This window comes from Microtus oregoni, unplaced genomic scaffold (genome assembly GCF_018167655.1).
Source record: "Microtus oregoni isolate MIOR12 unplaced genomic scaffold, Mior012 000016F_ref0000370, whole genome shotgun sequence".
NCBI classification, from domain to species: domain Eukaryota; kingdom Metazoa; phylum Chordata; class Mammalia; order Rodentia; family Cricetidae; genus Microtus; species Microtus oregoni.
The window spans coordinates 42,007,011-42,079,099 of NW_024543075.1; the positions used below are offsets into that span (position 1 = coordinate 42,007,011).

Here is a 72,089-nt window from a genome sequence, read left to right on the forward strand (position 1 = left end):
GATGGTTTTAATTTTAATCGGGATACAGGGAATCAAATTTAAGTCCATATACTTGCATTAAAAAGTCTATCATTTGCTGAGTACTCACCCATACCAATCTGTTGTTGTTGATAGTGTTATTATATTTACATTTTTGAGACAAAGTCTTATGTAGACCAGGTGACTTTAACTCAGTCTGCAACCTAGGATGCTCTTAACTGATAATCCTGTACCCCTCTCTCCTCTAAGGCATGTAATGCATGATAGCTACCGAGGCCAGCATCTTGATAAGTCACTAGAGACAAATTCTAAATGTCAATTTGCACTTTTACAAGTGAATAAAGCAGTATTAGCACAACTAACTCATTCAGGTTCACAGAAAGTAGAACTGAACTGAGTTTAATTATTGCGTTTATTTTATGCTGATTAAAATTCAAATGTAAAATAGTTCAGGATAGCCACATGGTAAATAGGCAAGAAGTATTTACATTTGAGTCGATGGTGTATTTAGACTACAGCCAGTATTTCTTTACCTCTCTGTGGCACACCTGTCTCGTATGCATCTCTCCCCCCAGTATTTTGTCATCAAAATCCAGACATCTACTCTGATACCAATTGTAACTTAGATATCCCCCATCAAAGTTTGCATTTCCTTAATTGAAATCAATTCTGAGTTAAAACAAGCAGTGACTCTTTGAACTCTATTTTATTCCACATTTTTTATGCTCCCTAAAGCTTCACTGTCAATACTTTAACTTTGTAGTTATCAAACTACTTTGTGGGTACGTCATTATTGCTCAAACTCTTCAGGGTTATTTACCTTCGGCCTGCTATCTAGCTCTGCTCTCTCATCTCCACACAGGTGGGAGTGTCTATTGGACTCCTCCACACAGGTGGGAGTGTCTAGTGGACTCCTCCACTCCACACAGGTGGGAGTGTCTATCATCAGACTCCTCCACACAGGTAGAACTGTCTACCTGACTCCTCCGCACAGGTGGGAGTGTCTATCATCAGGCTCCTCCACACAGGTGGGAGTGTCTATCATCAGACTCCTCTGCACAGGTGGGAGTGTCTATCATCAGGCTCCTCCGCACAGGTGTCTTCCAGGTTGCCAGCAGCTACCAGGTTTTCCACTTTTTCTGCAGACACTTTTCCACCAGTGTCAGCTGCTTCAGTAAGTCCAATAACTACACTCAAAACAGCGTTTAGTTTTCTTGACTTTTCTTGTTTTCCTTCCTATGATCAACAACATGCATAACAGGACTGAGATCTTTCTAATTTAAGGCTTCATCCTATTGCAACACTGCTCTCAAAGCACTCCCTTGGTAGCAAGGCTTGACAGTGGCTCTGGGATTAATGACATCACGTAGCAGCTCAGCGTATCTACTAACAGTGTTTGAGAATCAATTTCCTTTTTTCATAAAAAGGGCCAATGATTGGGTAATCATAAATGTGTTGCAAGATTTTAGGAAAATTTGGTAAAGTGTATTTTCTGCTGTTTTTTTAAAGGTAGAAGTGATGGTTTATAGTGCAGACTGAGGTCTGTTTCCTTCTTATATTCTTAATCTGGCTGTGCTCTTTGAGGGAGCCAAACTTACATATTCGATATTTCAATTTGGCTTGTTTAAGAATGTTCCAAATACAGTGTGCACCAGACAAATCTTGATCTATTCAACATCACACTTGTGGACTCGATCCCCGCTTGTATTCCCCTTTTCAGTTATCATGGGCCAAGCCTGGTAACACAGATAGCGTTGCTACTTCCTTCCCTGATACAAGTGCACTATAGTGCTTTGTCTTTACTGAATCTACTTCTAAAGTCCAGTTCCGCATAGAAATGATAAGAATCTGACCAGGTGTGGTAATTCATGTTCTTAATCCCAGCATTAAGAAGCAGAGACAGATGGATCTCTGTGCATTCAAGAGCAAGATAGTCTTATATAGTGAGTTCTAGGCTAGTTAGTGTTACATAGTGGAACTCTGTTTCAACAAATATATAAACAAATTACAAAGTTACTATAAATATAATAAATAAATTATAAAGCCATTATAAAATACAAATAAAATAGAACCTCTGTGCTAGCATAGGGTGTGGGCTTCACCTGTAGCAAACTAGACTAATTTTATCCCAGAGACAAAAGGCAGAATGGGATGAAAATGCTTTACTCATGGCTGGGGGAGATGCAGTGCAATCTCTGTCTGAAATGGGGCAGAAGGTCAGAAGGTGGAGAGCAGTGATGGCCATTCAAAACTCAGAAGGTATCTAACAGCACAAAAATTGGCTCTTAAATGGTTGGTGATAAACTTCATGTTAGGTTTAACACAATAAAAATGTATACAAAGAAACAAAACAAAACTTAAGCAAAAAATTAGGACATCTATTTGTTTACAAAAATTTCAAGATATTTTGGTTTATAAGTCAAATAATAATGATCGATAACATAATTTAAAAGTCACTGTTGGAACTGCTCTGCCCTGCCATAATATACAATTCCTCTTCAGGATCAGAAAACAGCCTTGACATTGATATTTTGATGTATAAACACTATCATATTGTCTGGGAGTGCCAGTGATCCAGGACTTATTTACAATTCTCGACGCATTCCCAATTTCTCAGCACAGAAGAAGCAACCATTCAATCAACCCATCCACACACCAATCAATTACATAGGTTGGAATCTTTGTATTTGGTGATATTTATCAGTTTTATAAGATAAAACATCTCTCGTTCACTTTACATATTTCCCCTTCGTTTCTTCCATTCCATTCTAAGCCTCACAGCCTTCCTCCCTCCATCTGTGTCTGTCTTTCCTCTTTACCCCATGTTACTGTTCTACTGCCTCCCTCATTTCATCTCTCTTTTGTTTAATTTATCTCTTTTTCTTCTCTTTTCCCCTCCTTTCACTCCCTTCTTTCTTTCCCCTTTCTTTTTAAAATTTAATCTATCTATCTATCTATCTATCTATCTATCTATCTATCTATCTATCTTACATTCCAACCACAATTTCCCATCCCTCCTATCCTCCCAGTCCGCACCACCCCCAACTCTTCTCTACTCAACCTCCATCCACACCTCTGTTTCAATTCAGAAAAGGACAGATCCACCATTGATATCAACAAAACATGGCATATCAAGTTATAGTTAAATTGGAATAAAAGAATAAAATTCCCTTTAAATCTTTTTTATTTTTTTTTATTTTTTTATTTTTTGTATTTTATTTATTTATTTTTTAACTTTTTAAAATTATTCCCTTGGGAATCACATCATACACTTCAACCCTACTCATCTCCCAGTCCTTCTGCATCTATCCTTACTCTTATAGTGTTTTCTAAAAAAGAAAGCAGGTAGGAAATAATGAAGATATGATAAAGATAAAGAAAAGAAGAAATAAATACTACAAATAAGAATACCAATTTCAACTAAAGAACAAGCAAACCAACAAAAAATAAACAAGCAAACTGAAAAAACAAAACAACAAACAAAACAAAACAACCCCTCCCTCTGAATTTTTTCACTTCTGCACCCTTATTTCTCCATGGCCTCTTCCTTGGTCCTAGTGGCACTGGGAGCTGCTATATATTATGCAGTATACTTTTCTGTCTAAGTTGCTTCCCTTGGGAATGATCATGGTGCAATGTGTTCAGGTTCAAGGCCTTTGGCTTCTGGTCTACCATCAACCCTGTACCTTCATTTAAACTCCCAGGAAATCTCACTGTTGTCCTGAGTCATGCAGACCATGCGGCCATAGCTCTTTAGGACCAGTGGGTTCAGTATATCTTAGATAGGATAGTTGTTGGGGTGTGCCAGCTCAAAGTCCTGCTGTATACCTGGGTGACTGCTGAGTTGGTCAGTCTGGGTCACTGGGACAATCCTCAGATGGAGGGAAAGGACCCTCTCTCCCATGCCTGAGGTTAGGAGTGGGACTATATTTCATAAGTGTATATATGTGGGCAGCTCTCCCATTAAGGGAGGGCCAACTTTTCTGCAAGAGTTATGGGAGTCTATTATTACCAGGACTGGTTAGGATGGGGTTAGTTCTCTGGTGACTGGGGGAAGTTCTCTCCAGGCCAGTGAAGGGTGGGGCCAGCTGAGGGAGGCCCTTGTACTTCAACTCACAGTTCAACACACGGGTTTTGTTGGCTTCTGTGGTAACACAGGCAATGGGCATCAGCACAGACCCCCAAGTGCAGCAGTACCATGGACCTAGACATGTCATGAGTAGCAGCTTGGGCCCAGATGTCGCCATAGTTCCAAGTGGCAGCAAAGGCCACCCGATCTATATGATCCTAATGGTAGCATGATTTTCGGATAACAATATGGCCTCAGATGTAGGCCTAGACCCCACTGATATCAACATCGGCCCTGGCTGTAGTGGAGCTATGGGCCAAGTCATGGGCTCTTGGCAGAAGCTGAGGCATGGATGATTCCATGGCGATGGGTGTCAGTGTAGGCCATGACCCCAGCAGCTACATGTCCCTCAGATTCCATCTTGGTCATAGATTGCAACCTGGAAGCTTGATATCCCTGTGACCTTTGGTGGCCATGGACACCAACACAGACCCAAGCTGAAGTAGGATCATGAACTCAGACATGGTCCTCTGCAGCCTCTTGACACTGATGTCACCCTGGCTCTAGGTAACTACATAAGACTCTCATATCAGGATTGTCCAGCTGGCCTTTGAACAGCAACGTGACCACAGGTGGCAGGCCAGACTTCATGCATCTGCATGGCCTTCAATAATATTAGGAGCCATGGATATTGGCTCAGACCCTGGCTGCAATAGGGTCATAGATCCAGACATGGCCCCTGGTCCCAGTATGGTCCCAGGTGGCAGTCCAGTTCACTCAAGTCTTCATGGCCCTGGCCGTAGCGCATCCCTCAGTCACCAACATGACCACTGGAGTAACCCAGAGCTCAAGCATCATGTGACCTTTGGTGGTGACAGAGGCCATGGACATCAACATAGACCTTAGCAGGGGTCAGTGTCAGCCCAGGTCCAGATGCTACCATGACCCTCAGGGCAGTGCAGGCCACTCAGATTAGTATCACCCCATCTGCAGGGTGACCCTTAGACACTAACACTGCTCCAGGTGGGTGGGAACCCACCTGATCTTTGATGGCAGCAGGTACCATGGAAACCAACATAGGCTCTGGCTGTGGTAGGGCCATGGACCCAGACACAGATCTCAGAAGCAGCCCTTGACCATGGCCCCAGATGGGAAACAGGCCTCCCACATCAGCTAGTTCCTCTCCTCCTTCAGCTCGGAGCCTAGAGGTGCTGGGAGGACCCTTGAACTTGAAGTTTTTTTTTTTTAAATATATATCTATAGCTTTAATGTAGAAATAGACTTACAGAACCACCGTTCCCACGGAGACCATGAAATTTATTTTTCTCTCATACAAAGCATCTCAATTGCACTTGCCCCTTTTGACACTCCTCCTAGTCTTTCCCTACCTCCCCTCTCCCATAATATCCTCTCCTCCTCCCTTTCCCTTCAGAAAAGAGCAGGCCCCCAGGAATATCAACCAAAGACAGCCTAATAAGTTACTATAGGAACCGAGCAGAGCTAGCTGTGCATTTACTGTAATGCAGCCGTGATTACTAAGAACCTCACACAGAGACATGCTGTAGAGCTAACTGATGACGAGAAGGCTGCCATCACTGGCATGTGGGAAGAGGAAGGCAGAAGCAATTGGTACTAATTCCTGGAGATGTTAGGACAAACAGCACAAGGGAACATATGGAGCCGGATCTGTCGGGGCACTGAATTTCTCTGTCCTTTGATGTTTTCACTGCCAAGGCTGGCGTTTGTCTTTTCACAGTCCAAGAACTACTTTGAGCATTTGACGTCACTTCCTTCCATGTTGCCACTAAGGGTAACCCCAGATGAAGGCTCTTGGCAGGAAAGTGATGGGATCCTTCGGTGAAGTCCTGAAACACCTGTCAACTGAGCAAAATTTCCCAGCCTGAGTGAGCTGCACTGTGATAAGCTGCATGTGGATCCAGAGAACTTCGGGGTGAGGGCTGGGGGCTTTGCTGTCTCCTCTCCATGCTCTTATGTTTCAATTTATTCTGTTTCCCCCACATTCTCTCTCACTTTCCTATACTTTACACTTAATGATTTTTCAATTTTTGTTTAATATTCTTTATTTTCCCTTTTCACAATCTTCCCTTAAGAAATTAAAGAAATTTCTTTATATTCTGTCTTTTGTCCCCTACCCACACCTCTACCTCCACTTATTCCCAAGTCCTTTGCTTAGGTCAATATGCCAATTATACACCCTACCTCTCATTTTCTTGTGCTAGATTTGGGAAAACATTCTCCTGACTCCCAACTTCCATATGAGGCTTTCAGAATATCTATCCTCAAGCAATAAGACAGAACATGTGGTTCTAAAGGCCATGAAAAGAACAATCAGAATTTCATAAAATTAAGAGTAAATTCAAAGTTAAGGAAGGAAAAATGAGTATCTGCGGATGAAGAAAGGTCTGACCATCTATTAGAGATGGGGCAACAGGAGTTGTAAAGTTATAGCACATCATCACACCGAGCAATTGATTACTAAGCATGTACATAAAATGTATATATATATATAATGTACACACGCACATATATATAGATGCACATAAATACATGCGTATATTTACTTTTTTATTTTGGAAGAAATTGCCTAGGGATCAAATTGGGATAGACTGTGAGGAAGCGTTGGTACAGTTCTTCAGAAGCCAAGCTTAATTACTCTTCTTATCATATGTATATGTCTGTCTTCTTCTTCCCCACAGCTCTTGGGCAGCATGATAGTGATTTGCAATCCTGCCACTTTGGCATGGAATTCATTCTGACACTGCAGGCTGCTTTTCAGAAGAAGGTGGCTGCTGTAGTTGCTGTCATGGCTGACAAATACTGCTAAGATTCCTACTTCATCTTGGTCATTAGGAAACCCTTTCCTAGAATCCTACATTCTGAAGTTGGGGGAAACACCCATCCTCATGGTATAACATCTGCCCAATTAATAATTTCATGATTCATTTCATTCATTTTTCTTTCAGGGATAGACAGCATCACAGAACATCTACAAGGAGGGAGCTGTTGTGTGTTCATACAAAGAGTCGGAGGGAAACTCTGGTTCATACAAAGAGATACTAAGGGAAATGTTAGGAATCAGCAGGACTCAATCCTTTTTTTTTCTTTTTTTATTGAGAAAAGGAGAAAAAAAAAACCAAGTTTCCACCTCCTCCCAGCCTCCCATTTCCCTCCCCCTCCTCCCACCCTACGCCCCCTCCTCCCACCCTTCTCCCCCTCCCCCCACTCCTTTCCCCCTCCCTCTCCAGTCCAAAGAGCAGTCAGGGTTTTCTGCCCTGTGGTAAGACCTAGGACCTCCCACCTCCGTCCATATCTAGGAAGGTGAACATCCAAACTGGCTGGGCTCCCACAAAGCCATCACATTACGTAGGATCAAACCCCCGTGCCATTGTCCTTTGCGTCTCATCAGCCCTCATTGTTCGCCATGTTCAGAGAGTCCAGCTTTATCCCATGCTTTTTTCAGTCACAGTCCAGCTGGTCTTGGTGAGCTCTCAATAGATCAGCTCCACTGTCTCAGTGGGTGGGTGCATCCCTCGTGGTCCCGACTTCTTTGCTCATGTTCTCCCTCCTTCTGCTCCTCATTGGGACTTTGGGAGTACTCAATCTTAAGAGCCCAGTGCCCCTATCTCTGTCCTACCTGCTATACACTTTAATCCTTCCACCTTTTTATGATAAGAGAAAGATGGAAGTGTCAGGATTATGCTGGCCTTCTCTGTCACCTGGAAGGATGAATTCAGACAGTATCCTGTCCCTTTAAAAGACAAGCTCTGCCCACTCCCAATCTCTCTCTCCCCACCTCAGCAAGCTCGCCTCAGCCCCCTCTCCTCTGTCCCCACCACATTCTTATTAAGAGGCATCTGTCTCTCCCTGCTTCTCTCTACTCTTCTATTCTTCTCTGTCGCTCTCTATCACTGTCTTTCTCATCTCTCTGCCTCTGTTTCTCTCTGTGTGTCTCTCTCTGTCACTGCTTCTCTCTCTCTGTCTCTCTCTCCCTCTGTCTGTCTCTGAATCTCTCCCTTCCTCCTTTGTACCACCCAATACCCTTTTCTTAAATAAAACTCCATACTCCACATGCTACCTTTGTGTGGTTTATTCTGTTTCCTGCCAGTGTTCCCCATTCGCCATGGAACACACCAAAATCCCTCTCCCACTGTATCTTATAGGAAGACAAATTATCTTTTTCCAAAACACAGAAATTGTCATAAATATTTCAAATAGGGAGGATCCTGACACTTCAGAGTATTTAAGAGAGACCTCAAACTGGACATGCAGCCTTAAGCTTGGATACTGTTGTGACCCAACAATTACCACGCAAGGACAGCACCTGAAGGGCATTCCCTGTGGGCTCCCTCCCAGACCCCAGACTAGGCATAAATGACACCCAAATGCCTGTTTTCACAGAGACATTCTTTATTAAGCTGGGAAGAAAAGTTAAAGTGGTGGCTTTCTGACTCAGGCAGAAAAACAGCAGCAAATGACCTTGCAGGTGGCATTCTTAAGAAAAGAATAAGGGGAGATCTGTGTTAGGATGGGTTAAGATGTGGTGGTAAAGGAGATAGGAAATGAGGGAGAAGAGTAAGGGGACCAGGGAAAGGGGGCAGGGATATTTGTCCCAGGGTCAGGCAAATAACTGCATTTGGATAGAGGAGAGACAGAGACAGATGTAGTACATAGGAAAATGGTGGTTTATAAGATACAAGGCGAAACCCCATGTTAGGATGAAGTGTTCTCTTTTAATTGGGCATGTTAATTAGATGAGCCAAAGGGGGCTTTTGATGGTTGGACTTTAATACTTTGATAGCTGGATCTTGGTAGTCAGCTTCAGGATGAGGAATTGGCCAAATAAGGGAACAGACATTGGGGGCTAGCTTTAGGAGTGTAATCTAACCTTAGGCTAAGACATATCCCACTATATCAGGCTGAAAAATGAATGATGTCCCAGATAACACTGTGGAAACAACAGCTGAGTGGGACGAGGTTGGGACATAACCAGAGGGAGAACAAGGTTTCTGAGTCACGAAGCACAGGATTCAGAACCCTTGGATGCTGTGAACTGGGGAAGAGGGGAGGATCTTTCATTTGCTTGCCCGTGAACATTGATATCTTAGAGTCTGTGCTCTGGGCTGGGCATAGACGGTAGAGCAATGCCAGCTGGTCCTGAACTTACTGCTCACCAGTTTACTCACTAGCAACAGCCTTACACCACGGCGCACAGACTGACAATGGGAAGTCGGCCATCAGTGGCCTGTGAGACCAGGTGGACAAGGAGGAAGTTGGTGCTGAGTCACAGGAGAAGCTTGTATCAAACAGTACAAGAAAAACAAATGGAAACTGGGTGGGTGAAGAGAGAGCAGAGTGTCTGGCAAGAACTGATTTTCTCTATCCTTTGGGCTGTTTTCATCTCTTTAGGCTACTGATTCTCTTCCCTGGGGTTCTTTTTTTTTTTTCCTTTTCTTTTTTTTTTGTCTTTTTTAAAATTTTTTTTCACTCTTTTTTTAATTTATTTTTTAAAGATTTCTGTCTCTTCCCCACCACTGCCTCCCATTTCCCCCCCTCCCCCAATTAAGTCCCCCCCCCCTCAGACAGAAAAGCAATCAGGGTTCCCTGTCCTGTGGGAAGTCCAAGGAACCCCCACCTCCATCCAGGTCTAGTAAGTTGAGCATCCAAACTGCCTAGGCTCCCACAAAGCCAGTGCGTGCAGTAGGATCAAAAATCCATTGCCATTGTTCTTGAGTTCTCAGTAGTCCTCATTGTCCGCTATGTTCAGAGAGTTCGGTTTTATCCCAGGCTTTTCCAGACCCAGGCCAGCTGGTCTTGGTGAGTTCCCAGTAGAACATCCCCAATGTCTCAGTGTGTGGGTGCACCCCTCACGGTCCTGAGTTCCTTGCTTGTGCTCTCTGAAGATTCTTTGAACACTTTGGAGACATTTCCTCCCATGTCGCCATTGCCAGTAACCCCAAAGTGAAGCCTCCTGGCAAGAAGGTGCTAAAATCCTTCGGTGAAGCCCTGAAACACCGGGACAATCTGAACAACAGGTTTTCCAACCAGAGTGAGCTGCAGTCACAAGCTGCATGAGGATCCTCATAACTTCAGGGTGCGTGGGCCGGATGCTCCGCTGTCTCCTCTCCACACTCCTGTTCACTTCATCGTGTGCTTCCCTCCACATTCCCCTCTACTTTTCTGTGTTGTACCATTTGACAACGTTCAAACTTTTGTCAACTTTCCTTCACAAGTCCGTATTTGCCTCCCTTTATAAAAACACAGATACATAGTCATATTTACTTTCTTTTTAATTTTAGAAGAAATTACCTAAAAATCTATGGTGTTGGTGCCATTCCTCAGAGGACTAGCTTGATTTCTCCGTTAACTACGTGTATGTGTTTGTGTGCTCTTCCCCAGAACTCCTGGGCAACATAGTCATCGCCTGTTTCTATACTTTGGCAAGGAAATCATCCCAACAGTACACAGGCTGTTTTCCAGATGACAGTGGCTCACAAGTACCACTGAGGCCTTGGCCTATTTCCTCAAGATCACTGGAAGACTATTAGAAAATTATCTTCTACACACAGGGAGACATGCCCGCCTTTAAGATAGCTTCTGCCTAATTAAAAATTCGCTACATTTCATTTCCTTTATTTGTTGTTGTTGTTTGTTTTTCTCTAGGAATGGAAAAGGTCTCCAAGGGCCCATAAGTAGGAAACTTTTGTGTGTTATACAAAGCTGAAAGGAAATAATTAAATCTCATTTCTTCGGGTTTTAGTGAAGACTGACTATGAAAACGGCACCAGTATAAACAACCCCAGTTGTTATCAGACAGCTTTCATCCAGTGACTGGTGGAAACAGATGAAGAGATCCATAGCCAAGCACTGGGCCAATCTGGGGAATCCTGCTGAGGAGACGGAGGGGTGTCAAGAAAAACACAAGGGAACCCACAGACTGCTAATCTGGGCTAATAGGAGCTCACAGACTCTGGACCAACAGCCCAGGAGCCTGTGTGGGACTAACAGAGGCACTCTACATATGTGTGACAGTTGTATAGTTTGATCTACTTGTGGGACTCCTAGTGGTCGGAGCAGGACCTGGTCCTAAGGCTTTGGCTGGCTTCCAGGAACCTATTCCTCATACTGGGTTGCCTTGCCCAGTCTTAATACAAGGGGAGGAGTTTAGTCCTACCTCAACTTGATAAACCATGCTTTGTTGATGCCCATGGGAAGCCTGTCCCTTTCTGAACCGAAACAGAGAAAGGAAGAGTGGGTTGGAGGATGGGGCAGGAAGTGGGATGAGAAACTGCAATTGGAATGTAAATTAAACGAACAAATTTAATTAATAATAAAGATAAAAATGTACTAGTCTATATGATACATAAAAGTTGTATATTACATAAAATAATAAATATGCATATATAATTGTTACCTAAACTCAAGAAAACTGTAGAAGAACCCAGCCTTTTCTACATGACCAAGAAATGAGCTAGTGAGTTTTGTTTGCCTGTACACACTGAGGGGTTGGGAAAGGTAAAATGAAAGGCGAAACCAATCCATCAGTGAAGGAGGAATTACCAGAAGAAGGGAGCAATGAAAACGACGTTAATCTTCTTGGAGCAGCAAATGACACAGAATCCATTATTTTCCTGATAACTTAATGGGAGAAAGGCAGCTGTATATCTGTCACACTGTGGCTTCTAGGAGTTTGCCTATGTTCCAGTAGTTGGAGTAGTAGCATTCATGGTTCTATGAGCAGCATTGGCTGAACTTAGTGGGAGAGAGAGAGAGAGAGAGAGAGAGAGAGAGAGAATGTAAAGTTAAGAAGGAGATCAAGTGGGGGTGTCTGAGAAGGGTTGAGGAAGTAGGTATAATCAAAATGCACTATATATATATATTGAATTCTAAAGAATATTTCAAAATTTGAAAAATATCTGAATTATAATGTGTGAGTATTAGAGCAAAAAGCATGAGCTATTACTACTGAATATTTGTTGCTGGTGATGACCAGGTGGAAAAAGAGTTGTTTCTAGTCAGTGGTGCACCTAGACAAAGTCTAGAAACACTGCAAATTGGGAGGTGGTTCCCTGCTCTCAGTTTAGGCAGGGGACAAACATCAGAAGGTCTGGATAAGAAAAAGAATAGAGACCTAGCAGAGACCTTAGCAGTGTTGCGATACCAACACTGCCTCAGAAAACCTGCTTCTCCTCTTACATTGCAGCCTTTAACATCAAGAAATTAAACTACAGAAGTCTGTTTTAGCATGAGAAGTAAACAGTGTGTTACATAGAAGAAAATAAAAACAGGAAGCAGGAGGGTATTGGAAGAGCTATGGAGCTGTGCCTATAAATTTAGATAACGTAGACAAGCTGCGTTGGAGGGAAAATAGGATTCTGTATCTCAGCGTTTCTGCCACTTGATAAAACACCATGACCAGAGCCAGCTTGAGAAAGAAAGCATTTATTTCATCTTACTCTTCTCAAGTCTTGCTCTCTCATGGAGGGAAGTTGGATAAGACCTCAAGTCAGGATCCTAGAGGCAGAAACTGATGCAGAGGCTACGGGGAGGAATGCTGGTCACTGGCTTGCTCCTCTTAGCTGGCTCAGCCTGCTTCCTTACAGCATCAAGAAGTACCTGCTGGTGTGTGGCATCATTCTCTGTGGACTGTGCCCAACAGCATCAGTTATTAATAAAAAAAAATCCTTCAGGCTTGCCTACAGGCAATCTGAGGGAGGCACTTTTTAAAGCAAGGTTTCTCTAGGTTTCCCAAATAATTCTGACTTGTATCAAGCTTACACAACAGTAACAAAAATTCAACTAGGGCATGGGATAAATCAAGAAAATGGTCCAAAATATAGTACACTTAATGGCTAACAACCACAAATCTGAGTGAATGAATGAGTCAGCCAAACAATCAATTAATTGATCAATCAGTCAGTCACCAGTAGAATGCCTTTCTACTTTCTTTTCTTCTTGGTTACAGGTACCTTCCCCGACAGAAGCAGTTAGGAATCCCTACTTTGAGACAATTGCCTCTCCTAATGTCTCAAAACATAGGATTCTAAATAGCTTTATATTGTGTTTTTTTTTTCCAGAATTGAGAATTCTGTTTGCTTCTCTGGGTCCCTAAAATTGAATCGAGCCACTACTGCACAGGATAATTTCAATTCAAGCTTACCTAATTTTTCCAGACATCATTTTTTGGGGTTTGTGTAAAGATGTAAGAGCTAGGTAAGTTCCATACGTAGGTATTGGCACACACGGATACACTCATCATGAGCATCATGTGCCACCTTCCTGTGATTCAAAGCCTGGATGGCAGGACAGGGATCCCTCAGGACAGGGATCCCTAAAGAGCAGGCTGCCCAACTTAACCTCATTTGTGAGCACTGGGTTGACTTGCAAGATACTGACTCAATGAATAAGGTAGACGGCAATTGAGGAAGATTCCCTGAAGATGGAATATCGGCCTCTTCCCACACTCCTCCCAATCACATGTGTTTATGAAACTTGAAAACACACACACATACACACACATATTCACACGCAAGTAAACCACAAAAACATTCATGTGACAGAAATGAAAGAAAATAGTAAATAAAATAGTGTTTATTCTTTAATCAGGAGGAAGTGACACCCGAAGGAGGCATACCCAGAAGCACGATGGAGGCACCACGATTTGTGCTAATGATTATGTTGCATGCTCAGGAGCACCCTAGAGAGAGAAGAGGGCCTTCCATGAACTCAAACTGGGAACAATGAGAAAGGCATATCTAAATTTGTGCCTCAGTTTCTCGTTTACATAATGAGATAATTGGGAAAGTAATTTTAACAAACAACTTGTTTGTTAACTTGGTGGTTAACTTTATTGAAAGCTACCAAAAAGGATGTGTTATGGCCAGTGTTTGCTGCCTGGATAAGGGCAGACACTATTCAGAGGGAGGACCCAGAGCTCAGACACCTAAGTCAGTGCCATAGCTGCCAGGGAGAGATATGGCAGTCATTGCTGAAGCCTCACCCTGCGGAACCACACCCTGGAATTGGCCAATCTGTTCACAGTGGGCAGAGCAGGCAGGAGCCAAGGCAGGGCATAAAAGGTGGGGCAGGACAAGTTGCTCCTCACACTTGCTTCTGACATAGTTGTGTTGAAGCACAAGCCCAGAAACAGACACCATGGTGCACCTGACTGATGCCGAGAAGGCTGCCATCTCCGGCCTGTGGGGGAAGGCCAACGCTGACGCAGTTGGCGCTGAGGCCCTGGGCAGGTTGGTACAGAGGTTACAATGCAGCTTACAAGTGGGTGCGTGGAGATGCAGGTCTGTTTTCCACAGGCACTAACTTCCAGCGTCCTCTGGTTGTTTTCTCCTTAGGCTGCTGGTTGTCTACCCTTGGACCCAGAGGTTCTTTGAACACTTTGGGGACCTGTCCTCTGCCTCTGCTGTCATGGGCAATGCCCAGGTTAAAGCCCATGGCAAGAAGGTGATCCATGCCTTTGCTGACGGCCTGAAACACCTGGACAACCTCAAAGGCACCTTTTCCGCCCTGAGTGAGCTGCACTGTGACAAACTGCACGTGGATCCTGAGAACTTCAGGGTGAGTCTGATGGGTTTGCCCGTGGTTTCCTTCCTCTGTCTTTGGTGATCACCTTCCCATCAGAAGGCAGAGGGAAGAGACTCTAGGGAGAAGTTTGGATGGAAGATGCCTGCTTGTGCCCCGTAGAGGGCTGGCAAGAGTTTGACGACTTTACCCCCCCTCACTATCGTGGTCTCCCCTCTTTGTTCTTCGAGGCTGTGATTTCCTCTTTCTCCAAGAAACTCTTCATTTTCACTTCCATTTTTAAAATCTATTTCTTCTTCTTTATCTGATTTTTTCTTATTTTGTTTTTTTTTTTCAAGTATTTCCTGGCAATTTGCTTTGAGGACAGGGAAGATAGGCAATCCCCTGCTTCCTTGCACAGCTCTCAAGAATACCAGAGCCCACTGGCTCTCTGACTAGGCTTATAGGGAAGAATATAATTTGCCTATAGATTCTGTTACCATAGGGGATTTTCATCAGCTCTGGCGGGTGGGACCCAGCTGTCATTCTGCTTCTGCTTTAAGACTGTAACCATAAGTTGCCGTTTGAAATGAGCCTGCAGTGTCTGGTGTTTTTGCTCTAGTATCATGAGATGCCTGTTCTGTCTTCCCACAGCTCCTGGGCAATATGATCGTGATTGTGCTGTCCCACGACCTGGGCAAGGATTTCACCCCTGCTGCACAGGCTGCCTTTCAGAAGGTGGTGGCTGGTGTGGCCTCTGCCCTGGCTCACAAGTACCACTAACCCCCTTTCCTGCACTTGCCTGTGCTCACTTGTCTCCTAGAGAACAACTGCCACCTGTGGGCAAAATGATGCAGGCCTTGGGGCGTCTTTCCTCTGGCTAATAAAAGGCATTTACTTTCACTGCAGTGGTGTGTTCTATTATATGTGTGTCTCATATGGAAGTGCTCATGGGTCAGGATTCAAGATACAAAGAAGTCAGAGTTCAGTTCTGTCCTTGGGAAAAGAAACTAAGCCTTGTGTCTCATGATAGCGGCTGAAACAGCAAGGAGCATGCCACAGCCTCTCATGCCACAGCACTCACAGGAGAAGTCAAGTGGTGACTTCATTTATAGATTAGATTTTGGCTACATTTTAAGTGTGTCATCTGTTTTCTCTAGTCTTTCTTACAAATGTCTCCTATCATTTCCCTTGCCTACCTAACCCTTATAGACAGATCTCCAGTCAATAAATTTTTTTCTGCCTAAAGCTATTATTATTCCCTAAAGTTCTCAATCCATGTTTTTTTTGGCCACATTGTTCATCATCTCCTGAATCCTCTGACCATAGAGACCCCCACTGTACTAAAGAGGTTTTTCCTGGGAGCTTTTCACATCACACCATGTTCTGGCCTGAGTTAGGAGTTAATAATGGAAGAATAAGAAAATGCAGCTTTTTCCACTGGTGTGTCATGAATGTTTCATAACACCCTGTAGACAGACAACCTATTCTTTCTTAGTATGTTTATCTTCAGTATTGAGAGATGAGTGGGGGATCCAGTCTGTCCTTCATGCTGACTGATAGCTTTTCTTCATATGCGGTTACTAGAGTCAACACCGTAGGTAGTACATTCTCAGTTTGTTTTTCTTTCCATAACCACCCAGGTCAGACTAAATTCTGTAAATAATATATGAGTTTCATGTGTTTCTTGCACTACTCTCCAGTAAAATTTTAGTAAGATTTTGAAATGACTGCACATACTAAGTGGCCTTTAATTAAGGAATAGTCTGTGTAAGTTTTATTGAGGTTACATAATAAAACTCACAAAACATTAAGAGATTGTGCAACCTTAAATGAACTGAAGACTTAGACTAATGGGAAAGTATAAACCATATAGAATAAAATATTGGACACATAAGATAAGTCTGAGGCCAGGTATCTCATGCATATCTATAGTCCCTACTAATTCTTGCTAAGAAGCCAAGCAGTGTTTACAAAATGTGGGCCTCATAGGATGCAGTATCTAAAGCTCTGAAGCCTGTTGTCCTCAAAGCAGTATCTTCTGCTTTCAAATGTCACTGGAAATTTTTACAGTTGCCCCATGAGTCACATAAGTGGGCTTTTGGCTAACTAAAAGGTGGCGTGAGCAATCCTTTTGTAGTATGTAGAATCCTTGCCTACTTTTTCTGGGTTTAATAAAATCAGTAATAGATGCTAGTTTATAAGGAAGTGGCGGTTCACATCATTTCATGCTTGCACTCCTTTATTGAATCCTAATTGAAATGCATTATTTTTGCTTTGCTATGAGTCACCTGGACCTGGGTCTATTCCATGGTGCTTCTGTGTCCTGGTGGAGCTGAGCTCTAGTTCAGAGATGCTCTCTGGATTTGCAAAAGCCAAAGGCCTGGTTGAATGCTACTCTCTGTATTCACTGGTGCTGGAGTCTCGCTCTCTCTTTCCATGTGTGTGTGTGTGTGTGCACGCACGTGTTCCTCCCTGCCTCCCTCCTCACCTCTTTCTCTGTTTTTCTCTCTCCTAAGAAACAAATATTTTTTTCTAGTAAGTTTTTTCAAAGTAATATAGTATCATCAGATCAAATAGCTAACCTTCTTTATCAGCAGTCTCAGCCCTTAATGTACTGATGTGTTGATATGAAAATACTACCACTTACTACCTTGTTCTGAAAGAAGTGTTTTTTGAATTTCTTAGAGAGTACTAAAAATGATAATAAGCTAGCATACAGATGATATTCACCTAAATATTCTGTGGAGATGTGGAACAGATATCTTGCTAAACACACAAACAGATAGGAAGTTAGCAGTGTGTGTTGGTGATAACTCTGTACGGGCCGTCTCGATTGACCCTGATGTGAGTATAAATGAGACTGTGTAAGGGAAATGCAAACAAATACAGAAAGTCTTGCTAGTCCAGACGAAATGAGGGTTGGGACACAGGAAGTGGAAAGTAGAAGCTGTAAGGAGACTTTGAGGAGGACCATGCAGCTCAACACACAGACTTCCACACGAAATAGAGGTGAGGAGGGAAGAAACGCTGATAACCCAAGAAAGCAAAAGAAGGGGCTTAGTATGGAAAGGATACCAATGATTGCAAGAGACATAAGTCCCATAACTAGTCCCATGGCTCTCCCTTTAACCCGCTAGTCTTTCCATGCAGTACTTTGAACAAAAGTCTTTGATTGAAGGGTGAGTTTATCATGGAAACAAACCACCAGGTGATAACGTTTTCCTTATCATAAGGCTGTGTCTCCTGTTTCCCATCTCTACAAAGTCTCTTCCTAATGGTTTTAAGAGAAAGGAATATTCAGTAAACTTCTATTGTCATTAAATTGGAAAACATCAATGAATACCTGTTTATCTGGAGGGGACACATTAAAAGCTCAGACTTGATAAGACAGGATAAAATCTGGTTGTGGTTTTCTATCCTTATGACATAATGAGAAGAAAAGGAACTTGAATTAAGCATGGATGAATTATATAGTGTCACTCTTACCTGAAATTTAAGATATAACTTATTTATATGAAAGGAGTATTATGTTGTGACAGCCATCAATCAGCACAGAATATGCAATATTCACATTAATCAGCAGGGTAGAGGCTTAAATACTCACAATAATAAACACTATTAGATCAGACTCATTCCAAGACTCATCACCTTTTTTTTCTGAAAGTTGTTTTATAAAGCCAGTAATCTTTCTTTTGGTACCTATTAGTATTTTTGATAATTTTCGTGATATTAAAATGAATATATTTACTAAATTCTTGTGATAGAATGAGAGAGCATATTCCTGTGGACTTTGGTTAGTATTGCCTCAGTCTTAACTTATTTAGTTGGGAGGAGATTGAGAACACAAAGGATTTCTATCTATTTTGAAGAAAAGATCGTATAATGTCTTGGTGTTATTATAGGAGAGAAAGCATACACATAGAGTCCGGGAATATAAACAAGGAAGGAGTCCTGTAAGCAACAGTGATAGAAGGAAGCAATACTCACTTCAGGAAAGTGAGGCTGTAAACTGGGAAGAGCTTTGTGTTACTCTGTCTGGAAGTCATGCCCAGTTCTGAGTGGAGGACCAGAACCAGAAAGTAATATGAAGCATATGTCTGGATCCATGGTGAAAATACTTTCAAAAAGATTAATGGATGTGATTATTAAAAGTGGTTTGAGTTTGTCAGAGCAAGTTGCGTCAACAGGGACAACAGAGAAGACTGCCTTGTCTCTTTGAGAGGCTAAGAAGATACAGGCTTAGCAACATGAAGAATTATGAACTCTAAATTAGTAGTACATGTCTGCACTTTATCCAGGTGCTGGTGAGCACTGAGGAATAATTCAGATGGTTGTTGATGGCCATACAGTAACAGTCTACAACTCAAACTATGCTTAATTCAATGAAATAAATATGGAGCCCAGAATTAAAAAATACAAAGAAATGCAATTAGAAGTTTATAGAGTTTTGCCACAGTAGTTCCAGAACTTTGGGCATGATTAGCATCCTTGTTTGCCTAGACAGAAAGTACCTGAACTGACGTAGAGATTGGTCAGTATCGACAACACAGGTGGCAGGGGTTTCCCAGGCCTCCTTCTAAGAGCATAGACACAGTGATGGGGAGCCAGCAGTGTCAACATGAACGTGAAAGAGATAAAAACTGGCATATGAAAAATCCCTATATGACGTCAGAGGCCACCAACTACAGGCCTTTCACCGCTCTCCCATTTGTCTCCTCACCTCTCCTCCCAGAGATGCTAGTCCCACTACTCCTTTTCCACCTACTCCTGTTTGGTACTGGAGATCTGATAGGGAATCACCGGAATCACTCAAGCATTCCAACAATGAAGTGTGCTCCTAACCAAATTTTCCTGTTTTGATTTGGAATATAGAATTATGCCATATTAAAAACCATAAAGGATATTTAATTCATTTAGCAGAAGACTCTATATCTGGGATATCTCTCACTGGGATGACAACAATGACCTGGAAATTGGGTGAAGAGGGCAGCTATGAATGAGGAAGATTTCAAAGAGATGTTGGTAAAAGATGATAGTGGCTGTCACTCTAGAATAGTGAGTTTTTGTGTCCTATTGCACTGACTGGTGACCATAGTTAAGGTTGAGACATTACATATTTCAGATTGGTAAAGAATTTGTTTTTCTATTAATTTTTATTAGTTTATATTACTTGACCAAAAGCAATGGACTTCATTTAGGACGTTTTTCTATGTGAATAAAATATGTTGATCATCTTGCCCTCACATCCATGGCTCATTTCCTCTTCTCCCTCCCACTGATTCCAGTTGTAGTGTTTATCACACATCCTTCTTTTTTCATATTTCACACTAGAGAAAGTAAATGATGCTTATATTTCAGAGTCTGAGCTATTTCTTTTACCAAGATAGTCTCCAGCTTCTCCTGCAGATAGTAAAGTTTAGAATTTCTTAAAAAATGAGAAATACTGCACTTAACTTTATCGATAGTTGATTGATCTGATATGAAATTGTGATATTTTTATGATATTTTTAACTAAATGGGTTATTTGATGAGAGTTTTTCTCTTTTTATTGCTTAGACAATGACACTTTCTGTGAAAATATGAATGATGGATAAGACATAGCTACCATTAATTTCCTGTGGCTATGACCAAGACATAGTTGTTAAAAATATTGGTACTCGCTGGGTGGTGGCAGCTTACACTTTTATCCCAGCACTTGGGTGGCAGAGGCAGGTAAAATTCTCTGAGTTCAAGGTCAGCATAGCCTCCAGAGTGAGATCCAGGACAGCCTGGGCTACACAGAGAAACCAAACAAATAAAAACATTGATACCTGAAGGTGTTTGTGTGCTTGCAAATTTCTATCCCACTAGGTTGTTCCCATTTTTATAAGTGTGTGTTTCTGTACTAACAAACTGTCTCAATTGCTATTTAAATAGTTTAGTAGTTAAATATTTTGTGTGGATATGTTGTAGAATATGGTGTGAAGATGTGTCACTGTGATTAGTTTAGTAAAGAACTGAATGACCAATACCTAAGCAGGAAGAGGTCAGACAGGGCTTTTGGGGACAGAGAGGTCTTGGGGAAGAAGAAAGGTGGAGCTCCCAGCCAGATGCAGAGGAAGCAGGACATGTAGGAGAAAAGGCAAAAAAAGGTGGAGCCCCCAGCCAGATGCAGAGGAAGCAGGACATGCAGGAGGAAAGCCATGAGCCATGTGACAGTGTGCAGAATAAAATAGAGAGTTAATTTAAGTTACAAGAGTTAGTCAGAAACAAATTTAAGCTAAGTTTAAGCATTCAAAAGTAATAAGAAGTCTCCTTATGGTTATTTGGGAGCTGGCTGGGGGTACAGAGAAAACTTGTTACACATGGTGCCCAATGTGGTACCACGTATATCCGCATGAGACTCAAGAAGGCTAGAAACAGAGTTCAGAATACAGAGATAAACGAGGCTTCCTGGTGACTGTGATCTCCTGGATAGGCATGGTGTGCAGAGACATGGCTACTGACTGCTAGCAGCCTGTGGGCTGGAGCAGCTGCTCTCACCATGTGCTAAGCTGGGCTGCACAGCAGCTGACATAGCAGTTCAAGATTTGTCTCAAAATCTGTGCTCAGAGAATGCTGCGGGAGCTCTGTAAAGACAGCTCCGGACCAAAAATTCTCTGAGCATGTTTGTGTGTTTAAAAAAAAACGGGCATAGGCTTAAAAATGGTTATAGATAATCATAGAAAAACAGATGGTTTATAAATAGTAAGATAAAGTCTTTAAAGCAAGAATAAAATAATATAAAAAGGATAAGCCATGTAAAGATGGAAAATACACAGAGTCTAGATCCTATGTGGTGTCTTGTTGACATTAAATTTCTGATTGCTGATGAGCAAATGGCAGCTGCTAAGAGACATGGGATTGTAAGAGGATTGCTTAATTAAGCCAGCCTAGATGATTGAAGAATGCCCTCTCTCTAAAATGGAATTCAAAGTTTGTATTGCGTTATGCTTTTGTTTCCACAGAAAATGAAAAGCTATGGATTCCTTCAAAGTTAATAGAGATAAGATATGATTAGGGAGACTCCCTGAAATCCTAGCTACAGACATAAGAACAATAAACATAAAAACCTACAAGACAGGTGATGTGTATTTTACTTGCTCAGACACAAAACAAAAGTATCTTCTTCGGTAGGCTTATGTTCAAAGCACAGTCCATACTTGTATTAATGTAGATATGTAGGTTACCTTTGAACGGTGTGTGTGTGTGTGTGTGTGTGTGTGTGTGTGTGTGTGTTTTCAAAGCAAGGGAGAGACAGACACCCATGAAAATGGGTGGCTTAGGTAATCCAGCCTCTCCAAATACCTCTGTTGCAATTTCCTCGGAGCTCCGCATCCAGAACAGTTTCAAGTATGCTGACTGAGATGGTCCTGCCTCACACACTACTACAGTCAGGACTGCAGATGAGCCTTACACTCTCCCATCACACTGAGACTGGACAACAGCTAGGCTTCCAGAAACTTGATCTTTAATCCATTTTTTTAGGGTTCCCTAAAGATGCTATCACCCCAGAGAGCAGAAAGTAATTTTAAGAACATGACTCCCACACTCCCAAGAGGAGGGATAAGTGGTTTTGCTTGCTCAATGTTTGTCGTCATTTAGGGGAGGTGGTTCCAAGTTGTTACTGGTCATGATCAGGGAGGATACTAAGCAAAGGAAAATAGATTCAGGGATCTTGTTTTGAAAAGAAAAAAGGGGATGAAATAAAAGGATAAAGGAGTAGATTATTTTTCAAACTAAAAAAAATCAACCACTAGTCTCAAATATTTTACAATGGTATGATTTTTTGTATGTTGATTCATGTTTAGGGTTATTTTGTTAGACTGAAAATAGGTTTCTACTCTTGTTTAAGATTTTTTTTTTGTATATTGATACAAATTTAAGGTCTTATATTTTTATGTAAGGTTGTATGTTTATATTCTTGCTGATGGTATTATTGTACCTATGTAGCTCATTCAAAAATGTAATGTAAATTTTTAATCCTTAAAAGGTATTAAGGATAATAAAGGAAGACAGGTTAGCACTTGTGGTCACATTAGCTATGTTTTCACAGTTAAGCCTACATATATATGAAGATCAATAGAGTTGAAGACTGGTAAGTTACAGTTTTCCTTGCTACCAAATTCAGAAAAGAATCTCAGAAAAGAGAGTAAAGTGTAGAAGGATAGGAGACACAAAAGCTTAAATTGTTTATCTTGGAAAATGATTTGAGGTCTAAAAATAGTTTTGGGCCTGGCAGTGTTGGTGCATGCCTTTAATCCCAGCACTCGGGAGGCAGAGGCAGGCGAATCTCTATGAGTTCGAGACCAGCCTGGTCTACAGAGCTAGTTCCAGGACAGGCTCCAAAACCACAGAGAAACCCTGTCTCGAAAAACCAAAAAAAAAAAAAATAAAAAAAAAATAAAATAAAATAAAAAATAAAAATAGTTTTGGGTTGGTAATACAAGCTATGATAAAAAGTGAAATAGGTATAAAACTTTGGACTCATCAAGATTGGATAGATAATGGAGTACTTTATCTGAATTTGTCAAATGCAAATAGACTGGACATTTGAATATAATTCTTACCTGACAATTGTTCTTATTGTTCTTATTGTTTGTATTTTTTTTTTTTTTTGGAGCATGGCGTTCGACTTTATTTTTGACAATGTTCAGGTGGTTTTACAACAGACTTACAGAAGCACACTGAAAGTTACCTAAATGTTCCAGAGAGCCTGGTGCTCTCTGCTCGCTGAACCAGCAGTGATGATGTGAGGTATTTGCAAAGTGCATGATAGTGATGCTCTGTTTAGGTATTGAATTGAATATTCTTAACACTTCCTAGGGACATAAAGTTGTTAATATCTGGACTTGTGTCCATGGAGATCGGGAATAAATCCCAGGCTAAGATTTATTTTACACACAGTGTTTCAGCCTTTTAAGTATAACAAATTGTTGCTGGTTCCCAGAGTTGATTTTTTTTTAAAGATTCACAAAAAAAAAAGCCTGTACAAAATATACATACAGTTCTTTATTAAACAATTGTAAACACTTCACTGTAAAAATCCATAAAATTTTATAAACAAACGTTTTGTAAATAGAATCTATGCTACAAGTAAAAGAATTAACACAATTATTTACATTCAATACTGACAAATTTGGCACTTTCTGAAAAGAAATGTACAAAACACTTGCTTAAAAATGTTCTTATTGGACTCTATCAATAAAGCAAAATTCAAACCAAAAAAAAATGTTCTTATTGTTTATAGTTTTGTTATGTTAGAGTTAAAATCTTTCCTTTTTATTTTGACAAAAGGGAGGCATTACTGTAGAATATTACTTTACAATGTGTGAAGATGTGTACTGAGACTGACTTAATAAAGAGTTGAATGACCAATAGCTAGGCAAGAAGGGGATGGGACTTCTGGGAACAGAGAGGTCTTGGGGAAGAAAAAATACAAAGTCTCCAGCTGGATGCAGAGAAAGCAGGACATGCAGGAGGAGAGGTTACAGTCACGAACCACATGATAGCACAAAGATTAGTAGAAATGGGTTAATTTAAGTTATGAGAGCTAGGTAGAAACAAGTCTAAGGTAAAGTTGATCTTTCATAATTAATAAGAAATCTCCTTATATTATTTGGGAGCTCACTGGAGAGACAGTGAAAGACTAGTTATATAAAGATATATGCTTCTCTATATATGTATGTAGGTATGCATTTGTTTTTCAATAAAATTCACTGAGAACTTAGTTTTCCAGGTTCAAATTAGGAGGCTCAAATTCTTTTAGAGTAACTCTATTTGCTGTGCAACAAAGATGCCACAGTGATGCCCATGAATGGTCCATTTGGAGCTGAATATACTTATTACTCTGCTGTTTTCACCTTATAAACATAAGTAACAAATTTAGTATGAAATTTATGATTTCATATAAGGTAGCCAATATAGTAAAATGTATCTTTGAATTTATGCTATCTTAAATGAATTATATCTTAGGGTTTTTGTTTTCTGTTGTTTGTTTGTTTTTATAAACAATAGTAAGTAGACATCTTGGTTAAAACCACAGCTTTCTGACTTGCTCTGCTTGACTGCTGAACCAATGCCGTACAACAAGAGCCTGGAAGTTTGTGAGATCTTCTCCCTAGGAGTAGTGGTAATAATTCTGTAAGTTATTTTATAGTTCCGTACAAAATATCATTATAAGGAATTTGAAAGTTTATATATGTAAAGTTCAACAGTACATTTTGATTAATTAAATTTATTCACTTATTTTATATCCTGAACAAAGTTTCCCTTCCCTTCTCTCCTCCCATTCCCTCTCCCAACTCCCCTCTGCCTACTCCCCTCTGCCTACTCCCCCACCTCCTCCATTTCTGTTCTGTAAGGGACAGTCCTCTCTTGGGTATCAAAAAAAGCATGGGTACATTGTAATCAATCACAAAATGATAACCACATTTTCAAGATGACAGAATTAACCCTTTGATGGAGGCATGTGTTTAGGCTGGTCAACCATTTTTATTGCCGTTTGGCACAAATAAAAATATTCTTTAAAAAGCCTGATCAGGACTGAGCCTCTTGAGAGCCCCTGAGTCATCCATCTAGTGGTCTCCATACATGCTTAGAGCTGAAGAAGGCTGTAAAATGGCTACTTCATTTCACAACTGCACCAGCCCTTAGGATGTTCTAATTTGAATCCTAGGATAGCCCTCTCCATCTGTTCTAGGTATAATTTAGCTCTCAGATGCAATGTGTTTCTCATCATCTTGAAAGTCACAGATCTCAGGGCTTATGTGTTTCTATCTCTCTATGCTGATTTCAGAAGGTGTCTTACTCTCCACAACCCCAGCCTTCAAGATGTCTCACTCCATTCCAGATATATTCATATCCAGATATATGCATAACCAGATAGATATATGAATATCCAGATATACACATGTCCAGATATATTCATATTCAGATATATGTATATCCAGATATATGCATATTTAGATATATGTATATACATGTATCTGGAATGGTGTGAGAATGAAAATATGTGTTTGTATATGCACATACATATATATGTGTATATATAGAATCTATTTTTAATAAAAATGAAAATATATTAATTTCTCATGCAATATATTCTGATTATTGCTTCCCTCCCTCCACTCCTCTCACTTCCTCCCATGTCCCATTCCCTCCAGATCCACTCCCTTTCTGCCTCTCATGAAAAAGACTTCTAAGAGATAACAATCAGATCTAAACAGAATTCTCAACGGATAAATCTAAATGGCTGAGAGATACTTAAAGAATTGTTTAACATCATTAGCCCTCAGGGGTATGAAAATTAAAACAACCTTGAGATTCCATCATATACCAGTCAGAATGGCTAAGATCAAAAACGCTAATGACAGCACATGCTGGAGAGAATATGGAGCAAGGGGTACACTCCTCCACCGTTGGAGGAGTGCAAACTTGTACAGAGATTCCTTAAAAAATTGGGAATCAATCTACTTCATGACCCAGCAACACCATTCTTGGGCACACACCCAAAGAAAGCTCAATCATTTCATGAGGACACTTGCTTAACTATGTTTATAGCAGCATTATTCATAATAACCCAGAACTTGGAAATAATCTAGATGCCCCTTAACTAAAGAATGGATAAAGAAAATGCAGTACTTTTACATAATGAAATATCACTCAGCTATTAAAAACAATGACATCAGGAAATTTGAAGGCTAATGGATGGAACTAGAAAAAATCATCCCGAGTAACCAGACCCAGAAAGACAAACATGGTATGTACTCACTCATAAGTAGATATTAGCTGTAAAGGATAACCATGCTACAATTCACAGCTCCAGAGAGGCTAGGTAACAAAGAGGACCCAAAGAGGGGATAGGGATGCATGGATTTCTGTGGGAAGGAAAATAGAAGAGATCTCCTGGGTAGAGTAGGGTAGGCATGAATGGGAACATGAGAGATGGGGTTGGGTGGTGAGAGGAGGGCAAGGGCAGTAAAAGAGACTTCTTTTTTTAAAATTTATTTATTTATTAAAGATTTCTGTCTCTTCCCCACCACCGCCTCCCATTTCCCTCCCCCTCCCCCAACCAAGCCCCCCCCCCAGCCCTAAAAGCAATCAGGGTTCCCTGTCCTGTGGGAAGTCCAAGGAACCCCCACCTCCATCCAGGTCTAGTAAGTTGAGCATCCAAACTGCCTAGGCTCCCACAAAGCCAAAAGAGACTTCTTGATGGGGGACTTTTGGAGTCAGGTAGAAACCAGGTGCAAGGGATATCTCTACAAATCTCCAAGGATGACCCCAATTAGAATTCCTAGCAAGGGCCGGGCGGTGGTGGCGCACGCCTTTAATCCCAGCACTCGGGAGGCAGAGGCAGGCGGATCTCTGTGAGTTCGAGACCAGCCTGGTCTACAAGAGCTAGTTCCAGGACAGGCTCCAAAACCACAGAGAAACCCTGTCTCGAAAAAAACCAAAAAAAAAAAAAAAAAAAAAAAAAAAAAGAATAGAATTCCTAGCAATAGTGGATAGATAGCCTGAACTGGCCATCTCTAATCAAATTGACAACCCTAGTTGTCATCAAGGGACCTTCATTCGGTGATAGAAGTATTAATTTGTACAGGCACTTTGAAATCAATGTGGAAGTTTCTTAGAAAATTGGGAATCAAGCTACCTCAGGATCCAGCTATGCCAGTCTCTGGCATATACCCAAAGGATGATCAATCGTTCCACAATTGTTTATAGTAGTGTTATTCCTAATAGCCAGAAACACTAGATGCCCTTTACACAGTTAAGCACTGGGCTGAGCTCTGAGAATCCTGTTGAAGAGAAGGAAGAAGGATTGTATGAGTTAGAGATGGTGGGGAGTAGGCCAAGGTCATTACAAGGGAACCCACAGAAACAACTAACCTAAGCTCATAGGAGATCACAGACTAGACTGGCGTCTATGGAGCCTGCATGGGACTGACCTAGGCCATTTACATATGTGTGACTGTTGTTGAGCTTGAGATACTTGTGGGACTCCTAGTGGTGGGAGCAGGGCCTGTCCCTAAGGCTTTGCCCGGCTTCCAGGAACCCATTCCTCATACTGTATTGCCTTGCCCAGTCTTAATACAAGGGGATGAGCTTAGTCCGACCTCAGCTTGACATGCCCTGCTTTCTAAAAATCGTGTTTATCTTATCTTATTTATTTTACATACTGAACACAGTTCCCCCTCCCTTCTCTTCTCCCACATTCTCCCATGCCTCCCTTTTACACACCACATCCATCCACTCCTCCTCTGTCTCTTCCATTCAGATGGGACAAGGCCTCCCCTGGGAATCAACAAAGTATGGCACATCAAGTTGAGGCAGGACCAATCTCCTCCCCCACTGCACCAAGACTGAACAAGGCATCCCACCATAGTGAATAGGCTCCAAAGAGCCAGCCTATGCATCAGGGACTGGTCCTGGTCCCACTGCTAGGGACCCCATAAAAGACCAAGCTACACAACTGTCGCACACATGCAGAGGGCCCAGATCAGTTTCATGTGAGCTCCCAGCTGTCTGTCTATAGTCCGTGAGCAATCACAAGCTCAGGTCAGCAGTCTCTGTGGGTTTCCCCACCATGAACTTGAAAACCGCTTGCTTATAAAACCTCTCCATCCTCTCCTCAACTGGACTCCTGGAGCTTGGTCCAATGCTTGACCATTGATCTTTACATCTGCTTCCATCATGTACTGGACGAAGGCTCCATGATGACAGTTAGGGTAGTCTCCAACCTGGTTATGGGGGAAGGCCAGTTCAGGCACTCTCTTAACTCTTACCAGGAGTCTTAGCTGGGGTCAACCTTGTGGACTCCTGGGAGTTTCCTTGACTCCAGGTTTCTCCCCCAACCCCACAATGACCCCCTCTATCAAGATGTCTCTGCCACTATTCTCCCTCTCCTTCCCACTGCCAACTGAACCATCCTGATCCCTCATGTTCCCATCCCCAAATCCCCTCCCCTCTACATCCCTGGTCTCAGTTTACCCAGGACATTCCATCTACCTCCTCTTGCCAGGGAGATCCATGTATCCCTCTCAGGGTCCTCCTTGTGATCTGAGTACTGTAGCCTGATCATTCTTTGCTTTACATATAATATCCCCTTATGAGTGAGTACATACCATGTTTGTCTTTCTGGGTCTGGTTTATTCCACTCAGGATGATTTTTTTCTACTTCCAGCCATTTGCCTGCAAATTACATGATGTCGTTGTTCTTTTCCACTCAATAATACTCCATAGTGTAGATACATATACCGTATTTTCTTTATTCGTTCTTTTGTTGAGGGGCAACTAGGTTGTTTCCAGGTTCTGGCTATTACAAATAATGCTACTATGAACATAGTTGGGCAAGTGTCCTTGTGGTATGGTCGAGTATCCTTAAGGTATATGCTGAAGAGTAGTATCATGTGTCTTGAAGTAGATTGATTTACAATTTTCTGAGAAATCACCATACTGATTTCCAAAGTGACTGTACAAGTTTGCGCTCCCATCAGCAGTGAAGGAGTGTTCCTTTTACTCTACATCCTGTCCAACATAGATTGTCATTTTTTTTCTTGGCCATTCTGACTGGTGTAAGATGATATCTCAGAGTCATTTGATTTGCATTTCCCTGATAGCTAAGCATGTTGAGCCTTTCTTTAAGTGTATCTTGGACACACCATGCTTTGTTGACTGCCATTGGAGGCCTGTTCCTTTCTGAACAGAAACAGAAGAGGATGTATTGGGGAGTTTAAAGGGGAGGAAATTGGAGGAGTTGAGGGAGGGGAAGCTGCAATCAGGATGTAAAATAAATGAATAATATTTTCAACAAATGTTCCAGAGCATAAACAAATGTAACACATCATTTATTTTAAAAAAATATTTATTTAGGGCTGGAGAGATGGCTCAGTGTTTAAGAGCATTACCTGCTCTTCCAAAGGTCCTGAGTTCAATTCCTGGCAACCACATGGTAGCTGACAACCATCTGTAATGAGGTCTGGTGCCCTCTTCTGGCCTGCAGACATACACATAGACAGAATATTATATCCATAATGAATAAATGAATAAATACAAATTATAAGAAATATTTATTTATTAATTATAGGAGTGTTCTGCCTACATGTATTCCTGCAGCTCAGAAGAGGGCACCAGATCTCATTACAGATGGTTGTAAACCACTATGTGGTTGCTGGAAATTTAGGACCTCTGGAAGAGCAGCCAGTGCTCTTAACCACTGAGCCATCTCTTCAGCCCTTAAATGAATAAATTTATTTAATAATAAAAAAATTTAACAGTCAAACATGACACAATAAAATATAAGATGAAGCAAAACCTCTCCTATTGAAGTTAGACATGGAAACAGGGGTAAAAGAGTCCCAAAAGCAGACAAAAGAGTCAGAGATGCATTCCTTCTGATATCCAGGAGTCCCATAAAATCCTAAGCTAATAGCTATAATGCTTAAATGGAGGTGGAGCTTTTCTTCTGTCTTGACTACCCAGTTCCAAATAAACACACGAAAGTTTATATTAATTGCAGAATGTTTGTCTCATCGCTCAGGTTTATTATTTACTAGCTCTTACAACTTAAATTAATCCATTTCTATTAATCTGTATTTTGTCAAATGGCTTTTCCTGTCCTCTAACATCTTGTTTTCCCAGCAACTGCTTGCATCTCTCTGCCTGACTCTGCCCTCTTCTTTCTTTATTTTCAGTTTGGTTTTCTAACCTAGTCTTATTCTGTTTTGCTATAGGCCAAATCAGCTTTATTATCAACCAATGTGAGTAATACATATTCACAGCATACAGGAGGGTTATCCCACAGCAATAATATATAAGTAGAGGACCTGGTATAAAACCATGTAGGCCCTGTGCTTATTGCTTCAGTCTCTGTGAGCTCATTTGTGCCTTGATTAGATAATTCAGAGGGCTTTGTTTTTCTGGTATCTTCCACTCCTTTTGAGTATTAAGATCTTTCCACCTCTTCATCCAACTAATTTTTTTGAGGAGAAGGATTTGATTGAACCTTCAATTTAGATTCTCTTTCTACATAATGTCTGGGTGTGGGTTTCTGCATCTCTTCTGATCTGCTGCCTGAGGAAACCTTTTTGATGATGATTGGATAGGCCACTGATCTGAAAACAGCAGAATATCATTAGGAATCATTTAATTAATTATTTTTTTGTAATAGATCAGTCATGTTTGATTTTAGTCTAGATCTTTGGGCTATATAATTTCTAATTCAGAGTTTTCTAAACCATGTTGGGTATAAATTACTTCTTGTGAAGTGGACCTTAAATCAAACCAGACATTGATTGGCTACTCCCAAACATCCTGTGCCACCCTGCCTTAGCATATCTTGCAGGCAGGACAGAATATAGGTCAAAGGTTTGGTGGATGGGACAGTGTCCATATTTCGCCTTCAGTAGCCTGCAGAGGACCTTCCCTCACCAAGGAGACCAGAACATAGTGAACCTTTATATAGGCACCAGCTCGACTTTTCACCATTCATTGAGATGTAAGGATGTTGTTCTCAGCAGTGGGGCCACACTGTCAGTTTGTAGAGAGCAACCATTTGTCTTAGCATCAGCCTGAGTTGTATGTAGATTTCTATTAGATGCCCTTGGCCAACAAGTCAATTGAAAGCATCCTAGACCCGCCACTGAAAATCTTGCCAGGCTACAAGAGGTGGGAAGTTGAGACTGTGTCCCTTATTACTAAGAATCTTCCTTCTGATCACTTTTATAAGTTCCAAAAAGCTACCGCTGTGCTAACTTTCCATGCCATCTCCTAAATTTTCCCATTTCCAGCTGTCTTTACACATAGTGTCTGCCACCGTCTCACCTCCCTCACCTCCTGATCTTTCCAGTTCCCATCCCCACCTGCTCCCAGTCCACACATAAAATCAATTCTCTTTATGCTTTCAAGGAAGATCCATGCTTCCCTCTTGACATCCCCCCCCCCCCTCCTTTACCTAATCTCTGGGTCAGATGTTTTATCATTTACTTAACAGCCCATATCCACATATAGGAAAATACATACCATATTTGTCTTTCTGGGTCTTGGATGCCTCACTCAGAATGATTATTTTCTAGTTTTTTTCCCCGTGTCCTAGAGTTTCCCCTCTCCAGCAAGGTCCCCAAAGGACAAATTAAGAAATAGTCTGCTCCTCTGCCCCTGCCTCCCATGTATGCCTGAGTCAAGTGAGAGAACTGACCTTGAGGTCAGAAGGGCCGCAGAGTGCCAGCCACTAGGTGCAATACTCTGAAAACAGGCCTTGGACCCTGTCTGGGTAGCACAATAGAGCCAATCCCATTGGCAAAGGTGTGACCAGCTCCGATATCATTAGCTTGAAAGACTTGTCCCCATCACTCACCTGTTATGTGGCAGCATGGGCAGCAGAGAGATTCCTCTCCCCTCCTCATCAATGCCTCAGGCAGGTGGGAGAGCTAGCCTCGTCTAATCCCCCCCCCCATTTGATTTAGCACTTACAAGAGTGGTCCCTGCACCATGCCTGGGCAACACAGTAGAGCTGGCCCTGAAGGTGTAAGTGTGGAAGAGCCGACCCAGAGACATGAAAGCAGATCTGACCCTGCACCTTGCTGCAAAGGGTGAACTTGTCAAGGTAATGCAGGAAAACTCACCGTGGTGTCAAAGACAAGGGAGAGCTCCTGGGATGACCAACTCTGCACCTACCCAGGCCGAGAAGCCCACCCTAACATCCACATCCAGACCAATCAGCAATAGAGTGTCACCACATGGCAGCTCTGGTCTAAATGCTATAATACCCAATGAAGACTGTTAACCACAATAATAGTAATAATAGACAACCCAGCCCCCCCAGCACCCCCTCCAACCCTGCCCTGCTGTATGCTAGGACCAGTGCTCAAGAACAGTTTTAAGCTCCTACACTAAGGCTACCCACCCAGAGCGGTGAGTGCCTGCTTACCAGGCAGGCCTCAAGGTCCCCTGTAAGGGAGCCCGGGCACCTTCAGCTTGTGCTTTAGGAGTGCCTGTGCTCTCCTGGATCTTGCCCTGCCTGCCCCGTTTCTCCTTTTGTCCCCGGATCATTGGGCTACCAGGTGGCCCTGTTTAGGTGCTGAGGAGTTCCATCTGGATGGGTGAGTGTGTGCTATCCAGGGGCAGATTGTCCCGGAAGAGAGCACAACCCCCCCCCCCAGCTCCTTCTGCAGGGCTGTCTTTCTTACACATGACCCAGCCCCCCAGGACCCCACCCCAACCCTGCCCTGCTGTATGCTAGGACCAGTGCTCAAGAACAGTTTTAAGCTCCTACGCTAAGGCTACCCACCCAGAGTGGTGAGTGCCTGCCTACTGGGCAGGCCTCAAGGTCCCCTGTAAGGGAGCCCAGGAACCTTCAGTTTGTGCTCCAGGGTTGCCTGTGCTCTCCTGGATCCTGCCCTGCCTGCCCTGTTTTTTCCTTTGTCCCCAGATCATTGGGCTACCAGGTGGCCCTGTTTAGGTACTGACGAGTTCCATCTGGACAGGTGAGTGTGTGCGATCCAGGGGCGGATTGTCCCGGAAGAGAGCACAAACCCCCCTCCCCCAGCTCCTTCTGCAGGGCTGTCTTTCTTACACACGACCCCCCCCCCCACCAAGCCAGCGTTTTCTGCTAGGTCCTTTGCCCAGGAACAGTTTTCTGCTTCTACACTAAGGCTACCCACCCAGAGCGGGGAGTGCCTGCCTACAGGGCAGGCCTTAAGGACCCCTGAAAGGGAGCACGAGCACCTTCAGCTTTTGCGGCAGGGTATCCTGTGTTCTACTTATCCCCACCCTGCCCCCCAAGTTCTCCCTTTTGTCCGCGGGTCATTGGACTACCAGGAGTCTATGTTTTGGTGCTGAGGAGTTCCATCTGGACCGGACGGTTCCTGCTTCTACACTGAAGAGATACACCCAGAGAGTCAGTTACAGCAAAGACTGGACCAAGACAACAGGCCTCTCCTCGTTCCATTTGAAGGAAGAGATGGGAAGGCACCAATGCAAGAATTCCTCCAACAACCTGAAAGGCAACAAGACATCACCAGAATCCAGGGATCCCGAAATAAGAAGAAGTTTACACCCTACTCTAGAAGAATTAGAAGAAATCGACTCAAAAGTGAATTATATGAAAATAATAGAAGACCTTAAACAGGAGGTGAAAAACTGCCATAAACAATTAGAGATCACAAACAAAAAGGTAGAAGAAATGAATAAATCGCTCAAAGATACCCAAGAAAATCAAGAGAAACAAGAAAAAGCAATCAAACAGGTAAGGAAAGCGGTTCAAGACTTGAAGAATGAAATGGAAGTAATGAAGAAAACACAAACCAAGGGAAGGATGGAGATGGAAAATCTGGGTAAACGAACAGGAAATACAGAGACAAGTACTACCAACCGATTACAAGAGATAGAAGAAAGAATTTCAGACACTGAAGATACCATAGAGAAAATAAACACACTGATCAAAGAAAACAGCAAAACCAACAAATTCTCATCACAAAACATTCAGGAAATCTGGGACACAATAAAAAGACCAAACCTAAGAATAATTGGGATAGAAGAAGGAGAAGAAGTACAGCTCAACGGTCCAGAAAATATATTTAATAAAACTATAGAAGAGAACTTTCCCAACCTAAAAAAAGATATTCCTTTGAAGGTTCAAGAAGCATACAGAACACCAAATAGACTGGACCAAAAAAAAAAAAACAAAAAAAAACATCTCCTCGCCATATAATAATCAAAACACAAAACATACAGAATAAAGAAAGAATATTAAGAGCTGCAAAGGAAAAAGGCCAAGTTACTTATAAAGGTAAACCTATCAGACTTAAACCTGATTTCTCTATGGAAACAATGAAAGCCAGAAGGTCCTGGATAGATGTACTGCAGAAACTAAGAGACCATGGATGTAAGCCCAGACTACTATACCTAGCCAAGCTTTCGTTCACTATAAATGGAGAAAACAAAATTTTCCAGGATAAAAATAAATTTAAACAATACGTAGCCACAAATCCAGCCTTACAGAAAGTAATATGTAGTAATAAGGAGCAGCGGACTGCGTCCCCGGCACCCGGCTGCCCGCACGGCTAGCGTTACCCGAAATAATTACACGGAAACTCGGAAACTGTATTCTTTTAAACACCGCTTGGCCCATTTCTATCTAGCCTCTTCTCGGCTAACTCTCGCACCTGGACCAGCCCATTTCTAATGTAGCCCACGAGGTGGATTACCAAGGAGATTCTAGCCTAAGTCCATCCTGGGTTGGAGCTTCATCACGTGTGTCTGCCCGGGAGCGGGCAGCATGGCATCTCTACTCCAGAGAGCAGAGCTGCCAGTCAATCTGGGAGAGGGGAGCATGACATCTCTGATCTCACTTCCTCTTCCTCCCAGCAGTCTACTCTGTTTACTCCACCCACCTATGTTCTAAGCTATGAGTCCAAGCAGTGTGTTTATTACTTAACCAATGAAATCAAAAGATTGATATATGATACTTCTACATCAGTAATAGAAGGAGAATCACAAACCAAGGAGTCCAACAATGACCACAATAACTCAAACATCAAGAGACCCTTCACCAGCACAACTCAAAGAAGGGAAACACACAAACTCTACTACTAAAAAAGTGACCAGAGTTAACAACCACTGGTCATTAATATCACTTAATGTCAATGGACTCAACTCACCTATAAAAAGGCACAGGCTAAGAGATTGGATACAAAAACAGGATCCAACATTCTGCTGTTTACAAGAAACACACCTTAACCACAAAGACAGGCACCTACTCAGAGTAAAGGGATGGGAAAAGGATTATCAAGCAAATAGACCTAAGAAACAAGCAGGTGTGGCCATACTAATTTCTAACAAAGTTGACTTCAAACTTAAATCAATCAGAAGAGATGGAGAGGGACATTTTATACTCATAACAGGAACAATTTATCAGGATGAAGTCTCAATCCTGAATATCTATGCCCCTAATATAAAAGCACCCACGTATGTAATAGAAACATTACTATAATTCAAGGCTGCCATCAAACCGCCCACACTAATAGCAGGAGACTTCAACACTCCTCTCTCACCAATGGACAGGTCAATCAGACAGAAACCTAACAGAGAAATAAAAGAATTAATGGAGGTAATGAATCAAATGGACTTAACAGACATCTATAGAACATTCCACCCAAATAGGAAAGAATATACCTTCTTCTCTGCAGCTCATGGAACCTTCTCGAAAATTGACCACATACTCGGTAACAAAGCAAACTTCCACAGTTATAAAAAAATATTCGTAACCTCCTGTGTCTTATCAGATCACCATGGATTAAAGTTAGAATTCAACAACAATGCTACCCCCAGAAAGCCTACAAACTCATGGAAACTGAACAGTCAACTACTGAACCACACCTGGATCAAGGAAGAAATAAAGAAAGAAATTAAAGTCTTCCTCGAATTCAATGAAAATAAAGAAACAACCTACTCAAACTTATGGGACACTATGAAAGCAGTCCTAGGAGGAAAGTTCATAGCACTAAGTGCCCACTTAAAGAAAACAGAAAAAGCACGCATTGGAGACTTAACAGCCCACCTGAAAGCTCTAGAAAAAAAGAAGCAGACTCACCTAGGAGGAGTAGAAGACTGGAAATAATCAAACTGAGGGCAGAAATCAACAAAATAGAAACACAGAAAACAATCCAAAGAATCAATGAAACAAAAAGCTGGTTCCTGGAGAAAATAAACAAGATTGATGAACCCCTATCCAAACTAATCAAACAGCAGAGGGAGAATATGCAAATTAATAAGATCAGAAATGAAAAGGGGGACATAACCACAGACACAGAGGAAATTCAGAGAATCGTTAGATCTTACTACAAAAGCCTGTATGCCACAAAACTGGAAAATGTAAAAGAAATGAACACTTTTTTATATAAATACCATATACCAAAGTGAAACCAGGACCAGGTGAACAATCTAAATAGACCTGTTAGTTGCGAAGAATTAGAAGCTGTTATCAAAAACCTCCCTACCAAAAAAAGCCCAGGACCAGATGGTTTCAATGCGGAATTCTACCAGAACGTCCAAGAAGACATAATTCTATACGCCTTAATGTATTTCACAATATTGAAACAGAAGAGTCATTGCCAAATTCCTTTTATGAAGCTACAGTTACTCTGATACCAAAACCACAAAAAGACTCAACCAAGAAAGAGAATTACAGGCCAATCTCACTCATGAATATCGACGCAAAAATTCTCAATAAAATACTGGCAAACCGTATCCAAGAACACATTAGAAAAATTATCCATTATGATCAAGTAGGCTTCATCCCAGAGATGCAGGGCTGGTTCAACATACAAAAATCTATCAATGTAATCAATCATATAAATAAACTGAAAGAAAAAAAAACCATATGATCATTTCATTAGATGCTGAAAAAGCATTTGACAAAATTCAACATCCCTTTATGATAAAAGTATTGGAGAGATAAGGGATACAAGGGTCATACCTAAATATAATAAAAACTATATACAGAAAGCCGTCAGCTAACATCAAATAAAATGGAGAGAAACTCAAAGCCATCCCACTAAAGTCAGGAACAGGACAAGGATGTCCACTCTTGCCATACGTCTTCAATATAGTGCTTGAAGTTCTAGCAATAGCAATAAGACAACATAATGGGATCAAAGGGATTCAAATTAGAAAGGAAGAAGTTAAACTTTTGTTATTTGCAGATGATATGATAGTGTACATAGGCGACCCCCAAAACTCTACCAAAGAACTTTTATAGCTGATAAACAGCTTTTAGTAAATCAGTCTCCCTCTTATACAGAAAGGATATGGAAGCAGAGAGGGAAATCAGAGAAGCTTCACCTTTCACGATAGTAACAAACAGCATAAAATATCTTGGGGTAACTCAAACCAAGGAATTGAAAGATCTATTTGACAAGAACTTTAAGGCATTGAAGAAAGAAATTGAAGAGGATACCAGAAAATGGAAGGACCTCCCTTGCTCTTGGATTGGGAGGATCAACATAGTAAAAATGGCAATTCTACCAAAGGCAATTTATAGATTCAATGCAATCCCCATCAAGGTCCCATCAAAATTCTTCACAGATCTTGAGAGGACAATAATCAACTTTATATGGAAAAACACAAAACCCAGGATAGCCAAAACGATCCTATACAATAAAGGATCTGCTGGAGGCATTACCATCCCTGACTTCAAACTCTATTACAGAGCTACAGTAATGAAAACAGTGTGGTACTGGCATAACAACAGAAAAGTTGACCAATGGAATCGTATAGAAGACCCTGATTTTAACCCACAAACCTATGAACACCTCATTTTCGATAAAGGAGCTAAAAGTATACAATGGAAGAAAGAAAGCATCTTCAACAAATGGTGCTGGCATAACTGGACGTCAATCTGTAGAAGAATGAAAATAGACCCATATCTATCACCATGCACAAAACTCAAGTCCAAATGGATTAAAAACCTCAATATCAGTCCAAACACATTGAACCTGATAGAAGAGAAAGTGGGAAGTACCCAACAACAGATGGGCACAGGAGATCGCTTCCTATGTATAACCCCAGCAGCACAGACAATAAGGGCAACATTGAATAAATGGGACCTACTAAAACTGAGAAGCTTCTGTAAAGCAAAGGACACTGTCACTAAGACAAAAAGGCAACCTACTGACTGGGAGAAAATCTTCATCAACCCCGCAACAGACGAAGGTCTGCTCTCCAAAATATATAGAAAACTCAAGAAACTAGACTTTAAAATGCTAATTAACCCATTTAAAAAATGAGTCACTGAACTGAACAGAGAATTCTCAACAGAAGAAGTTCAAATGGCCAAAAGACACTTAAGGTCATGCTCAACCTCCTTAGCAATCAGGGAAATGCAAATCAAAACAACTTTGAGATATCATCTTACACCTGTCAGAATGGATAAAATCAAAAACACCAATGATAGCCTTTGCTGGAGAGGTTGTGGAGGAAGGGGTACCCTCATCCATTGCTGGTGGGAATGCAATCTTGTGCAACCACTTTGGAAATCAGTGTTTCGGTTTCTCAGGAAATTCGGGATCAACCTACCCCTAGACCCAGCAATACCACTCTTGGGAATATACCCAAGAGATGCCTGATCATATGACAAAAGCATTTGCTCAACTATGTTCATAGCAGTATTATTTGTAATAGCCAGAACCTGGAAACAACCTAGATGTCCTTCAATGGAAGAATGGATGAAGAAAGTGTGGAATATATACACAGTAGACTACTACGCTGCAGTAAAAAACAATGACTTCTCGAATTTTGCATGCAAATGGATGGAAATAGAAAACACTATCCTGAGTGAGGTAACCCAGACCCAAAAAGATGAACATGGGATGTACTCACTCATAATTGATTTCTAGCCATAAATACAATTGGTGAACCTAAAGAAGCTAAATAAGAAGGTGAACCCAAGGAAAAACATATAGTTATCCTCTTGGCTATGGGAAGTAGACAAAATTGCCGGGGAGAAAATTGGGATCTTGGGGGTGGGGTGGGATGGGTGTAAGGGGAGATGGGGAGAGAAAAGTGTGAAGGGGACGATGGGGGGAACTTGGGAAAACAGGATGATTGGGATAAAGGAAGGTTGGATAGGGGAGCACGGAAGCACAGTTCTTAGTTAAGGAAGCCACCTTAGGGTTGGCAAGAGACTTGAATTTAGAGTGGCTCCCAGGAGCCCAGGCGATGTCCCCAGTTAGTTCCTTGGGCAGCTGAGTATAGGGAACCTGAAATGACCCTATCCTATAGCAATGCGGACAAATATCTTGCATATCACCATAGATCCTTCATTTGGTGATGGATGGCGATAGAGACAGAGACCCACACTGGAGCACTGGACTGAGCTCCCAAGTTCCCAATGAGGAGTGGAAGGAGGGAGAAGATGAGCCTGGAAGTCAGGACCACGAGGGGTGCACCCACCCACTGAGACAGTGTGGCTGATCTATTGGGACTCACCAAGGCCAACTGGACTATGACTGAAAAAGCATGGGATAAAACCGGACTCTCTGAACATGGCGAACAATGAGGGCATGCTAAGGACAATGGCATGGGGTTTTGATCCTACTTCATGTTCTGGCTTTGTGGGAGCCTAGCCAGTTTGGATATTCACCTTCCTAGACATGGACAGAGGTGGGAGGACCTTGGACTTTCCACAGGGCAGGGAACCCTGACTGCTCTGTGGACTGGAGAGGGAGGGGGAGAGGAATGGGAGAGGGGAAGAAGGGTGGGAGGAGGGGGAGGGAAATGGGAGGCTGGGAGGAGGCTGAAACTTTTTTTTCCTTTTCTCAATAAATAATAATAATCATCATCATCATCATGCATGTAGGAATGCAAGATGTTTGGGAATGGGCAATACAGTAAGTGAATTTATAGATGCCAAGAGTTTTAAAATGGGGAGGGAGGCACTCGAAATATTTGCCTTCCAAATACTGAAGAAAAAGCACAACAGCTTCCTGTGTTATCTCATGTGTCTCCACTCTGGAAGCAGAAAACCACAGAAAGAAGCTGTCTAAAATAATCACCATATTGGAGAACTCTGGATAATTCTCTGAAACTCATGTCCTTCACCGACAGTTCTTAATTGCTAAGAGTCATGGTCTTCTTACTAAAATTCCATGGATCGGGAAAACTTGGCAGTTTGTTGTTGTATTCTCATTCTTTGCTGCAGAGCTCCTATGGAAGTTTAGTGTGGAGATCTAATATGAGTGCTTGTAGACAGTGTATTTTAGTCATTTCTGTTCTTGGTGGCTTTATGTACTACTGGTCCATAATGTTTCAATGAAGTGCATATGTGTGAGGGGTGGGGAGAAACCGAGAGCAATGCACCAGCCCTAGCAGCCAGCCAGCCAGACAGTGGTGGGGAAAGGCCAGGGGAGAGAGATCAGAAATGCTTGTAGCTTTTCCTTTTCTCATGGTAACTTTTTGAAGTCTTTGCATAGTTTAATACTTTTACACATTTCTGTAATGTGTGTTAGTCATTTTCACCCACATGGGCTTCTTTCCTTCCTCTCATGCTACTGTGGCCTTTTCCCCCAGAACCTCTTCATATATTTATGCCTTCTGTTTTGTGACTCTTGGAGTTTATTTAGTTTCTTGCAGCTTTTAACACCAAGAAGGAAAAGTCTACTTCAGAAGTTCTTAGTGTAAAAAGTTAAGGATGTTTTATGTGAGAGTTTAGAGGGTAGGAAGTAGAGGGAAACTGGAAAATCCACAAAGATGAAAATTAAACAGTTTAATAGTAACAATAAATAAGTGTACACAGCAAGTGGATCTAGGTAAGGACTATCAAACATGAAAATGACTCTAAAACATAACATACATACTGCCCAGAAAGCAGCAAAATGGACGAATGAATCAGTAATGAAAGCAAAGTAAGAAAGAGAGAAAGGAAGGAAGGAAGGAAAGAAAGGATGAAGGGAGAGACAGAGAGAGGGAGGTAAGAAGAGAAGAAAGAGGGAGGGAAGAAGGAAGAAAGAAAAAAATTTGAACACAGGAAGAATTTTTCAATCTTTCTGCCACTAGGTTTTCCCGATACTGAATTTAAGTGATAGGAAGTCCCTCTGCTCCTCCAGACATCCACAGATGATTACAGATAGAGAATGTTCACTGTTCCTCTTTAGTCTTTCCTTCCAGATAACTGAGTCCCCAAATATTACCACCAGTCTTTGGATTCTAACAAGCTTTGTATCTGTATTGATTTTCTTCTGAATTGAGAGTTCTGTTTCTATCTCTGGGTCCCCAAAACTTAAAGAGTAACAAGTGTATAAGACACATTCAATTTAGCTGCTTCTCTAAACTTACTGGACTAAGTAAACAGATTAAAGAAACAAGGAAACACACAGAAGACCAACTTAAAATAAGTGAACACATGTTTAATTTTTTTCCCTGGAGGATTAATCCAAAATTAAATAAAAACAGAATTAAAGAAACAATAGAAGAATGATTATTTTGTCTTCTTGTTTATGTTGCATGACCTGAATTCTCAGGGGAGAGCCTCTTAAACATTTAAGCCAAAACAAAACAAACAAACAAGTGAAAAACCCAACAGGTCATTTTCCTACTCATAATATGCTACTATATTTCATTTCTGTAGTAAAAATTATTGAAGAAGAATCTAATAGAGCAACTATGTTATTTATCCAAAAATTCATAAATTTAGTTGCCAAAAAAAGATGTTTTGGGGCCAGTGAATGCTGAAAGGATAAGAACAGATCATATTGGGAGGGAGGACCCAGAATTCAGATCGCTAAGTCAGTGCCATAGCCATCCTGGGTAGATATGGTTGTCATTGCTGAAGCCTCATCCTACACAGTCACACCCTGACATTGGCCAATCTGCTCACAGCTGGCAGAGAAGGCAGGAGCCAGGGCAGGGCATAAAAGGTGGGGCAGGACAAGTTGCTCCTCACACTTGCTTCTGACATAGTTGTGTTGAAGCACAAGCCCAGAAACAGACACCATGGTGCACCTGACTGATGCCGAGAAGGCTGCCATCTCCGGCCTGTGGGGGAAGGCCAACGCTGACGCAGTTGGCGCTGAGGCCCTGGGCAGGTTGGTACAGAGGTTACAATGCAGCTTACAAGTGGGTGCGTGGAGATGCAGGTCTGTTTTCCACAGGCACTAACTTCCAGCGTCCTCTGGTTGTCTTCTCCTTAGGCTGCTGGTTGTCTACCCTTGGACCCAGAGGTTCTTTGAACACTTTGGGGACCTGTCCTCTGCCTCTGCTGTCATGGGCAATGCCCAGGTTAAAGCCCATGGCAAGAAGGTGATCCATGCCTTTGCTGACGGCCTGAAACACCTGGACAACCTCAAAGGCACCTTTTCCGCCCTGAGTGAGCTGCACTGTGACAAACTGCACGTGGATCCTGAGAACTTCAGGGTGAGTCTGATGGGTTTGCCCGTGGTTTCCTTCCTCTGTCTTTGGTGATCACCTTCCCATCAGAAGGCTGAGGGAAGAGACTCTAGGGAGAAGTTTGGATGGAAGATGCCTGCTTGTGCCCCGTAGAGGGCTGGCAAGAGTTTGACGACTTTACCTCCCCTCACTATCGTGGTCTCCCCTCTTTGTTCTTCGAGGCTGTGATTTCCTCTTTCTCCAAGAAACTCTTCATTTTCACTTTCAGTTTTAAAATCTATTTGTTCTTCTTTATCTGCGTTTTTTTTAAATTTTTTTTCAAGTATTTCCTGGCAATTTGCTTTGAGGACAGGGAAGATAGGCAATTCCCTGCTTCCTTGCACAGCTCTCTGACTAGGCTTATAGGGAAGAATATAATTTGCCTATAGATTCTGTTGCCATAGAGGATTTTCATCAGCTCTGGAGGGTGGGACCCAGCTGTCATTCTGCTTCTGCTTTAAGACTGTAACCATAAGTTGCCGTTTGAAATGAGCCTGCAGTGTCTGGTGTTTTTGCTCTAGTATCATGAGATGCCTGTTCTGTCTTCCCACAGCTCCTGGGCAATATGATCGTGATTGTGCTGTCCCACGACCTGGGCAAGGATTTCACCCCTGCTGCACAGGCTGCCTTTCAGAAGGTGGTGGCTGGTGTGGCCTCTGCCCTGGCTCACAAGTACCACTAACCCCCTTTCCTGCTCTTGTTTATGCACTAATTTTTTTTTTTTGTCCCCTGGAGAAAAACTCTTCATGTGGGCTAAATAATGAAGACCTTTGTGCTTCTACTTCTATCTAATAAAAGATATTTATTTTCCTTGCAATGGGTGTGTTTTAATTGTGTTTCTTGGAAGAATTCATATGAAGCAATTAAAGTATAAAGTAACTGGGCTATGTTGGGGGAAGTAAAGGGAGAATAAGAGTCATGTCATTCTATTTCAGTTAAAACCATTCAAAAATAAAATAGAGAAAAGAAATGAGTATTCAGAAAAGGCTATTCCTTTTGACTTTGAGCTAATAAGCTGGTATCTGGTGCTTCCTGATAGGCGATGAGCTAGGAAGCAGCTGCTATGGGAACCGCCGATGCCATTCCTTATCACTCGGAAAATAATTCAACTTAGGGTTTCATTTACAGCATAGATTTTCACTAGCTGTTCTCAGAATCTTCTCTTGTCATTCCACTCACTGCCTGGTGCCTCAGAGACCTCACTTTAATCATTTCTCCTGTCTGCAATTCTCACTCTGAAGGGGTTTCTTCCTTCCATGCTTTTCTACCTTCTTGTCTCCTCCTCTCCTGACCTCTATCTTAGATAACCCCACTGTGTTACAGAGATATGCTGGAAACAGGAAAAACAGCTCTTGAGTCGTTGTCCCCTGCCTCTCCCATAAGCAGTGTCCTGTGAATCTCCACACACTCGCAGCTTGCACAGGAGATCAGGGGTGTCGGCACTGGTAAAGGCGGGACTGGGGAGAATATGAGAAAACATTTTGTTTCTTGATAGGCATTGCTGACCTTGGGAGCTTTCCTGAGCTCACAGCAAAGAGAATTACAAATATGTCTGTTTTGAATATCCACGAAAGGATTGGAGATTGGCATCTCTCTGAACTTGCTTCTGATGTATGTGTGTGTGTTTCCGGCTATGTAATATGAGTTTCAAGTGTTCTACCACAAGTCTGGCAATGTTATTAGACTAATGCGTGTGATACATGATGACGAATTAGAGATCAATTAGGAGATTGCATGGTGAAGCCATCAAAATGAAATTAAATTTACCTCTTGCCTTAAACTCTAAACTGAACTTAAGATGGAAAAATACAACGTATCTAGAATAAAACGTAGAGCAAAAGCCATTAAGAGTGGCTGTAAGCCAGGTTTGCGTCTATGTCTGTGATCCCAGCACTTGAGAAGCTGAGTCATAATCATGAGTCTGATGCCCATCTAGGATGAGCGTTTGTTTTAATACATACATACACACACACACACACACACACACACACACACACACACAACAGCATTTTTATCTCTACCACACACAAGAAAAACATGGGCAAGAGAAAGAAAGGATGAACAAGACGAACAAAAATGAACAAGTAAAACAAGATGAGAATAACAAAGCTTCTGCACAGCATAGAGAAAAATCAAGAAAATGAAAAGTCAATTTATAAAATGGGAGGATATATCTGTGAATTAATTCTAACAACAGATTAGTATACAAAGTATATAAGGAACTCAAATAATCTACTAGAAAGAACACAGAAAAAGGAACAAAGCATAGTTTTTCCAGAGAAGTCACACAAATTTCCAAACATATATGAAAAGAAACTCAATATCAGGAAATTCAAATAAAAAGCTACCAAGAGATAACACTTTTTTTTCTGTTAGAATAATTGCTATAAAAGAGGCAAAAGCATATGTGTTGGAGCATATGTGAACATGTGTGTGTGTGTGTGTGTGTGTGTGTGTGTTATATACATATACTAGCAGTTGCCACTTCTGAAGCTTTCATTCTCATCTGCTATTTTTGTAGATGAAAGATTCCTCAGTCTTTGCTCATAGCATGTGTGATGAGTGTTCACAGGCATGGTGAGACATGTTAGGTTTTGCACGAGCTTTATTGGAGGCCAGTAGCATGCATACAGACTATCACAATCTAGTCAACTGCATTAAAAAATGACTTGGGAAAGTAAAATGCCTTTAGTTTAGATCTAAGTGCCTTAGGGATAACCTCCAGGTAAGAAATGACTCTAAATTTAAAAAACAAAACAAAGCAAAAACCAGCAGCCAAACTCTGCATGCTCCTTCACGTGTGGCTCCTGTACTCACAGTGAGCTGTCCACCTACATCAGGTCAGTGAGGGTAGGGGACCAATGAGCGCTGGTAAAATGTATCCTCTACTCACAGTGAGCCATCCACCTACATCAGGCAATGAGGTAGGGACCAGCTGAGCACTGGTAAAATGTGCATTCCTGTTAGGAGAGTGCAGCTGTTTAATAAACATGGACCCCCTACATTCCATAATCAAGTATCTGCCAATATGAAAGTTATATTCACTAGTTCTGAAAGCAATGTCTTCTTGTTTTATACAAAATAGAAGATTTTCACAACCTACCCACTAATTGGCATAAGTGAAATTTCTAACTTGCCAAAGAGATAAACAAGCAAGCAAGCAAACAAATAACAACCCTTCACATAGCAGGTGGGCTGACTGACCACTTGTCAGCCTTTAGAAGACCACTAACAGATACAGATTGTAAGAGACAGTACATGTCATTTAAGAGCTATACCTGTAGATTTATCCATTATATAATGCAACATCTTTAGGTTTCTGTCAATTATTAATTCTTAGTGCTTAAGCTGATTTAATCAGAAACTCCCCACAGCAGGTTTGAAAACTGAATTTTTATTTGGCATACTGAAATAGGCATAGTTCACTTACTTCATGTATTATTAGGAAAATCTAAAGTGCCTAAAGTGCACATACTGGGAATGAAAAAAAGATGGGACCCTTATGATGATTTTTTTATTGCACCAAGACTGTAATTCTGAGAGCAGGTTTCTAATTCTCTCTCCATCTCTCTCTCCCTCCCTCCCATCCTCCCTTCCTCCCTCTATCTCATAGATTTATATACTTCAAAAACCAAGAAGCTATGCAGGATGTATTTTTGACTCATCTAAAGGCTTCCCAGCTAGCTTTCCTTATCAGCAGAGACAGCCACAGCCGGCAATGTGGTGATGCATTGATGTGAACCCCACTCACTGCTGCTTCATGCTGACAGACTTGTTGTCTCAGCTCCCCAGAGTACTGGAGGGAATGAAGGGGAGAGACTAAACCAGACCACCAGCCTCATGGAAAGAGGGGCAGGAGACAAATATTGATAGCTCAGGAATCAAATGACTGGGCTACAAATGAAAATAAAAAGTAAGCCACATCATTTAATAATTAAACCCCTTTTAGGCAAAATTTTATGTAAGGTATTTTAAACCAAAGAGGAATTTAATATAGGTACAAACTGCATTTGGTATCTAACTTTAACTTTCTCTCAGGTTACCTCAAGCTTGCTTCATTACACAAGTTCTCGAAACTTCCCTTCTTGGTTTTGCCATCTATACACATTACTAAAATTTTTAAGTGTAATATTAAGAAAAGAAAATGCTCATTGAACATTGCTGACCATCAAATGAGTAAGCATTAATGGAGATCTATTTAGCAGTGGTAAAATGTTAAGGTTGACAAAACTCTCAGAATCCAGTTGACTTTTCACTCCCATATTGACATAAATTCACCTAAAAAAGACCATTCATATCAATTAAATAATCTAAATTTTGGTGAAAACTATTCAGAGCCTGTAGATGGCTATAGTTAAGTAGATGTATTATTTATGTTTAATCATGTTTCTATATAAGATAGTATATTTTAAAATGTATATTAAAATAGAATATGTTATAATATAAAATACTTTATGTTTCAGATAAGATTAGCATATTCTTTATAGACATAAAATATGCAGTGAATAAAATAATAGAGAAAATACTAGTAACTGAAAAGAGCATTTATAAAATAATAGTCATAACAATGCACACGTATTTGCAAATTCTTTAAGTTTGTGGTCAACTGTTCTGTCTGATATCAACGTATTTGGAACCTCTAAGAGCCCAGGTCTTTGGAGAAACTATGTAAGAGGTTCTTATCTATGTTTTCAGCCATATCAAAACCCTAACTGACCTGACCACATTTAAAAACAGACTTGCTTCAAGTGTTTTTGAAGTAGTAAGAAAAAAAAAAAAAAAAAAGAAAAAGAAAAATCAGTGGAACACTTCTGCCCCCTATTGGTCTGCTTTAATCAGCATCCTGAAACAGCATTGAGTCATCCGAGAAGAAAGTCTCAAAGAATTGCCTAGAAGCGATTGAGGATACGTGTGGGCTGGGCGTACTTCTGGAAGATTATTAACTGATACAGGAGGGCCTAGCCCGTGGAGGGTCTATTCTTAGGCAGGTGGTTCTGGTCTTTCGAAGAAAGGTGGGTAATTGGAATGGCTGGAGTTCCTTCCCAGCATCCACATTAGCCTAATAATAGTAGCTCACAGAAGCCTTTACTGCAGGTTCAGGAGAACTTCAGGCCTCAGCCTTCCTGGAATCCATATTCACAGACACAAAATTAACAAAAAATAAAGATTAATCTCTTAAAGAAACTAAAATATTAAAATATTCAAAAGACAACAATAGATTTCTATGCCATCTTATTGCATTCCTGACCCGTCTAATCATGCCTACTCTTATCATGGGACTTGGGGAACAGAATTAAAAAGAAAGAGCCCCAAGATTTGAAGGAGCATAAAAGGGAAACCAATTCTTCATAGTGGGTTCTAAACCTCATGCAGAATGCCTACTGCGTGGTACCTAGAGCTCCATCCCAGTAGATGCCTCTGCGAAACAGCACTTGACCATGCTAGTACACATCTCTGACTTGCAAAAGACCCTGAACGTGTATTAATTTTAGTGCCTGAGAATGTTAGTCACAGGAAATGTTTCTCAGCCTCTGGAGGAGGAGAATGCAGGAAGCTCTCAGGGGGAAGAGCCAATGCTGGGCAATTCTCCAAAGGTAGGATACAACTCAATGCTCTTGGGCTAAACATCTAGGGCCCAAGAGATACCTAAAAAGAGGTATAAGTAAGTGGTCCTGATTTTCTGGCTAGACTCTGGGAATCTCCTTGCTGTTGCCTTTTCTTCTAACCTGCTAAGTATCTTCAATCCTCTAACAGACACAAGTAAGTACATAGTTATGTTCAAAGGAAGCTTGTGGCAGAGGGCAGGAGAAAAACCAGAAAATGGCAGAAGGCGCTCCTCAGTGTTCACCATAGGGTACACTACTTACCTCTAGGCAAGTTGATCTGCAACTGTGGTGTACTTCTATCTTACATTGAGTAGCTGAGTCATCAGATAAGATTTTGCCCCATTTAGATTGTATTTACACAATGACTATATATATATATATATATATATATATATATATATATATATTGCTATCAAGGCACACTAAATAGAGGCACATTAAATTTCATCGTGGTAAATAAGGCCTAGTCATTTAAAAAGTTTAGTAAAAACAATTTATGTATACACAGATAAAATGTCTGACTAATTCCCACAAAATGCACTGAGCACTAGAGCACTAGAATATCAGGTACTGGTGTAGAAGCATATTAAAAAACCAAAACTCAGAGATATTAGCTCCGGATGTGGTAAGGATCTTAGTCGTGACTAGGTAGGAATAGAGGTCTACTTTAAGCCAATGCTTCCGTCACTGAATGTTCTAGAAACAGGTGACGCTTTTAGAAGATAGGATGTTATAGTCAGTTTAAGGTAATGCATCTTGGCTTTGGGGTATGTTACGATCAAATTTAATCTGAAGTCCGGAAAGTTAAATTTGTTTAAAGTAGCAATTATTTTTGTCTTAATGATGGTAATTTTATGAGTTCCCTAATGTCATCTGTTGCTGCAATAGAAATTTATCTGATTTATGAAGCTATTATCCTCAAATACTAGCTTGAGAATGGATTCATAATGGTTCTAATCTTTCAGGTAATTTATCAGCAAGAGAATTAAACTTCAAAGTAACAGTCTCTTTAACATAGCCAAGTACATGGCGGGGTTCAGGTCCAATTGCGTGCAGCCCCAGTCAGAATATCCCATCAATATTGTCGGAGCATAACACTACAAGGAGCCAGATCAAGAGTTAAGGTAACTACTGATCTTAGTATCACAGTGAAAGACAAATGAAACTGAAAGACCCCTGGAGTGGGGAGACTCTCACTCAAGACTCAGGATAACACGACTCCCCAGGAACTCACAAGAGACTGTTCTTGCTGCAATCACACGAGGTTTATTGACGGGAACCAGTGTGCTGGGGCTGAAACTCATTTCCCACACAGGGTTAGAGGAGTTCGACCCCAAGTAGCTGGGAGAGGGGGTATTTAGGGGAAGAAACCACAACCCAAAGGCAGTAGGGAGGACGTCACTGGAAAATTCTGAAAATACCAATGATAATCACAAGGGGATAACTCCCCATTTCTCAAGAATATTTTCAAGATTATAATCTAACTTTATGGTCAGCTAGTTCCTGGAACAGAGTCACTGAACTGTCTCACCTAGATTTTTGGTTCTTCTCTCCTTGCTAGATTTTTGGCTCTATTCTTTCTGCTAGAGGGGTCTGGATTTATCCGGGTCTTTCTAAACAAAAGATTCGAGTTGGCTAATGCTTACTACCAACCAAAAACAAACAAACAAACACCCTGAAGGGTCTGTTTGCTTTCCTTTTGATGAATTATCAATTTACTCTTCTGATAAATTACCAGCTTCTGGTAAATTTACCACAATGACTGTTCTACTGTCCTACACAACCCCATTTACCAGTTGGTTTATGTGAGAAGAACAGATTCATAGATGTCCATTATTTTTAAAGAACTTCATGCCAACTTACGGTAAGGCCAAATTGGCTGACTCTGCGTTATATATTTAACTATAATTAAATAAGCAGTGTCTAATGTTTTAATTGGAGAAAAGAGGCTATTTCGTACTAATAGAAAATGAAGTGAGGCAACAATACAGCACAATGGTGCATATTTGGAGTACTCAATTGTAGTGGAATCAAGGTATAAAGGGCAGCTGCTTCTCCTTCAATCAATTTTTTTGTTAAGCATATACTTTGTGTTTTATTGTTACATAATCATCCAGCTATACCATTGTACTTACTTTTGAGTGTCTACGTCATGATACATAGTTCCTTCTACATGGTTATACTTAGCATCCTCACCACCCTCCCTTCTCCTCTGCTCCCCCTTGACAGACTCTATTCTCTTACCAACAGTTTCCTCCTGCATTCATTGCATAGATACTCCACAGCCTTCTCCAGCACCATCTCTGCTCTCTTTCTATCACTTCATCCTCTCTCATAGTACTAACCTTGCTTTGATGACCTGCTCCCCATTGCTCCCCCATTATAGATGTGAAATTACAGAAATTTCACATCTATAATGAAACTTAAACTGATGTTTCACATATAATAGGAAGCATGCAAATATGCAGAATTTGTCTGTATCTGGCTTTAGATTGTTTAGCATAATCTCCGATTGCATTCATTTTCCTGTGAATGCCACAGTTTCAGTATTCTAACTGAGATACAGTAACTCTCAAGGGAGTTTTCATTTGTATCTCCTTAAAAATGCCAAGTAGTCTTTCAAACATTTATTGCCTTTATTTCTCTGTTGATAACTGTCTATTCAGCCCAAGGGCCCCTTCAATGGATAACTTTTTCCATATTAGTTTTTTGGGTTCTTTACATATTCACAATATTAATTTCTGATGAATGTACAGCCAGCCAAGATTTTTTTTTATTCAGTAGATTGTGAGATAATCATTTTGCACGTTCATGTGTCATTTAGAGAATCAAACCTTTTTCATCTTTTGTCGGAGAAAAGTAATGGGAGAATATTGGAGCTATCTGTTAATTACAAATCTCATATCTATGTCTATATCATGTTTTATCTGCACATACATACACATACACACACACACACGTAGCAATGTCTTGACCCTTTCTTTTATCGCCTCATTGGGAGCTTGTTATCAGCAATACACCTTTCTTCTTTTTATTAAACACCATGTATTATTCATAGTATGAGGGGATTTATGTGATTAGTGTAGTTCTCACCATTTGCTTCTGTGCTGTGCTTAACAATACAAAGACATATTGTCTAATTTTCAATAGACAGTAGTATAGTAATTTTTCTTAACTACTTAGTATGCTTCTGCACTTTTTGCCCAGTAAAATCTGGGGTTACAAATAGTTTAGATCTTTAAAATCACATATAAATTTGAGAATTGGGTTAGTTGGCAGACAGGAGTACGTTTAATTCTCTTTTGCGATTCCAATGGCTAATACAAGGCTCAGCACCAATTCATTGATCATCAGCATAGAAGATGGCATATTGTGTTATAAGGCTTGAAATCTACCTTATCAAACTTTGTTTCATGGGAGACAGATTTCAGCTTTGTGTCTGTTTTCTTCAGGGATATAAGGAGTGAGAGACTTGATGATGTGCATACTCTGTGTCTAGTTTGGTCTTGGTATACAGTAACAGATGATGACTGAAATTAGAGCTCTCAGAGTTTCTCTCTCAGAGTTTTGGATTCAATGGGCTCTAGGAAAAAGGACTCAAAGCTTATGGGCCTTCCTTTTTTGTCCCTGTAAATAATAATGTGGATATTATAAGTTATTATAGAGATCATCCCAGTAGGTTATCATAAGAATTTAATAAGCTTATATATGTAAGATGGTAAAATACATATTAAATGATAACCATTTCTTTCAATATGCAATAATTAATTCCGTAATCAAAGGAGTGCATGTTTATTCTAGTTCATCCTCCTTGATGTTTTTCATGTAGATGTGAATATTGGCGAAGAATATGATCAGACCTCACTCAGTCTTGGTGGTATTCTTCAATCTTCAATCTTGTGCTTGTTAAAGTACCAGGGTGTGGATAGACAATGAAGGTGGCCTGTTCCCCTCACAATCACACCAGCCCACAGGATGTGTGGTATGTTTTGATTGGAATACCAGGACTGGAAGATCTGCATACCTGGATAGCCATCCCCATTTGTTCTATGTACATTGTGGCTGTCATAGGCAATGTCCTCTTGATCTTCCTAATAGTGACTGAACGCAGCCTCCATGAGCCCATGTATTTCTTCCTTTCCATGCTGGCCTTAGCAGATGTCCTGCTCTCTACAGCTACAGCCCCCAAAATGTTGGCGATCTTCTGGTTCCATGCCAGGGGTATATCGTTTGGTAGCTGTGTGTCCCAAATGTTCTTCATACATTTTATCTTTGTGGCAGAGTCTGCTGTTCTTCTGGCCATGGCATTTGACCGCTATGTGGCCATCTGCTACCCACTGAGATACACCACCATTCTCACCTCCTCAGTCATTGGCAAGATTGGTACAGCAGCTGTGGTCAGGAGCCTTTTCATCTGTTGTCCATTCATCTTCCTGGTATATCGACTTCTTTATTGTGGGAGAAACGTAATTCCACATTCATACTGTGAGCATATGGGAATTGCCAGATTGGCATGTGACAATATCACTGTCAACATCATATATGGCCTGACTATGGCCCTCCTGTCTACAGGGCTGGATATAATACTCATCATTATTTCCTATACTATGATCCTTTGCACTGTTTTTCATATCCCTTCTTGGGCTGCCAGATATAAGGCCCTTAACACATGTGGCTCCCACATCTGTGTCATTCTTATGTTCTACACACCTGCATTCTTTTCATTTTTTGCCCATCGCTTTGGAGGCAAAACCATCCCTCGCCACATCCACATCCTAGTGGCTAACCTCTATGTGGTGGTACCTCCGATGCTCAACCCCATCATTTATGGGGTGAAGACCAAGCAAATCCAAGATCAAGTGGTTTTGCTTTTCTCCTCAGTGACTAAATGTTGTTAAAATGATGAACGATACTAAAGAGTGCATATAGCAGAATAAAACTCTCTTTTGAAATATTTGCCCTGTGAAAAATAGGAGTAATGAAATTTATCTAGAAGCCCTTAGTGTTCAAAATGATGATATCCACAGGGCTTTTCAATACGCTAATTAATATATCCAGAGGTTGTGGGGTTTTTAGTGACTTTTCAGTGTGTATTTTCAATTATTTTATAGCTGTATATAAATAACTGTAAAAAATACAATTTTTTTATGTAGAGAAAAGACACGAGAACAAAAAGCCATTGAATATCTTAAAATTATTTTATTAATTCTCTGAGAATTATGTACATTGTATTTTGATCATATGTTAAAGTGAGTCTTATTTTCTTCTGAAATGTAAAGCATTTCTATGCCCACTGGCAGATGCACGGACCAATAGCACAAAGCTCTATATGATGGATATTTTTGTCAACACCTATTTTCTATCCTAAATTACTATAACAAACCACATAACTTTAGACTCCCTAATATTTTATTCTTTTTCTTTTTTGAGTCAGGCTCTCACTGTGCAGCCCTGGCTGACATTTAACTCACAGAGATTTGCCTACCTCTAGCTTGAGAGTATATATATGTATGTATATATATATATATGTATATACAAGTATATGTATATATATATTTAGTTATGCTTATAGATGATCACAAAGCTGCCTTTAAAGTATAAACTTACACAATATATAAATTAAATAAGTTGTCAATAATGAGTTAAATACATTTACCAAGATAAAGTTAACTCTCAATATCACCTGAGTTTTATAAAAGCTAATTTTCTACATATGTGTTGGGGTTTTCTGTTCTAAGACATTAAGGAAGCATCCTTCTGGAAATGGAGGCTTTGCAAGAATAAACGACTGGGAAATCCTGTGCCTGAGTTAAAAAGAGACCTCAGCAAAAGTGTTATTGGAATGTCCACATGGAAACTCACACTGAAAAAGGCTCTGCTCAGATGACGTATGTGTATGTGTTATACAGTAATTCACTTTGCTAAAAAAAAAAAAAACAAAAAAACAAAAAACTAATTTTTCTGTTAAAATCTAATAAAAGCCATGAAACTGTCAAAAAGATCTGAATTATACAAAAAGACAAAGCAGTGACATTTAGGGGTGCACCCACACACTGAGACAATGGGGCTGTTCTATCGGGAACTCACCAAGGCCAGCTGGCCTGGGTCTGAAAAAACCTGGGATAAAACCGGACTCGCTGAACATAGCGGACAATGAGGACTACTGAGAACTCAAGAACAATGGCAGTGGGTTTTTGATCCTACTGCACGTACTGGCTTTGTGGGAGCCTAGGCAGTTTGGATGCTCAACTTACTAGACCTGGATGGAGGTGGGTGGTCCTTGGACTTCCCACTAGGCAGGGAACCCTGATAGCTCTATGGGCTGACAAGGGAGGGGGACTTGATCAGGGGAGGGGGAGGGAAATGGGAGGAGGTAGCGGGGAAGAGACAGAAATCTTTAATAAATAAATAAATGAAAAAAAAAAGAAACTCAACTTGAACTTTTTAACATTTTTATAACTGTTAAGAGTTTGTACTATCCTGTTTACATGTGTATATAAATACTTATCCATATATGTGTACAGACATATTCATATATTTACATTAGACTCACATGTACCAAGTGCTCCAATGAGCTGCCAATGAACTTCCATGTATTCTTTTCCTTGTGAGAAATATAGAACAAACAGCTTTAGCCGTGAAGCAACGTCCTATGGGCCACACTACTGAGGAAACCGGCCTCTCCTCCTCAATGGCCATCTCCTGCCCAAAGTTCCTTGGGTAGGGTGGGGTCGCAGGAGTCCCTCTCCTATCCTTGTTGAAATGTTGTTTGATCCTGTGTGGGACTTGTGCAGACAGCCACAGCTGCTATGAACTCACAAGTGCAAGGTCATAGTCATGTCTAAGAGATACTATTTCCCAGCATTTCTATCCAACTCTGGCTTTCAAAGTCTTGCTTTTCTCCCTTCTCTTCTTCCAGGAATTAAAGGAAAGAGTTTTTTATTGGACAAGTAAGTCTTACTATATAATCCTGGTCTGCCTGAAACTCACTATGCAGATCATGCTTGTCTCAGACTCACAAAGATCTACTTGCCTCTGCCTCCTCTGTGCTGGGATAAAGGGGCGTACATCCACACCTTGCCCAAAGTTAAATATTTAACATGCCATCATTGAAAATAATATTGTTTAAAGACTTGCCTCATATAGCTTTTGTTTTGGTGGGAAATTTTTCATATTCCTCCAATATTTTAAGAGATATCATCAGTAAAGTGTGGAAACCTCAATAAAATAAGCTTTCACATACATTAAGGGAAGTGTACGAGTGTACTTCTGATTATGTTAATAGTTTATTAAATTAATTCATATTGATGTATAATTGTTTATAATTTTATTATTATTATTATTGTTGTTGTTGTCTTCTGTGTTTGGTGGTGTCATTCACAGTGTCTCCTTTTAAAAAAGCTTCGTGTGTAAGGCAGCTCAGGCACACACTATGAATCATCTCTAAAACAGAAAGCAGAAAATAGGAATCTTATTCCTTTCATTTCTTGAATTCAAACGTCAAGACCCCTTCCTATCACGAAGGGTATTAAAACGAACATTTAAAGAATACAATAAATTTCAATCTATGCATGTGGTATAGATTGGAGATGCCCACATATTGAACATGTATATCACCTACTATGTTATTCATGATAATAAATCAAAAATTGAGTTTTTTAGCAATTTAAAATGTGCAACATGTTATTCTTAGCTTTAGTCACCATGAACTTACTGAATATGTTAAATAACATTTTTTTTAAAACAAATATATCTTCCCAATTTCTCTGTGCACACAGTCCCTAGTAATCACATTTTTTTTTTTTTTGGTTTTTTTCGAGACAGGGTTTCTCTAGTAATCACATTTTACTCTTAGTTTTTAAAGTCTTTTTTGAAAGCTTACACCCTTTTTTCTGTTAGGCAAATACTGGACATGACATTAGTTCTGAGCGTATTGATATTACAAATGCTACAAAATTTTAACAAAATTGCCTATCACCAATTCAAAAATTTTATGAGAACAGTATAGTGAGAACTGTCTTAAATACAGAAGGACTTTAGGTCACCCAGGTTCAAGGGGAAGACTTAGAGGTGCTAAAAGCTGATTGAAGTTCTCAAGTACGCTTACTTTCCAAAGCCATCCTCATTTGTGGGTCTGAAAAAAAATCACTACTGATTGCACAAGGACCATATCTAAAGATGTTTTGTTTCTTTCCCAGTGCAGTTGATACTGTCTCATCTGTCCTCAAGCTCCTGTATTTTCCCTTAGAGCATGGACAAACTATTTAAAAACCTTTGTGCATGGCACATTCAATGAGGAACTTACAAAAAGTCTACTGGCTTTGGCAAAGGTGAACATGTAAGTGTTCTGTGTGATCCGGGCAGTTGAGAGACTTCCATAAGGGGCGTAAGAGCTCCATCTCTCTGAAGACTTCAATATTTTTTTGAAGATGACTTAGTGATTTGAAGATTCAAATAAGAATAACATATTCAAAGTGCTTTTATTTTCACCTTTAAGTTGTTATTTTGAAATAAGTGCCTACACATGATTTTGTCATCTAAGGACCTCACCATGTCATTGGTTTCCAAAGGGAGGGTAATCTTACTTCTATGATCCAAAGGGATAGAGAAGTTGGAGAAAGAAAAAAAATTCTGGTAAACAGCATCTGTTAGTTAATTAATTTCCTCATCTCTCAAACACTTTCTCTTTTCCCTTTTCAGTGCCAGAAATAAACACAGGGTTTCACACATTATGCTACTCTCCATCCCTGAGCTGGCTGCAGCCACGGTCTGCATCGTTTTTCACCTTTGCTGCAGGACAACTTTCAGAGGCTCCAGGGACTAGAAAATCTCAGGTCCCTAGAGAAGTACTATAGTATAAACCCCTCAGCCTTCACTGACTAAACTATCACAAAATTCCCACAGCATGAGTGGTCTGTGTCTTATCAGATAGCTTCAGGTAAGTTTGGGGGGCTTGAGGTTCTGTACCATGAATGTCAAAGTAGAAGAAAAAAGCAAGCATATAGCCCACAGATGTCTCTGTCTTCATTTATAACTTGGTGTTAGATTAGATGGAACTTTATGTCTATTCATTGGTAAATAGTGGTCTATTTTAACAGAAATACCCTCTACCCTTCAGTTTAACATAATAAACTTTTCCACAGCCCTTCTGTTTTGCATTTAGAGAATTTAGAAAATTCTGCAAATAATAATACTTTAATAGTCAGGAGATATATATATATATATATATCTCATTTCACATAAATGTGTTGATGTTGATCAACTATTCATATTAAAAATTCTCACAGAATTGGTAGGATGTGTAAAATAAATAATTGGATTTAAGGAAATACTAAACCTTTAACAGGTTAATTTGGATATAGCTCTAGAGAGTCTTCTATGAAGAGACTTCTCAAAGAAACCAGCAGTAAAGCAATAGGCCTGCAAGATGTTCCAAAAACACTTGCCTTCTTTAGAGAAGACTGGGACATCTCACAGTCTGGTGGATTATCTGTGTCTACTATAGGTTGATGTGAGATCATCTAATATCATCATTTTACAACATGCACTTAGAAATCCTTAGCAACACAGAGACAAGAGATAATAAGCAAAAAGGGATTTTGAGTCCAGTGTTCTGAAAAAAGAAAAAAAGTTACAAAGCAATTTTGGCATTACTAATACTGTAATGACAACTTAGAACTTACTGCTTCATTTTAAATTCCCATGAAAAGGGAGATAAAAGTGGAGAGGATTAGCTGAGATGAGAAAGGATAGTATACTCCTAACTTACTTAGAATACATTTTAATAATGATTTAATTTCTCTTATATTCAATGTACCCAGTCCTAGTATGGAGCAGAAGTTGAAGCATTACACGGCTACACTGTTCTACTGACAGATTCACCATGTTGACATTCAATGGCTCAGTCTTCACGCCTTCTGTATTAACACTAGTTGGGATACCTGGCCTGGAGTCAGTGCAGTGCTGGATCGGAATTCCATTCTGTGCCATGTACATCACTGCTTTGATTGGGAACTCCCTAATTTTAGTAATAATCAAAAGTGAAAAGAGCCTCCACATTCCCATGTACATTTTCCTGGCTATTTTGGCAGTCACAGACATTGCACTTAACACATGCATTCTCCCCAAAATGTTGGGCATCTTCTGGTTTCATATACCACAGATTTCCTTTGATGCATGCTTGCTGCAAATGGAACTCATCCACTCCTTCCAGGCAACAGAATCAGGCATCCTCCTGGCCATGGCTCTGGATCGCTATGTGGCCATCTGCAACCCCCTGAGACATGCCACCATCTTCTCTCCACAACTCGTGACCTACCTTGGAGTTGGTACATTATTCAGGGCTTTCATTCTTGTATCCCCATCAATATTGCTCATCAAATGCCGCCTTAAGTACTTCCGGACTACCATTGTCTCCCACTCTTACTGTGAACACATGGCCATTGTGAAATTGGCAGCTGAAGATATCAGAATCAACAAGGTCTGTGGCCTCCTTGTTGCCTTTGCCATCTTAGGGTTTGACATAGTCTTCATTACCTTCTCGTATGTGCGAATCTTCATCACTGTCTTCCAGTTGCCTCAGAAGGAAGCTCGATTCAAAGCCTTCAACACCTGTATTGCTCACATCTGTGTCTTCCTACAGTTCTACCTCCTGGGCTTCTTCTCTTTCTTCACACACAGGTTTGGGACTCACATACCCACCTATGTGCATATCCTCCTGTCAGATCTTTACCTCTTAGTCCCACCTTTTCTCAACCCCATTGTCTATGGCGTTAAAACTAAACAAATCCGTGACAAAGTTGTGAAGATGCTTTTCTCCAATAAACCCCTGTAAACATCTAGGACTCCCTCTGTTGAAATGCTGAGTGGTTTCTAAATAGCAACTTGAATAAGTTAAATCTATGTTTTCTCCAAACAGGAAACTGTGATAGCATGTGGATTTCATATACTTATTATTTGTAGACGAAGGAGTTAAATAAAAACAACCTTTTGATTCACATATAGTGTGATAATTTACTCTTGTTGCAACTTTGAATTATAATTATTTGCTTTATATTTTGAGATTACAATGTAATTACATGATTTCCCCCTTTTCAAGTCCTCCTCCATAACCTTTTTACTCACTTTCAAATTCATGGCCATGTTTGTATCTATCAATTTCAATTTACTTGTTCTTAGAGCAGGTTGACTCTCTGACAACAAACTACAGACAGCAACATGTTTCTGACAAACCCAGAGGATGATTTTGTTCATCAGTACCATAAACTTCTCATCCAACAACACTTGAGATTTGGGATTTGTTCCATTTCCTAATGGCGTTCCCATCAATGCTAGATAGGTTTAGAATTATTTATCCTTTTATGGATTTTATTTAAATACTTATGAATGTAAAGATAATATATAATCAATGGTACACACAAATTTATTTATTATTATCCTCAAACTATAAAAGATACCATGGTTTTGTGTAAGAGTAATGCAATGGAATATATTGAATTGGAATGCACTAAAGACACATCCAGGAAAGCAGGAACAAAGAGGCAAACTATTGTAAGGCATATGCCCTTGGAGCTACAGAAATTAGTGAATTTCAATGAAATTTTAGTTTTACTAAAGCTTTGAAAAGAAAGAGTAAATGAATATAGAGGCTGGCCATATTTAAAAATTGCCTAATGTCTGAATTTGAGAACTGTGTACTAGCTACCCTTCTGTCTGGGGTGCTTAGGGCATTACCTGACACTGTTTAGAACATGTGAATTACTTTTACTGGTGTTAGTCAATAGTATTTTACTGGAAAGTATCAAATCAAGAGCTAATTAAACCTTGAAATCATTTATATAGAAAAGATGAGTTTATTCCACTATTTTTGAGGTAAGAGGAAAAATGAATACTTGAAAGAATAATTGGAAACCAAGGTGGAGTACAAGGACAACATAGAGAAAGTATGAACAAAAGCCCAGAGGGAAGGCTGCTCTCTCACAATCCAACAAAATAAAACAATTGGAGAAATAGGAAGAGTTGGGGCAGGAATATATATAATCAAAATATCTTGTGTGGAATTCTCAAAAAAATTAACAAAAACATTATTAAAATAACTGGTTTTAGTAATAGAATATGCTTTTAATAAAAGTATTGGGAGTATATCAGGGGTTAAATGAATAAGCTGATTTGAGTGTGGAAGGAAAAGAAAGTGTGTGGCCTATTGAAAACTGAGAATGTATGAAAATGACTTACGGAAAGCCCGTAATTACTAAGCTAATGCCCTAACACGGCTTTAAAAGTATTTTGAATTGATGCTTACTGCATATATGGACTGTGCCACTTCAAGACTACATGGGTTATTAATTGAAAATTATAATGTAAGGCATAGATACCTCTTTATGACTTACTGGTCAGGGAGGCATCAGATGCCTCCAAATTTACTCAGATTATTGTCATTGTCTTGGGTTACAATCCACTATTACATGGTAAGACTTCTCTGGCTAAAGGCAGCACAATCTCTGTTTACAGAACATGTAGAAATATATTTTAAACTTTCCAAGACACTTCCTCCCTGCTCCTCAGTTTTCATCCTGTGAAATTCCTAGTACTGGGGGAGAGAGCAAAACAATGTTTTTACCCAGCACCAAACCCTGAAAGCTGTAGAGCCTACTTGCCAGACATAAGCCACTGGGTCAGTTGCTGTGTAACTGCAACTGTGTAAATAATGACTTTCTGAGTGGATTGAGGCCTTGCACAAGAGAGCATTTCATGCTGGTTCTTTAATCTTGGTCAAAAGCCCATGGTTAGGAAGGACATGAGTCCACAGCACCTGCTATTATGATGCTAATTGGTCATGGCACCAAAGGGCTTTCTAAATACTTGTTTCCATTAATAGACCATGGCTGTTTTCGGTCTTTCTCAGAGAAGCTCTTTTAGGCAGTGGGCAGCAATTGGCTGAGAGATGCGTATTTAAGAAAGTACTTAGAATGAGAAACTGGATGCTCAGTCTAAAGCAGACATCTCTATCACTTCCACCACACCACCACATTAGAGCCCAGAGTAGAACAGGGCAAGACGCAGGAAAGAATGCAAGATCTGGATAAGAGGAGGTGTCTTAAGAAATGCTGCCATCTGGACATGATATGGCTATATCCTTACACTCAAGAAAGGCCTGCTCAAGATCAATTCAGCCAAAATACCTGCATACATGTAGTAGAAGATCTCTAGCCCCAGTCCTATAGGAGTGAGTTATCAGCAGTTGAAGTTGATGGGGTTGGAGGGTAAGCATTCTTCTTGAGGATTTGATCACTGGTAGGTTTCCCGTGATCCAGTGAGTCGCCCAACACCCATACCCATACACTATGGACAACACTACCTGAATTTAGTGGGTTATTCAAAAAAAAAAAAAGACATGAATCTGGGAGTTGGGCCTTGGAAAATGGATAATAAGAGAAGTCAGAGGAGGTGAGTTTGATGTAATTCATTGCATATATGCCCGAAATTCTCAAAAATAAAGAAAATTTAAAACCAAAAGGATTCTATGTCCCTAAAGTCCAATATGAGCCAAACACAATTGACGATGAGCAGGGGATCTGAATCTTCCTTTATAGTGTCCTCTCCTCTTTGCCTACATTTTCAACCTTTTTCAACTTTATGTATTTGAGGACATCATGTCTAAATTTCCATCAATAAAGACTAAGTTAGAAATAGGAAGATGATTTAAGAACACAAAGCATTGTAGATGGAAAGTCACCTGGATCACTCATTTTGGATAAATAAATGTTCAAGAAAATTAATAAACAATGGATGGAAGAGTTCATCTTTCACTCTCTCTCTCTCTGTCTCTCTATTATACATACATACACACAGAGAGAGAAACACATACATGACAACATCATTCAGTTGGAAGGAGTAAACTTTAAGTTAAAAAAGTCTTGATAGCTGAAAAAAACTAAACACATTATAAAGTACATAAAAAATAAAATTTAGTGGAGATGAAGGGATAGACCAGCATTTAAGAGTTTGATGCACAAATATAAGGACTGGGGATTATTCTAAGACATCTATTTACATGCTTGCTTGGCGAGGTGTTCTGTCTGTAGTTCTAGCCTTGAAAGGCAGACATGGGAAATCCCCACTGCAAACTGACTGGCGAACTAGACATGGTGTCTAGCTCTTGGTTCGATCGAGAAACTTTAATATAAACAAAATGGAAGCGCAAGGGATGCTGATCCCTAAAATCAATCTCGGGCCTCCATGTGCAATGTGCACACATGTATGCACATCCACACATGGTTTTCCACACATGAAAGAATATGCACAGACACATGTGTAAACCACATATATTAATAATGGAAAATAAAAAAAATAGTAATTAAGAACTATAGGTATTATAATAAATAACATAATTTATTATGTAATCAACAATACAATAACAAAAGATTAAAAGTAATATGTTGACAGACAAAGTGAAAAGTATCTTGGATGCTCTAACAGAAATGAATGATTGAATAACTTAGGTTAATTCTGCATTGCAGAATCAGACATGCCACTATTTGACACACAAAGTGCAGGTGAATACTCAATGAAAAATCAACATCATTTATTTATTTATTTAAAACAATCTTTTCTCATTTTGTATACCAATCCCAGTTCTCCCTCCCTCCCCTCCTCCTGATCCCTCCACCATCCTCCCGCTTCACCCCCATCCAATACTCAGAGAGGGTAAGTCTTCCCTTGGGGAATCAAAAATATCTGGCATAACACTTTGAGGAAGCACCAGGCCCTCCCTGCTATCTCTACGTTGAGTAAGGTATTCCTTCACAGAGAATGGACTCCAAAAATTCAGATCATGCACTAGGGATAAATCCTGGTCCAATTGCCAGTAGACCAACAGATTGCCCAAGCCACACAACTCTCACCCACATTCAGAGAGTCTAGTTTGGTCCTATGCAGGTTTCCCCACTGTCAGCCTGGAGTCAGTGAGTTCACACTAGCTCAGGTTAGCTGTTAGAGAATAGCAAGGACCAATATTAAAATTCCTTCAGAAATACTTGAAAGTTAATTAATAAGTTCTATAGATGATATTATTGAATAAGGCATCAAAACTAATAGGAGGTGAGAACCACTCAATAATCACAAGTGAATTCAATTAAAAGTAGTAGGCATAAAATGTATCAAATAAAGGAAAAGTTCAACATGTTTATCCATCAGAGAAATGCAAATCAAAACAATTCTGGGATTCCATCTTACACCTGTAAGAATGGCCAAGATCAAAAACACTGATGACAACTTATGCTGGAGTGCTTGTGGGGAAAAGGGAACACACCTGCATTGCTGGTAGGAGTGCAAACTGGTACAGCCCCTTTGGATATTTGTATGGCAATTTCTCAGGAAATTAAGAAACAACCTTCCTCAAGATCCAGTAATACCACTTTTGGGTATATATCCAAAAGATGCTCATCTATGTTCATAGCAGCATTGTTTGTCATAGCCAGATCCTAGAATCAACCTAAATGGCCCTCAACTGAAGAATGAATAAGGAAAATGTGGTACATTTACACAATGGAGTACTACACAGCAGAAAAAAATAATTACATCTTGAGATTTGCAGGCAAATGGATGGAGCTAGAAAATATCATATTGAGTGAGGTAACCCAGATGCAGAAAGACAATTATGACATGTAGTCTCTTATAAGGGGCTTTAAAACATAAAGCAAATAAAACCAGCCCACAAATCACAATCCCAAAGAACCTAGACAGCAATGAGGACCCTAAGAGAGACATACATGGATCTAATCTACATGAGAAGCAGAAGTAGACAAAATCTCCTGAGTAAATTGAGAGCCTGGGGATCTTAAGGGAGGGTTGAAGGGGGGGGGGAAGGAAAGGAGGGGAGCAGAGAAAAATGTATAGCTCAATAAAATCAATAAAAAAAAACTTAAAAAAAGTCCCAAATACATGAATCAACTTAGAGTAAGTTTAGTTAATAATACAATCAGCTGAAAGTCCAAACTCCCATATTACTGCACCAGTAAAAAGTACACCCATGTGTCTTTGTCTTTATGATGCCATGGATTCATTATCTACTGAATATGAAGTTTCACAAATAATAACATTAAAAATGAACATTATAAGATAAAAACAATGTTTTTTAGATGAATTTTGACAGTTGGAATCTGTTGGCAGTAAAGTTATTGGTATATTTAAGAACAATTCCAAGGAGTTGCAATGTAGTAAGAATTTTCTCTATATGTATTAGGTTGAACAAAAGTGCACTAGTAAATAGAGCAAGCAGTCAGAGGAAAATACACTAAGAAAGGCCTCTTACTTTACCTATGTATAGAAATGTACAGTTTTTAGTCTTTGATTTAGGTGAATAGAAAAAGATAAATAATACAACCACTGTTATATGCACACTATGCTGAACCCAGATATGTAAATGGTAAACAGGAGAGGTCACAAAACCAGCTATTGTAAAAGGAATAATCATCAACCCCTAGCTGAAGAAGTGACTCATTACTGACTACCCACAGATCTCACAACTATCAATTTATTGGTGCCACATTTCCTCCAATGGTAAGTGTCACTGAGATATTTGATGCAATTCTCTCCTGTGCTTTTGTTAAAAGACCCATGTTTCTAGTGGTGTGCATTATTGCATCAAATTAAACAACTTCATTTAAGTAAAAATATGTATAACAATATCCATATGCACATATGCATATCACATTTTTAGTAAATGTAAAATAATGACTCCCTATGGCTCTTTCAAACACTCTTAATGTTATTTATTCCTGCTGCATTTATTTTCTTTGTATTAAGCTACCTTTCAACTTTTCTTCAAGCCCCTCTCCCAATTTTTCTATTTTTCCTTTACAGAATGTACTATTACAGCATGTAATAGGGCATGTGTATACTATTGTCCCCGACTTTAAAGCACCTTTTCACCCACACCCCTTTTAGTTTTCCAGTTGCTATAGATTATAGACTCACACCAAGAGCGAGGATCTACAAACAGGAGAGCACATGAAGCATTTTTTGCTGGGTCTGATTTGCCTTATCCATTATAATGTTTTCTTATTCCATTCATTTACATGCCAATGTCACGATTTCACTTTTCCTTATAGATGACTGGAACACCCATGTGATCAAGTATCATATCATTATCCAGTCATCAGATGGAGGACATATAAATTGTTGCCATTTCATAGCTATCATCAATAGAGTAGCAATATGGACTATGCAAGAATGTGTGGAGTAGGAGGCGGTCAAGTCCTTCGAGCCTATACCTAAAGAGTGGCATAGCTGGGTCCCTCGGATGATCTACTTGTAGCATTTTTGGGGATTCTCCACATGGGTTTCTGTAATGCTCACACCAGTTTGCAGTCACACCAACAGCGAATGAGGATTCCTTTTCACAGCACTGACACCAGCATTCGATGCTGTTTGCTTTCTTGAAGCTAACTTTTCTGACTGACGTAAGATGGTATCTCAAAGTAGTTTTAATTTGCATTTTTCGTAATTGGCAAGAATGTTGAACACTTTTAAAGTGGTTAATTAGTCATTTTTATTTCTTATTTTAAGAATTCTCAGTTCAAATTCATGAACTTTTTAAATTGACTTGTTTGTTTTCAGGATTCTTTGTTTTTTCAGGTATTTACATATTGTGGATGCTAGTCATTTATCACATACAGACACATACCTACATATATACACGAAATTAATGTAATTAACGAAAACAAAACAAAACATGATTTTGATAGGTAGTGGTGGAGATTTGGGAAAATTTGGAGGGAACCAAAGAAAGGGTAGAAATTATATGAATGCAGTACTTGTACAAGAAGTTCTCAGAAAATATAATAAATAAATTTATTTTTATGTAAAATGTATATAGTCAAATTTATAATATAGGGCTGTAAATTAGTTAAACGTTAAGAACCATTCTTGCCAAAGATCCAAATTTTGTCTCTAACACTTGTGCTGAGTGGCTTACAATTGCCTGCATCTCTAATTTCAGGTGATCCAACCCCATCTTCTGGAGGCCACTGCACTTACCTGCACAATCCCATTCACACATAACTAAAAAACAAAAATAAAACATTCAAGAGAAAAATGTAGTACTTCATTTTTAAATTCAAGTACAAGAGAGAGAACATAAGCATTCTGTTCAAATATTTAGCATATGCATTAACTTTTATTTAATTATATTTCTGGGAATGACCTTAAAATCTAGCTTAATAGTAATGTGATATGCACAGTATTTGTTCTAGCTTTACTCAGCTTCAACTTATTTTACCTGCTCAAATGAAATATTTTGTCCCTTGACCTGCATCTCCCCAATTACTCTGTAATAAATAAAGCTCTGATATCAATATTTTACACATTGTTCCTGAGAGTTCAATTTCTAAATACATTTTGGAACACATTTCCTTTATTTTCATTAATCAGAAGCTGTGATATTAGTTCTGAGAAATAGATATTAAAAGTGGTATGAAAATACATATTGCCAGTTCAACTTTTGATAAGAATATCTTGTTGAGAACTGACTTAAGCACAGTAATATTTCATGCCACCAAGGAAGAAATGGATTAGTTTTGGGAACTGGAAATCCTTTGAGGATTTCCTCGTTCATGAACCTGATGAGAAATCTCTGTTTATTTACCTAGAATTCTTGTGAAAAAAAAAAAAACCTCTCTCTTTTCTATCAGTCAATGTAGACACCAATTAGCAGGAATTTATTAAAGAGTTTTTACATTACAGAAGCTTCTCAGATTCAGGAGCTCCCATTTATTCATTATTGCTCTTATTGTCGGTGCTGCTGGGGTTATATGTAGGAAGGGGTCTTTTGTGCCCATATGTTGCAGACTACTTCCCACTTTCTCTTCTATCAGGTTCAGTGTGCTCAGATTTATATTGAGGTCTTTAATCCATTTGAACTTGAGTTTTGTGCATGGTGATAGATGTGGATCTATTTTCATTCTTCTACAGGTTGACATCCAGTTATGCCAGCACCATTTGTTGAAGATGCTTTCTTTCTTCTATTGTATAATTTTAGCTCCTTTGTCAAAAATCAGGTGTTCATAGGTTTGTGGGTTAATATCTGGGTCTTCAATTCTATTCCATTGGTCGACTTCTCTGTTGTTATGCCAGTACCACACTGTTTTCATTACTGTAGCTCTGTAATAGAGTTTGAAGTCAGGGATGGTAATGCCTCCAGCAGATCCTTTATTGTATATGATCGTTTTGACTATCCTGGGTTTTTTGTTTTTCCATATAAAGTTGATTATTGTCCTCTCAAGATCTGTGAAGAATTTTGATGGGACCTTGATGGGGATTGCATTGAATCTATAAATTGCCTTTGGTAGAATTGCCGTTTTTACTATGTTGATCCTCCCATCCAAGAGCAAGGGAGGACCTTCCATTTTCTGGTATCCTCTTCAATTTCTTTCTTCAATGCCTTAAAGTTCTTGTCAAATAGATCTTTCACTTCCTTGGTTAGAGTTACCCCAAGATATTTTATGCTGTTTGTGGCTATTGTGAAAGGTGAAGCTTCTCTGATTTCCCTCTCTGCTTCCATATCCTTTGTGAATAAGAGGGCGACTGATATTTTGGAGTTGATCTTGTATTCTGCCACATTACTAAAGCTGTTTATCAGCTGTAAAAGTTCTATGGTGGAGTTTTGGGGGTCGCTTATGTACACTATCATATCATCTGCAAATAATGAAAGTTTCACTTCTTCCTTTCTAATTCGAATCCCCTTGATCTCCTTATGTTGTCTTATTGCTATTGCTAGAACTTCAAGCACTATATTGAAGAGGTATGGCGAGAGTGGACAGCCTTGTCATGTTCCTGAGTTCAGTGGGATGGCTTTGAGTTTCTCTCCATTTAATTTAATGTTAGTTGTTGGCTTACTGTATATTGCTTTTACTATATTTAGGTATGAACCTTGTATCCCTAATCTCTCCAAGACCTTTATCATAAAGGGGTGTTGAATTTTGTCAAATGCTTTTTCAGCATCTAATGAAATGATCATATGGTTTTTTTCTTTCAGTTTATTTATATGATGGATTACATTGTTAGGTTTTTGTATGTTGAACCAGCCCTGCTTCTCTGGGATGAAGCTTACTTGATCATAATGTATAATTTTTTTGGATGTTTTCTTGGATTCGGTTTGCCAGTATTTTATTGAGAATTTTTGCGTCTATGTTCATGAGTGTGATTGGCCTGTAATTCTCTTTCTTGGTTGAGTCTTTGTGTGGTTTTGGTATCAGGGTGACTGTAGCTTCATAAAAGGAGTTTGGCAATGACTCTTCTGTTTCTATTTTGTGAAATACATTAAGGAGTCTTCTTGGAAGTTCTGGTAGAATTCTGCATTGAAACCATCTGGTCCTGGGTTTTTTTTTTTGATAGGGATGTTTTTGATGATAGTTTCTAATTCCTCACGACTTACAGATAATAAGAGTAATAATGAATAAATGCTACCTCCTGAAACTGAGAAGCTTCTGTAATGCAAAAGACACTGTCATTAAGACAAAAAGGCGACCTACTGAATGGGAGAAGATCTTCATCAACCCCGCATCAGACAAAGGTCTGATCTCCAAAATATATAAAACACTCAAGAAACTAGACATTAAAACTCTAATTAACCTAATTATAAAATGGGGTACTGAACTGAACAGAGAATTCTTAACAGAAGTTGAAATGGCCAAAAGACACTTAAGGTCATGCTCATAGCGATCAGGGAAATGCAAATCAAAACAACTTTGAGATACCATCTTACACTTGTCAGAATGGCTAAAATCAAAAACACCAATAATAGCCTATGCTGGAGAGGTTGTGGAGTAAGGGGAACACTCAGCAATTGCTGGCGGGAATGCAATCTTGTACAACCACTTTAGAAGTCAGTGTGTCAGTTTCTTAGGAAACTGGGAGTCAACCTACCTCAGGATCCTGCAATTCCACTCCTGGGAATATACCCTAGAGATGCCCAATTATACTACAAAAGCATTTGTTCAACTATGTTCATAGCAGCACTATTTGTAATAGCTAGTACCTGGAAACAACCTAGATGCCCCTCAATAGAAGAATGGATGAAGAAGGTGTGGCACTTATACACTTTAGAATTCTACTAAGCGGTAAAAATCAATGACATCTTGAATTTTGCATGCAAATGGATGGAAATAGAAAACACTTTACTGAGTGAGACAACCCAGACCCAAAAAGAGGAACATGGTATGTACTCACTCAAAAGTAGATTCTAGCCATAAACAAAGGACATTGAGCCTATAGTTCGTGAACCTAGAGAAGCTAAATAAGAAGGTGAACCCAAAGAAAAACATATATTTATCCTCCTGGATATTGGAAGTAGACAAGAATGCTGGGCAAAAGTTGGAAGCAGGGGCGGTGGGGGCGGTGGGGAAAAGGGAGATGGGGAGAGAGAAGGGAGAAGGGGAGGATTTGGGAGAACTTGGGGGAATGGGATGGTTGAGATGGAGGAAGGGTGGATATGGGAGCAGGGAAGAAGATAACTTAACTAAGGGAGCCATTTTAGGGTTGGCAAGAGACTTGGCTCTAGAGGGGTTCCCAGGTGTCCAAGGGGATTTCCCCAGCTAGGTCCGTGGGCAGTAGAGGAGAGGGCGCCTCAACTGGCCTTCTCCCATATCTACACTGATGAATATCTTGCATATCTCCATAGAAACTTCATCTGGTGATGGATGGAGATAGAGACAGAGACCCACACTGGAGCACTGGACTGAGCTCCAAAGGCCCAGATGAAGAGCAGAAGGAGGGAGAACATGAGCAAGGAAATCAGGACCGCAAGGGGTGCATCCAGCCACTGAGACGGTGGGACTGATATAATGGGAATTCACCAAGGCCAGCTGGACTGGGACTGAACGAGCATGTGATCAAACTGGACTCTCTGAATGTGGCTAACAATTAGGGCGGACTGAGAAGCCAATGATAATGACACCGGATTTTGATTCTACTGCATGTATTGGCTTTTTGGGACTCTAATCTGTTTGGATGCACACCTTCCTAGACCTGGATGGAGAGGGGGTCATTGAACTTCCCACAGGGCAGGGTACCCTGACTTCTCTTAGGACTGGAGAATGAGAGGGAGGGGTAGTTGGGAGAATGGGAGGGAAATGGGAGGATGGGCGGAGGTAGAAAATTTAATAAATACATAAATAAAATAAAAAAAAGAAAACAAAAAATACAAAAAAGAGTTTTTACTCATTTTTCTATGTGATTATTGAAAAATAGTGATTGTAGTTGATTTTGACATCTTGGGAACTTGTTTTCTCATTAACCTTGAAAACCAGTTTTTTTGGTTTCTTTGCGTCAAAAGTATAGCAAAGTTTTATAAAGAGAATAATTGATGTGGGCCCTCTTTGAGGAAATTGCCTGCCTGGTACTTTCTTTCTCACTTGCAAAGCTTCCCAGATGGTACACAGGTCTCCACCCCTGAGTCACCTGCCAGCCTTGTTACTCTTTCTCTTCACCCTTCAGGTCCACAGGGACTAGGAGGCTCATTTCCACACAGACACATTATGGTATAAAACTCCCGTCCTTCACTGACCAAATCATCAAGAAGACCCTACTCCATGAGCTCATCTCATCAGATGGTGCTGGGTGAGTCTGTGAGCTTCAGACTGTCCTGTGAGTGGGAGGCAGAGAACTAATCATGGAAGCATGCAGTCCATGTGATCCCTTTGACAGTAGGAGGACAAAACGTAGCTGCTTGTTTCAGCTTTAGAAATATTTTCAGTGATAGAAATCTGTGTACTCTGTATCCTTTCAGAAATTGTTAATAAAATATGATACAGCAAAATTAAAGCAGAATTTGGCAAACCAGACGACCTTAAGAGAGCATGATGAATGGTAATAAAAAAACATGCGTGGATAACAAGCTAGTTACATGGTTAAGAGAGCTATATCATGCTAAGACTGGTGACAGAATCATGGGCACTAGTCCTGTGACTCAGTATCTGCCATTTACTGACATAATTGTGTTTTAAAATAATTTCTAAGTATTTAAAATGTACTGTCCTGTTCAAATTCATGACCTTTGTTTAATGTGGTTCTAGATATTTTTCCTAGTTTACCTATGTTGAAACTGAACAATTTAATTTACAAATAATCTCCAGAGCCTGAAGGATAATCAGCCACAGATCCACAGTTTGGTTGTCTCACCCAACTGTAGATTTGAAACAGTTCACTCGGTGCCTTATGGGAAACATCTGTGGTGGGGATGTGTATTTAAACATTTATGGAAAATAAAGAGGAGGTAATTTGGAGGAAATTATAAAACGTATCAGGTTGACTTTGGAGCTGCTCTGCAAAGTGGTTTACTACCTCAGAAAATTGTGAAAGCTGACTGACAGCTGCAGGTAAAGCCTGGTGACCATCAGTGGGGTTGTCCAAGACCTAGAGATCATCTAGACAGTAGGGAGTTCAGATTAGGCCTCATAGGAGTTTGAATTTTGAGTTTTAAATTTTTGCAACCTCAGACACTGGAAAGTGTACTCAGGACAGGAGCTCTAGGTAACACTGTTTTCTCATGTATTCCTACAGAGAAGGGCCAGACAGCTGCAGGGTGTGGCTGGTTCAGATGCATCAATGAGACAAGACTTTCCTTCTCCTTTTGAATGTGTGTAATTTGTATGCACATACTTCTCTAGATTGCTCTTTTTTGTCTTGTTCAGTGACTCTAACCTGAGGCCATCTCTAGCCTCATTTTTTATGTGTTTTTTTCTGCAACAGTCATCAGTGCTCAGCTGACTCCTTTCCCAGTCTACGATCTACTACTTTTACATTATTTCCTAACATCCTATGTGCAGTAAACAACTGTCAAGAGACCATTCCGTTGGTTCCATTGAGACCACCTTGAGGCTATGTGTACTGACACACATCTGTACACTAGTGCTCAGCAGACAGAGACAGGAGCGTTTATGCAGTTCCTGGGTGGTCTAGCT

General features: G+C 40.2%; 4 protein-coding genes across 4 annotated transcripts; all 4 read left to right on the plus strand.

Moving 5' to 3' along the window:
• Positions 1 to 14,151: 14,151 nt before the first annotated feature.
• Positions 14,152 to 15,492, plus strand: LOC121458047 (hemoglobin subunit beta). Its single transcript, XM_041667165.1, has 3 exons — positions 14,152 to 14,313; positions 14,419 to 14,641; positions 15,239 to 15,492. The coding sequence occupies exons 1-3, from the start codon at positions 14,222 to 14,224 to the stop codon at positions 15,365 to 15,367; spliced, it is 444 nt and encodes a 147-aa protein (XP_041523099.1). The 5' UTR covers positions 14,152 to 14,221; the 3' UTR covers positions 15,368 to 15,492.
• Positions 15,493 to 42,021: 26,529 nt separating this feature from the next.
• LOC121457554 (hemoglobin subunit beta) lies at positions 42,022 to 43,340 on the plus strand. The gene is made up of 3 exons (XM_041666411.1): positions 42,022 to 42,183; positions 42,289 to 42,511; positions 43,077 to 43,340. Exons 1-3 carry the CDS (start codon positions 42,092 to 42,094, stop codon positions 43,203 to 43,205), a joined length of 444 nt encoding a protein of 147 aa, XP_041522345.1. The 5' UTR covers positions 42,022 to 42,091; the 3' UTR covers positions 43,206 to 43,340.
• An 8,721-nt stretch (positions 43,341 to 52,061) lies between these two features.
• On the plus strand, positions 52,062 to 53,027 carry LOC121457778 (olfactory receptor 52Z1-like). Its single transcript, XM_041666767.1, has one exon. It carries the CDS (start codon positions 52,062 to 52,064, stop codon positions 53,025 to 53,027), a length of 966 nt encoding a protein of 321 aa, XP_041522701.1.
• A 4,985-nt stretch (positions 53,028 to 58,012) lies between these two features.
• LOC121458045 (olfactory receptor 52A5-like) lies at positions 58,013 to 58,963 on the plus strand. The gene has a single exon (XM_041667163.1). The coding sequence runs from the start codon at positions 58,013 to 58,015 to the stop codon at positions 58,961 to 58,963; it is 951 nt and encodes a 316-aa protein (XP_041523097.1).
• The last annotated feature ends 13,126 nt before the right edge of the window (positions 58,964 to 72,089 follow it).

Bases quoted from the DNA above. Each gene is read 5' to 3' on its own strand.
- LOC121458047 (XM_041667165.1), top strand. From the start codon at position 14,222: ATGGTGCACCTGACTGATGCCGAGAAGGCTGCCATCTCCGGCCTGTGG. The intron at 14,314-14,418 runs GTTGGTACAGAG...TTTTCTCCTTAG, and splicing joins GGCGCTGAGGCCCTGGGCAG to GCTGCTGGTTGTCTACCCTT. The intron at 14,642-15,238 runs GTGAGTCTGATG...GTCTTCCCACAG, and splicing joins TGGATCCTGAGAACTTCAGG to CTCCTGGGCAATATGATCGT.
- LOC121457554 (XM_041666411.1), top strand. From the start codon at position 42,092: ATGGTGCACCTGACTGATGCCGAGAAGGCTGCCATCTCCGGCCTGTGG. The intron at 42,184-42,288 runs GTTGGTACAGAG...TCTTCTCCTTAG, and splicing joins GGCGCTGAGGCCCTGGGCAG to GCTGCTGGTTGTCTACCCTT. The intron at 42,512-43,076 runs GTGAGTCTGATG...GTCTTCCCACAG, and splicing joins TGGATCCTGAGAACTTCAGG to CTCCTGGGCAATATGATCGT.
- LOC121458045 (XM_041667163.1), top strand. From the start codon at position 58,013: ATGTTGACATTCAATGGCTCAGTCTTCACGCCTTCTGTATTAACACTA.
- LOC121457778 (XM_041666767.1), top strand. From the start codon at position 52,062: ATGAAGGTGGCCTGTTCCCCTCACAATCACACCAGCCCACAGGATGTG.